The sequence below is a fragment of the Carya illinoinensis genome, chromosome 7 (genome assembly GCF_018687715.1).
Source record: "Carya illinoinensis cultivar Pawnee chromosome 7, C.illinoinensisPawnee_v1, whole genome shotgun sequence".
Lineage (NCBI taxonomy): Eukaryota > Viridiplantae > Streptophyta > Magnoliopsida > Fagales > Juglandaceae > Carya > Carya illinoinensis.
In genome coordinates, this window is record NC_056758.1 from 5,204,508 (window position 1) to 5,276,596 (window position 72,089).

A 72,089-nucleotide genomic window follows, 5' to 3' on the forward strand; every position below is an offset into this window, starting at 1 on the left:
GGAATTGTAATTTTAAATTTATACTCATATTTGTTAATATTTAGATTGTAATATTTTTTTTTTATCATAAGTTAAAATCTAAAAAATATTAATATCTTTTGTTAGTAGGTAGTCTAATTATTATTTTTTAGATATTGTAGCTACTAATAAATATAGATTAATTTTTATGTGAAATTATATTAATCAAGTCAAATGGATTATGCGGATTAGTTCAACTCATTTATATGAAACAGATTGAAATAAGTCATATCATGCTGATTTATTTTTAATTAATTATTAAACGGCTCAAAATAGATGACATAACACCACCTGTTATATAAATGAATTTAGTGAGGATTTGAAGATATGACACGTTTAGTTTAACGGGTTGAGTTTGGATTGAGCCATATAATTGAATATCCATGATTTAACATGACCCACAAACACAAATTGCCATCCTTAACTGTGAATAGGTTACCGATTGTAGCTGGAATTCACTTTACAATAAAAATGGTAAAATAACTATATAATCTAAAGTTCTAAACTACAACATCAAGTTAGTTCAATATGTAAATTTATTTTTATAAAATCTTTTTATAACTAAAATATTTTTTAAATTATATTCTTATTCTTTTATTAAATAAACTTGTTCCTTAAACATAAAAATTCAACCTTATATTACTTTATATGGAAAACTCAGTTAGACTCGATTACGATTTACAAAATAATTTTTCATAAAACTCGAATAAACTGGTGTACTTAGTTGGATATATTATAATAGACATATTATATTTATATAAGGAAAATGCTTTGGGATCCGAATTTGGATCCCGAATTTGTGTCCCAAACACTTTTTTTTTTTAACTTAGTGATTAAGAAAGTGTTTTTTAATGATGTTGTGATTTTTTTTTTAAATATTTAAAAGTATAAAAAAATCAATTTATTTTACCTTATTGGGTGGGTATTCGGGTTACATTCAGGACTCTTTATATAATATATTACATATGAAGTAACAATATTTTTAATATTATATTAATATAATTTTGATACTAGACCAATATTTAAAAATTTTAAATTTTGATTCATTTATGTTATTTATTTATTATTCATTATTTTTACATTGAGAAAATAAGAAATTTAAAATAAGTTTTCTAGCTAATCAAGCTCGGTTAAGCATCTTGTTTAGATGTTGAACTGAGTTGATTTGAATTGAGTTCTTTATGAATAATAGTGAGTCAAGATGGTGGAATGAGTTTTGTGAGGTCTACGGAAGATGAATTTAGATGTGTTTAGCTATATTTATAAAAAATTGAAAAAATGTGTGGGTCCTACATATAAAAATGTGTTAATTTGTAAAAAGTTATTAAATTTACGTGTAAAGAGATTTTGAATCGAATGATTTTTAATGATATCAGAATTGTATGTTTGATATTTGGATAAGTCTAAAATATAATGCAGTTGAGATGAATTGTGCTCGTTTAAAGAAGCCTAAATTTTATACAAATCAAGCCGAGTTTCGAGCTTAATGTTAGAGCTCAACTCATATACAAGCTAAGCTCGAGCCGAGTTTTAAGATATTTGAGCCAAGTTTAGACGGTTTCAACTTGCCTAAACTCAACTTGAATAAACCCATGCATGCTGCTTGAGTTTTTTTTAACTTGGGGCAAGTTCCTTTGTTAAGTTTATCAATCATATGCGTTTCTGTCCTTGAGTCATTGTTGAAATCTCAGAGCCTTAAACGAAGGGTACGATACATACATAGGCTGACTATAATATTTATTGCTACTCTCATAAATTTTTCAAGAAATAATAAATATTTACTAAATGTCTTTTGTTAATAAATACACGCTTCTTGAGTTTTTGAACTTGAATTTATCAATTATATGCATTTCTCTCCTCGAGTTATTGTTAAAATCTAAGAGCTTTAAATTAAGGATACGATACATAAATAGGCTGACTGTAGTATTTATTGCTCATCTCATAAATTTTATAGGAAATAATAAATATTTAATAAATTTCCTAAAGTGAATCATCATGTTGAGTTCTTGTAGTTTTGATAAGAAGTTGAGTAGATTTGTTGTGTATTATAAACCGTTTCTAATATTAATTTTTCTAACAAAAATACAATTCTAAAATGAAACGGGTATCTGAAAAATAAAATCCATGAATTGCAATGAAGGCAAGTCTCCAAAACCATTGCTCTTAACAGAAGTGATATTGATGGTAGCTACAGGTCTCCAAAATCATTTCTAAATAGCATTCATATTGCAGAACCAGCAACCAAACAGGTTTTTTGTTACACTAAACGGGCCTTCGTTCTTTCATAAGGGCAATAATTAATTGCATACTTCAGTCTGATTCCAGAATCCAGATAGGCCAACAATCAATCCCAGACATGCACAGCAACTTTTGTTGGATTTTTATCGTTCAAAAGGCTGTATGAATACTAATTTTGCGTACACAGAACCAGCTGAGAGTCTGAGCCTTTCTGATGGAAAAAACTGAATCAGAAAGAAAAGTAAACACTGACACAATTTGACAACGAGATGGCACATGCAAGTTCAGGAATCACTCAGTCTATGAAACAATCAGAGAAGCTAGTGTCTCAACCGCTTCTCTAGATTTGAAAAACCTTCAAATACCAGAGAAAATGTAGCTCCGTCCCTTGACACGATCATTTTATATCTGAGGTTCTTAATGGTGCCTGACATTGTGTTTCACCCCTTTTTTCTCATTTCACTACGATGTATAACCGAATATAGAGTTTTCTTAATTCCTTGGTCTGTAACCAAGGGTTTATTTTTTTCACAAGACATTCTTCAACAATCACCTTGGTTAAATAGAGTATAAGATAATATTACTATAAAAATTACCACAGCAAAAGACATTTTGAAGATTTTTTTCTCTATGGGTTTTATTACTGGCAACATCTTGCATACAACATCTTACATAAAGATGCAGAGAGGAAGAGAGTGACTCAATGATATCATATAAATCTCCAAACCCATAACAAAATACTGCTAATCCAGATTCTCTTCCATCAACTTATTCAGAATAACAGAGATTAATGGCCTACGGTGCAGCCTTTGGGTTGGAGACTGGGAAATCAGAAGCTCCACCAGAGTTGGCAGCAACAGATGGCGCAGAACCCTGGGCCAGACGTTCCGCCATGGTCTTGAGTACTTTTCCCCTAAGTTTTTCCATTGCAGCATGCTGGATCTTCAGCTCCTCATAGCTGAGTTCCTCAACTGGAGTAACAAACCAGCTGCTTACCTGGCCTTCCTTCTTCAGCTGCTCTAGTTCCTCCCCTCGTTTCTTTTCAGCTTCCAATTGCTCAAGCAGATCAGAATATTGCTTCTCCAGGTCACGAAGGACTCTCTCTTGGTGAGCCTCTGCTTCCAGAATTGTAGCAGCATCTGGCTTCCCACGGTGGCCAAGCATGATTATTACATCCTCAACAGAGTCATGACCAGAGTAGAACAGCTTTGCACCAGGAGAGAAGATGATATCGTCGGTCTCAACAGCACATATGGTACAAAGTTCACCGGCCTTCTTGAAGAGGCCAGATCGTCGTTTTGAGAAAGAAACCTGCCGAGCATTTGCTCCTTGCATTGGCTTCTTTTGAGTCTTTTTGCAGCCCATGTTCATCATACTTGCACTTTACAGAAGTACTTGAAGAGCGATGGGTCTTGAGAAATTCTGAGGAGGGATGCTGGTTTTATAGGGCTTTGGTGCCTTAACCAACCATCAAACCTATTTAATTCTCATTTCTGAACAGTTGTCCACCTTTCTTTCCATTTATTACCTCTGTGATATGAAATTATGAGAGAATCTTATCATTCCTGTGGATAGATAATGAAAGTTCCAAATATCGTATGTTCTTAATTCGCAAGGGGAAAAGTATAATTGAATGTTTGTAAGTAGGCTAGAATATGAGTTAATTCCTCAATAAGCCTACAAAGTTATTTAAAGAGATGAGTAATGCCAATCCATTTATTGAAACTTCTCATTTACTATTTTGGAAGTCTTGAGCATAACAAATGGTTCAGAGAAATGATATTTGCAGTCTTAGGGTATGCAAGCCTCACGCGCGCCCTTTGAAAAAAGTGGGTGAATCTGAGACCCACATGAAAAAATTATTTTTCTAACAGTGGACCCCACTTTTTTCAAAAGGAGTGCGCGGGACTTCCACACTTTATGACTGTATCTAACATTACTCAATCTTTTTATAGGTAAACTTAAATTTTATAGATAATAGTAATATACTAATATGCACCAAGTATATGGGACTTATACAAGAGAAAGAACCTAGTTAAGAACTAAAAAAGACCAAAGAAAGACATGGAGACTTGTAAGTATGAAAAAAAGACACAGAATGAAAAAACACATGGAGACTTATAAGTAAGAAAAAATAGTTAGCCCAAGAAAATCAATAGCTATTGGTCACAAAAACAAAGTATGAAAAAAAGACTTCTAATTTCATCCATTGATTACAAATGGCTGATAAATTAGAATGTATAATCCTTATGATTACAGGGATACTCTATTAAAGTGGTCCAACTCATCCTAGGACAAAAAAACCGTGAAAACAGTTCATATGCGGTAATTTAACGCTTCATGTTCATCTTGAACAACCAGACTTGTGAAATTCCTTGATGAAAAAAGTTATTTTATTATGAGCTTTAAAAAAGGTAAGAAAATAAAAACGAGAAAAAGATAGATAATCTTTCTTGCCTCCAGTAATTATCTAGAGCTGTTTTGATGTTTCTATACTCTGGTACCTGAAAAGAAAACCTAAGCACTGGCAAACCACGTGCCATCAGATTGTGATATGGAATTAGCAAGGCAGGTTTCATGTCAATCAAGCAGTGGTTAGCCTGAAATTCTGAAGGACTCACAATCACATGAAACTAATTTTTCAAAGATTATAAATGCCTTTCCTTGCTTGGAAAAGCCTTCCTTTTTCAAACAAATGGTCCCAGAGTTCCTTAAGGCCTTAACCTCCTCTTATAACTCATATTTTCTAGGCCCCTCAACTTCTGAGACGGGGAAAAATGTATTATTCACTGACCCCACCAGTGTAAGGATCCATGAAGTTTTTGTGGTGGTCTCCAATGTACCAACGTATATAAGTTGGATCCAAGTTCGTGTTGGTTAGATTTCCTTCACCCTGGAAACAATGTCTGAGGACCAGCATTTTGCCAGAAAATTATTTATATATTATGAGCAATGCTATACACCACACCATCATCCCATTTGCATCCCACTATATATGATGTGACGCATTTATTACTATTTGATGATAAAGAAGCATTCAATAAATGATCATACAATAGTGATAAATATGCCATATCTTACTTAGTGGGATGCAAATAGGATGGTAGTATGGCGTATAGAATTTTCCATATATTATATATCTTTCAAGAATTATTGTATAGAGAACAAGCACAGCTTAGATAAACAGACTATATGCATGGAATTTCAACAAACCCTGAAGGTTAAACTTTAGATTTGTTTTCCATGTTGGTTCATTTACTGACTTTGATTAAGTTGTTAAATAAAATGAAGAACCATTTCTGCCCTGGATTTATTGACTACATACTTACAAATAGAGTGAGAGGAGAGACAGAGAGCTTTTTTCCCTTTCAAAAATAAATTATAATGATAAGAAGGTGCCTGTTAGTTTTTCTTTAAACATGTCCAGTATAACTACACCCAAGGATTAACAACCTACTTGGTATCCTAAGTTTGAGATGACGGATTCGAACTAGATGAGTTGGGATATTTTAGCCTTCTTATATAACCTGAGGCTTTTATTAAGGCCAATCTAACTTTTTTTTCCCTTGGACTAAGATGACTGGACCGAAGTAAATTGGCCTCAAACAATACAATTTCTACTCTCCATACATTATGGGTTGTATAGTTCTCTTTTACCTTAAGAACCATTATCCAATCTTCACCAATTTGCATCACATTTGCTGGGGCTGAAGAACTCACCTTTTTAAGAAGAGACCAAAGTTATCAAAGTTTTCTGAGAATCTTGCAACCCTTAATCAATCTGATAGTACCAAGGAAAGAAAGAGCGGTGCTGTTTGCAAGTAAAGTCATCTAAGTGGCCATCCTTAGAAGTTCATTCTCATTATTTCTTCAAAATTATAAAATTAGGATAGAATAAATGTTAAGAGGTTATGTATGAAATACGCCAACTCCATTATATCAAATGCCATACATTAACTCATTAGCAAACGCACAACAAAAAGAATGATGATGCAAAGATGGTAAAATTAAAACTTTTAACGTTGCACATTACACCTTCATAAAACCCAACTGTCAATAGTTGGAATGTCTAATGTGTCAGTTTTGGTATTTTGGGGCTAAAAGTGCAAAACCCTAATAGTGTGAGTCCACAATGTGCATTTTGTCCAAATGGTTATATTAATGGCTGAAACTATATGCCTAAACAATCTACGTCACATCAACAAACTTGGTCAGCATGCAAGCCTAGAGAAGACTTGTATATGAGTGTGCATCAGAGTTTATGCCTTCTTGCACAAGAACATTAATTGGGAGTCAAGTTTTCAGTAGTTACTGTAACAAGCATCAATGACTTCAGGAAGGTCCCTCTAGGAATTGGGAAGGTGCGACATGTCCTTCTCCAAAGTCAGATCATCTTTGGTTGAGGCCACCTCTCTTACTAAAACCAGAACTAAACCATAAGGTGGGCTACAATGAGATTTTAATTTACAAAGTGGAAATCTGAAGTACTTTGTCCCAATATCATCAACCCAACTAGCCAAATCATTTCAGTGCCTTTGTTATGTTTATGTAGTACATGGTTGACGCCAAATCAAAGGCTTTATCAATGACAAGGACACCTTTCTTATGTATTTAAGGAAAATGATTAGAAGAAAACACTTGTGATCAGAGTTGACTTACATATTTGAACTCAGATCAATTTAAGTTTAGTCGAATTCAAACTTCCTCCAATGCTTCAGAATTCAAAAAGAGACAAATGGCACATATCAGCATCATTCCTTGGGCTGATTTTGTTTTCCATGGTCAGTATCGGTTGACTGCATTTTGCTTATCGTTTACCTCTGCCATTTTTTAATTACCAAGTCTAGCAGTGAAACCCTTCAATTCAATACTCTCCAACGAAAATAATTGTGAAGCTTATTCTTCTTCTGAATGATTTTGCTTTGTTCTATATTCTGCCTCGTTTGTGAGTTCTTCTTTCAGTTATTGCTAAAAAATTATATTAAACGGCATATCTCTTCTAACATAATGATCCTGATAGGCGAAAGAATATAATTTCTCATCCCGGCTGAGACATAATTTTTCAATAAAAAAATACATCTTCTCGTAATTGTGGCCCAGTCAACAAACAAATAAACCCAAAAAACGAAAAGTTCTTACGAAGAGATCACGTATCACAAGAAAGTCCAGAAAACACAAGTGCAACCTGGAATCAAACTCGACCCACCGTCAAGAACTAAAACAAAAACAAAAACAAACATAGATTATGAATTCAAAGAAAAAAGTATTCACGACGAAGAAAATAGTTTCATACGATCTATGTAACTACGTTATAAGCAACGTAAAGCTTACATGAAATCGGAGATGTCAAAAGCATTCGCCAAGCCAGTAATCAAATTAAGCGACTTCCGAGGAATCCAGTAAGAAGAAGCCATTGGTAAGTTAGGCAACAGTAAGCAGGCATTCTGCTCGGTCGGTTCGTGTTCCATATTATGAGCTGCTTTCGGGCAAAACCAATCTCTCTCTCTCTCAATTCGGATATTTGCCGGATAAAGAGTGCGTCGAATTTACAAAGATCCGGGCCGCCCTTCAGCGCTGTCAAAAGCGAGCTACTGAGAGAGTATAGACGAGAACTAAACGACGTGTAGTTTAGAGTCTTTGCCGAAACTTTCAATAGTAATAGAAATAAAAAAAAGAAATCAGTCATGTGAGGTAGAGATTATGAATAGAGTTTTATTATAAATAATAATTATACTAATAGATGCATCGTATTATTTATCCAAAATTCGGCAAAATATGCGTCTTTTTTCTAAAGGAAGTTGATAATATGCCCCATGATTTTGTCTCTCATTCTGACCGCTTATATATTTAATTTTTTTTAATTTTTTTAATATTTAAAGAAGTGATTATTAATAAATTAGTATATTTTTATTTTTTTAAAAATATTTAAAAATATTTAAAAAATATGAAAAAAAAAATGTGGCATTTGGTCCAAGGGCGTGCCTAGTGGTGAGTTATTGACTGATGGGCTGTAGAGTAGTAGGACACACTATTTACATTGCATAATTTGATTTAAAAGATAAATTTTAAAATTTAAATCTTACAAATCAAATCATGTCATATAAATAGTGTGTAGTATAAAGACATTTAAATAGTATTATTGAATATAAAATCAATCATTAGATGTGTCTAATTAAAAAGTGAACTAACAAGAATAATCTATTTATTCATTATCCTTGGTCTTGCTCATTTATTTGTCTTCCAATTAAAATTTTCTAATATGGACAAGAATTTGAGAATATTTTTTTATGTTGCATATTTTGAACAAATAATGTTACTTGATCATCTGAAGAAATTTTCTGCTCAAATGGTCCTCTTGATGTGGCATGGTGGTTCCACATGGTTTATTAAAAAACTAAACAAATTTAAATAAGAGCAATGCTGCATACAGTCGTGAAATTACAAACGCCGCACAATCGCTTTGAAAAAGAGTGGGGTCTACGATTAAAAAGTTAGTTTTTTTATCATGTGTCCCATATTAATTCATTTTTTTCAAAGCGATTGCACGTCGCTTGCACAACTATGACTGTAAATATCATTTCTCTTTAAATAAACACAATAGGGACCGAAGGAATCTAGAAATTCAATTTTCATCGTTCTGTATTTTCCGACACTCTTTTGGTTTGAATATTTTTACTATTTTTAATAAACTACGTGATAATAAATGATGGTGTTAGATCAAGAATGTCAGCTGAACGATAAGTAAGTTTCAAAAGACTAGTAGCAATACTCATTCTAGTGGCTTGAAAATGAATATGGCTAATGGCAAAATGAGGATAAACAACAACACTTCTTGTACGTGATAATAAATGATGGTGTTAGGTCAACAACACTTACTGTTTTTATTTATTTTTATTTAAGGAGTAGAGGTTTTGAATACATATTTTCTATTTAGAGAATCAGATCATATGTCATCAGATTCTCAATATATTGTTAGGATTCATGACCATTATCGTATAATTGTGACAATTCATTAAAATAATATCAATTTTAATAATAAATATTTAATTAAAATAAATTTATAAAATAATTATAAATTTGTTATAAATTTACTATTTTCTTACCTTACCTATTATAGTTATAATTTTCCAAATATAAATAATGCAAGCAATAAAAATCCAAATTGAATACTGTCACTGGATAAAATAGCATGTATAAGTGTCATTATTTTTCCAACCAATGTGATACAAACTTGCCATTCATGCCTTGAGAGCCAAGCATCTAATTATATACTTTTTACCATTTTGTTCCAAGATCTTAATGCATTATAAAATGGTAATTAGAAAAGGTTGAATTTTGTTTTTTTTTTCCAAATAATATTTCTACAACTTAACATTTTTTTAACTTCCTTTTATCAAGTATGCTACAAAATTTAAACTATACATTATTATTATATATAAAAAAATGTTGAATACTCCACTTTCATTCTATTTTTATTCTATTGTGATGGCGGGACGTTATCCTTAAACTATTAAATTTGTTATTTTAAATAAAAAGAATTAGTCAGATTATTGACGAAAAATGTTATATCAATACAATGTAACAAAAATAAGATCAAAGTGTAATATATAACATAACTCTTCTCCCAACCACAGTGCTAACAAAGGAGGAATTAGTAGGCTTGCTATCTAAATTCCTGCAAAGCACGTAATTAGGGGTTTTAGGTCCAGTTTTGATGGTGGAGTATTCTCAGCATATTTCACTACTATTTATTATTTTTTTATTATTATTTACATATTTTTTACTATTTTGTACTGCTATTCAATATTTTATTATTGCTTCTTCACTAATTTTTTTCTATTATTTATAGAATATCTGAGATTACCTCAGTATTCAAATGCAGCCAATGATTTTGTATTGAGATCATCTTCGGAACCTGGGATAGAAAAAGTGACAATGATGGTAACTAGGAGCGCCTCCAAAACGATTTCTAAATAGCATTCATATCGAAGAACTAGCAACCAAAAAGGTTTTTTGTTTCACTAAACATGCCATTGTTATTTCAACTATGGAAATTAATGGCACACCTCGGACTGATTCCAGCTAGGCCAACAAACTTATGCTGGATTTCCATCGTTCAGAAAGCTGAATGAATACTAATTTTGCTTATACAGGTGCTGAGCCTCTTTTTATGGAAAACCAGAATCACAAAGAAAAGTAAATACTGTAAGAATTTGACAACGAGATGGCAAATGCAAATTCAATTAGCCTTCGAAATTATTAATTCATGGTACTCAGAAGCTAGTTGCTCATCCGTTTCTCTAGATCTGAATGACCTTCCAATACAATAGAAAATGTGCCACTGCCATTTTCATATTTAAGGTTCAGAGCATTGCCTGATTCTGTTTCACCCCTTTTATCTTTTCAATACAATGAATAGCAACATTAGGCCAAAAACGAGTACCCCAAGTGCCCATAATAGAACTTAGAGTTTTCTTAGTGCCTTGGTCTGTAACCAAGGGTTTATTTTTGTCACAAGAAATTCTACCACAATCACCTTGGTTGAAATAGAGTATGGGATCATATTAACACCCCATTGTCACAGCAAAAGGCATTTAAAAGATTTTTTTTTCATGGGTTTTGTTATTGGAAAAGGAACATCTTACATAAAGAAGATGTAGAGAGGAAGAGAGTGACTCAATGACATCATATAAATCTGAAAACCCATAACAAAAGACTGCTAATCCAGACTCTCCTCCATCAACTTATTCAGAATAACAGAGATTAACGGCCTACGGCGCAGCCTTTGGGTCAGAGACTGGGAAATCAGAACCTCCACCAGAGTTGGCAGCAACAGATGGAGCAGAACCCTGGGCCAGACGCTCCGCTAATTCCTTGAGTACTTTTCCCTTAAGTTCGACCATTGCAGCACTCTTGAGCTTCAGCTCCTCAAGGCTGAGTTCATCAATTGGAGCATAAAACCAGCTGCATCCCTGGCATTCCATCCCCATCTGCTCTAGTTTCTCCGCTCGTTTCTTTTCAGCTTCCAATTGCTTAAGCAGATCAGAATACTGCTTCTTCAGGTCACAAAGGACTCTCTCTTGGTGAGCCTGTGCTTCCAGAAGTGTAGCAGCATCTGGCTTGCCATGGTGGCCAAGCATGTTTATTACATCCTCAGCAGAGGGATGACCAGAGGAGAACGCCTTCCCACCAGGAGAGAAGATGATATTGGCAGTCTCAACCACACGTAAGGTACAAAGTTCACTGGCCTTCTTGAAGAGGCCAGATCGCCGTTTTGAGAAAGAAACTAACCGAGCATTTGCTCCTTGCGTCATCTTCTTCTGAGTCTTTTTCCAGCCCATGTTCATCATTCTTGTACTTTGCAGAAGTACTTGAAGGGCAATGGGTCTTGAGAAATTCTGAGGAACACTGGATTTATAGGGCTTTGATGCCTTAACCAACACTCACCTATTTAATTCTCATTTCTGGCCGGTCGCCCCCATTTCTTTCCATTTATTACCCCAGTGATATGAATTTATGAGAGAATCCTATCATTCCTGTGAATAGATAACAAAAGTTTCAAATATCATATGTTCTTAATTCGCAAGGAGAAAAGTATAATTGACTGTTAGTAACTAGGTTAGAATATAAAGTTAATTCCGCAATAAGCCTACAAAGTTATTTAAAGAGATGAGTAATGCCCATTTATTGAAACTCCTCGTTTAATATCTTGAATGTTCTGAGCATAACAAATGGTTCATAAATCTTTTTATAGGTGAAGTTAATTTTTATTAATAATAGTAATATGTGTATCCGAGTACACGGGACTTATACAAAAGAAAGCACCATTTTAAGAAATGGAAACAGATACAAGAAAGTCACAGAGAATTAGTTCATTAAAATCTATAGCTATTTCCCATAGAAACAAAAAAATTCAAGGAGATTTCTAAGTTAATCCATTGATCACAAATGGATCATAAATTAGAATGTACAATAGTTATGAATGCAGGGAGACCCTACTTAAGTGGTCCAAAGCCTCCTTGGACCCAAAACACAAACATGACAAGAGCTTATATACAGTAATTTTGATGTTCCATGTTCTTTGTGCGCAAGTCGATAGCCAGACTTGAGAAATTCCTTAACGAAATATGTAATCTAGTTATGAGCTTTAAAAAAGGTAAGAAAATAAAAATCATAATAACATAGATAATATCTCTTTCCAGTAATTATTTAGATTTGTTTTGATGTTTCTACATTCTAGTACCTGAAAATAAGACCCAAGTGCTGGCAAACCTACACCATCAGATTGTAATATGGAAGTAGCAAGGCTGGTTTCATGTCAATCAAGCAGTGCTCAGACCGAAGTTCTGAAGGTTTGTAACCACACAAAATTAATCTTTTTCAAAGATTAAAAAAACCTTTCCTTGCTTGGAAAAGCCTTTCTTTTTCCAAACTAATGGTCCTGGAGTTCCTTAAAAAGACTAGCCTGCTCTTATAACTTATAATTTATAGGCCCCAAATTCTGAAACTGTCAAAAAAGTATTATTCACAGGCCCCACCAGTGTAACCATGGAATTTTTGCATCAGTCTCTCATGTACCAATGTACAAGTTTGTTTCAGTTAGAATTCCTTCAACCTGGAAAATAAGTTCCGTGGACCAGCCATTTACCAGAAAATAAAAAGAAAAATCTTTCAAGAAAATATGATACACAAACAAACTCAGTCTAGGTTTACAAACACACCAAACCCTGAATGTTAAACTTTAGTGTCATCTTCCATGTTGATCCGTTTACTGTCTTTGATCAAGTCGTTAAATAAATTGAAGAACAATTCTGCCTCATGATTTATAATTTATTGACACCATACCTACAAACAGAGAGAGAGAGAGAGAGAGAGAGAGAGAGAGAGAGAGAGAGAGAGATTATTTCCTTCCAAAAAATAAAGTGTACTAATAAGAAGGCGCTTGTTAATTACTTCTAATAGAAATAAAATAAAATTCAGTATGACTAGACCTAAGGACAACCGGCCTAAGTTGGAGATAACAGACAAGTTGGGATATCTTAGCCTTCTTATATAACCTGAGGATTTTATTGAAGCTAAGTCGACTGTTTTATTTCTTGGACTGAGCCGACTGTACCAGTGTAAATTGGCCTCATACAATACAATTTCTGCTCTCCATACATTATTGGCTGCATAGCTCTCTTTCACCGTAATAACCATTATCTAGTCTCCACTAACATGCTTGACAATTGCTGGGGGCTGAAGAACTCGCCTCTTTAAGAAGAGACCAAAGTTATCAAATATTTCTAAGAATCTTGCACTCGAAGATATTGTGCATCCCTTGATCAATCTAATAGTACCAAGGAAAACAAAGAGTCGTGCCATTTTGTAATTCATCTAACTGGTCATTGTTAGTTGTTTCTTCTCATTATTTCTTCACAATTAAAAAACCAGTGTCATACATAATTCATAAGCAAATGCACAATAAATAGAAGGATGATATAAGGCCTGAGAAAGAAAAATGTTTTCCCTGAGAAGTGCATGGCTGAGAAAAATTAACAACCCCACTAAATCAGCACCCCCACAATTTTTTTTAGTCATATCCCCTAATTGACCACAGCCAATTATGTAAAAACTATGTAAGAAAAGAAAAAATAAATGAAGCTTTGACCATGGGTTGACAGTCTATTTGTCAATTGCAAGTAAAAAGTGCCATGCTGAAAATTTCAAATGATTATTAGCAGTAAGGAGAATTACATTCTGTACCCCAAATTACCAACATTTTTTTCAGCTTATACTTTAAACCATCAAAACTGACAATTTACACCCTAAATATGGCTGAACTGACATATCTTGTCAGAGGGTGCAAATTTTCAAAATTCAATAGTTTAGTTTACAGTGCAAATTGTAAGTTTTAATAGTTTATCGTGTAAATTGAAAAAAAAAAGGGGTAGTTTGGGATGCAAATTGCAATTTTTCCCAGTACTAATCTTAATTCTAATACCTGTCTCTGGTTGAAATTTCTACGAGAATTTTTATGATAATAGATCATTATAAAAAGCACTACATTAACTTCTAATTCTCTATGACATCCAACAATTTTGTAGACCAAACAACTACAAAGTCAATAGGGATATCTAGTTCTAGAACATTTCTTACCTTTATATGTCATAAACTTCATATGGGTTGATGGTCAGTAAGCTCACCTAAATCAATGCTTTGTTAGGTACTATAGAATTTTGCTATAGGGCTGTTAACTACATTCGAATGAATTTTGCTTCTCTTACCATTTTTAACTTATAAGAAACCCTATTAGTAGTTAAGACATTTGCACTCATCAATCAAATTAGGACAGCAAAATCCCCATGGAACAAACTTTCCAAGCCAGTACCCAAATATATTGTTGTGTTCAGTAAGTCACAGGAGAAGCATTGTGATTAAAGAAAAATAGTTAATTCATTATTCATTAATTATCTGCCTATATTTCGTCATCAAAAAATTCTCAGCCTATACTAGTTAATTGCGCAATTTAACTAAGTAGTTAACCAATCAAGGAATTGTGATTATGATCCCTTGTTTATTATTTTAGGTGTTTTCAACTTATACTTTGTATGCATAACATATTGCTTTATTGAGTGTATTAATCTTTTCTGATTTCAAGAAGTGTATGCAAAGTGGGGACAGAGCAAGGAGTTTTCAAAGAAATTACATTTTTCACTGATAATTTAATTATGGTCATTGAGTCAACTTAAAACGTGCAATTAGAATAAGTCGCAATAACAAAGTTTGAGAAATTAAAATGTTAAATACTTAAATAGTTACTAAACTCACCTCATTATTTTTTTTCCACTTTCCAAAATTTTCATCATTGCCATATTTATTTGTAACTTTTGATAGGTATATTTATTTGTAACTAAAGCAATAAGAACTGCCAATGGGAAACCAGGAGACATTTCAGAAAATCAATCGAGTACTTGGTAGACAAACTATGGTTTGCTTTAATTCCCATTAATTGCTTGATAAAGATAACTAAAAATTGTTTAACCTATTATTTAGAATATAAAACCTATAAACGGTTATGGGAAAATATACTTTGCACCCTCAAACTACCAGGGCTTTTACACTTGCACCCCCGAACTACCAAAAACTGACATTGCATCCTCCAATCAGATGTGACTGACCATCAAAATTGTGTCACTTCACCTAATTTTCATCACTTCTAGCAGTTATAATTGAATGCGAGTGCAAAGTGTAAGTTTTTGGTAATTGGTGTGTATAATGTGCCAATTTTCGCAATCTGGGACACAAAGTTCCAAACCCCAGAGAGTTTGAGCGCACAAAATTATTTTTACAAATGATTATAATAATGACTGAAGCAATATGCCTAAACAAATTACTTTAAATCAACAAGCAAGGCTAGCATACAAACCTAGAGGTGACTTGAATGAGAGTGTGCATTAGAGTATATGCCTTCTTGCACATGGACATTAAGTGGAGATCAAGTTTTCAGTATTTACCATATCCAGTATCAAGAACTTCAGGAAGATCCCTGGAGGAGTTGGAAACACACAACATGATGTCCTTATCTAAAGTCGGATCTAGGCCACCAGTCTTACTAAAACCAGAAGTTATGCCATATGGCACCATGAGATTTTAATTTACAAAGTGGAAAACTGAAGTACTTTGTCGCAAAATCATTAACATGATCTAATATGACATATCATTTCATACACGAGGTGCCATTGTTATGTTTATGTAATCCATTGTTAACACCAAATCAAAGGCTTTATAAATGACGACGAAAACCTCTCTTATGTTTGCTCATTGGATAAAAAACAAAGTCATTCCAAATGCAACTTCTGCCAATACATCAGAATTCAAAAGGAGACAAATAATACAAATCAGCATCATTCCTTGGTCTGATTTTTGTTTTTCCATGTGTCCGTATTAGTTGACTGACTTTTTTGCTTATCATTGCCTCAACCATTTAGAAATCGCAAGTGCAGCACTGAAAAGCTTCAGAGTAGATTAAACTACATATCTCTTCTAACTTTACAACGGTCCTGATGGACGTAAGAATATAATTCCTCACTACACATGAGACATAAACCCAGAAAATAAAAAATAAAAAACGATTTATCCACGTGTGTTTGAATGCACTATGATATAAGAAGTAATACTTCTTTTAATATGTTTATAATCCTAAAACATTAAAACTCGTACGAAGAAATTACATATCTCAAGAAAGTCCAGAAAACACACGAGCAACCACAAATCAAATTCGACCCAACAAAAAAAAAACTAAAAGAAAACAATAATTAATATGGATCATGAATAAAAGAAAAATTAATCAAGAAGAAGAAAATAGTTTCATACGATCTACGGAACTATGTTATGAGCAAAGCAGCGTAAAGCTTACATGAAATCGAAGATGGCAAAAGCATTCTCCAAGCGAGTAATCATATTAGGCGGCTTCCAAGAAACCCAGAAAGAAGAAGCCATTGACAAGTGCTCGTTTGGTTCGTGTTCCATCCCAATTGAGCTGCTTTCGTGCAGAATCCCTCTCCCTCTCTCCGACCAACAGTCACGGAGTCAAAAATGAAACGACGTGTAGTTTAAATGATCTTTTCACCTTTATTTCTTCAAAAAAGCTAAACAACCTTCTATTATTCAAACAATCTCTACAACAATCTCTACATCCCACACTGTTTTTAATTTTTATTTTTTCTTTTATCAAATATTTAATATATAAATAATGAATAGAAGAATTTAAGTAATTTAAGAAGAATACATTCAAATTTAAAAAACAAAATTTAAAATTTAAAAAAAAATATGATGTGTGAAAGATGAGGAGGTTAAGTAGCATTACATATTTATATTTTATTGTTATTATTATTTTGAGATTTGATAAATTTTAAATTAGATTTCAAAAAAATTGAATTGTTTATTATATTTTATATAAAAATTTTAAAAAATTATAATAATAAAATAAAATGAGATAAAATGAGATAAGATAGTATACAATAATTTTTCAATCCAAACAATCTCTAAAATGTTTTCATCCAAGATTTCAATAATATAGATACATAGTATTATATACCCCAAGATTGGGCAAAATATGCTTCTTTTGCCAAATTATTGACCGGAATTTGTCCAGTCCATCGTGATTGTATCACATAAATATATGTTTATGCAGTCTGGTGTGTCAACACGCTATCTATTATGAAATTTATCTTACATAATTTAAAAATAAATAAATTTAAGGACCGTGCTACGTACACAGAGATTTTCTACCGAAAATCTCTACCGATCAGTGTAAAGTTTTTTTTTTTTTTTTTCATTTTTTCTTTCACCATTTTTTAAAACTATTTAAATATTTTAAAAAAATAAAAAAAATCATATATTCATTTAAAAACACTTACTTAATAGTTAAGTAAAAAAAAATTAAAAAAAAAAATAAAAAAACATTTCGGTAGAAATTTTCGGTAGAAAATTTCTGTGGAAATAGTATTTTCCTAAATTTAATCAATTAACCGTAATCATGTAAATTAATTAAAATAAACTTAATTTTTATAAAATTATGACATACCATCTATTGTATTTGAAAATTTTTATATCACATACTGTCTATGACACACTTGTCATGTGACGTGTATAACACGTGGAACTAAATGATATGGTTTGTTGTCTTCACATACATGTCTACACTGCATACTATCTCACATGGCAAATTCTTTGAAAAATAAAGGGAGATTCGATGGAAACTTTGTCTAAGCAGATTCAGAAAAGATTGAAAATCCTTTGTACGAATTAGATAAAAGTCCGACGTTCTGTTTGGCTACTGAAATTTTTTAGATAAAAATTTTGAGTTTTAAGATTAAATATTAAAATATTATATTTTAATATTATTATTGTATTGAGATTTAAAAAAGTTGAATTGTTTATTATATTTTGTATAGAGATTTGAAAAAATTATAATGATGAGATGAGAATTTTATATTTAAAATAAAAATTTTATGTGGCCAAACAGTACTAATTGAAAAAAAAAAAAAGACATGCAGCAGAAAAACAAAGCACAACAAAAGTAGAAGCTTTGTGGTACGTACGGGCATCTTCTCTCAAGTCTCAAATAATTGTGATGCAAAACAACCAGACAACTATTTTCCTCTGGTCGATGTTATTTAGTAGACCTTAACGCATATCTACCACCCGAAACTTCTTTGGACATTCTTTGACAAAAAACCAAAGCCAACCTCATTATCCGACTTCTTTCTGCAGGGGGCAAGGACAAATTCATTACAACTTTTGTTTGGCCTCTTTGTTTAGTGTTCGTCTTCGTTGAAGACTAAGCACAAGACTCCATATATCATCCCAATTGACACTCACACCATGAGAGTCAGACAATGACTAAATTTTATTGCTTTGAAATTTCTGTGGCTTTTATTCAGTGATTCAAATCCATATTTCATATTTTATAAACCAAAGACAACTATTTGTTTGTCATTGTGGGGATATAAATGAGGGGTCAAGATCTTCCCATATAGATCTTTTAGACAGTATTAAATACTCGATAAGTATTGTATCATCCACTTCATATGTCTATCTCTCTTATTTGAAAGTTAAGACAATATATATATTTTTTCCGCTATATTTTACATTATGTGGCGTGTGTGAGAGAAAAGGATATGTCGAAGTCTTCAGATTTTATTGTTGGCTTAAACAAATAATTACTCAGGCTCTGCTCCTAAGTACTGACGTGATAATATGGTAAGCATATGCATAAGCAAGTCCATATAGTTTTCAGGAGAAGCAACACTTCATGCAGTGCTTGGAAACATCATATGTGAAAACACTTTCAGTAAACATTGTAAATATCTTCTTTCCTAAGAAAGCAAGAAGCCAACATCAACATATGCTTACAAAAACAGTTGTCTTGCAAATTAACGAGTGTTCTTTGTGTGTAAACACAAGCACAATCGCGTTGAATTTGGAAAAGCTTAACCCCTTTGGATTTGGAGACTGCCAGTTGGATATGATTCATGATCATTTTATGCATGCAGACACCTCATGTTCATAGATTCTGTTGCTTGCAGAGTAAGTAAATGATCTTGTCTCTTTTCTCTAAAATAAGAAGAAATAATTCTTTGTGCTTGCAGCGGATCGGAGGTTGGTCTTTTATCCATATGGTTGTTGTAAGGGCTATAAATCAAATCAAAACAAAACAAGACGACAACCTCAAATATTGTAGCAATAAAGTTTCCTAGGAGCCTAGAATGGTAAAAACACACCACCTCTATGATTATTAGTAAACAGGCTTAGCATACTGGATTAATTAAAAACATAATATATTATATACTTACAGCTATACCGATTGTTACCTCTCATTCTAAGTATAATCATGGCCGTCCATTCTGGGTCAACCCAATAATTAATGCCTATCAAAATTCAAGACAGGGAACTTGCATCGAAAGAATTAATTCATGTCTACCCAACTTTGAATAGAGAAAACAAAAAATTGCATAAACAAATATACTAATATCCGTCTTATTTCAGCTTAAAAAGAAGTATTTACAATAAAAATTTAATGTCAATACATGTATGTATATGATAAATATTGGGGATCAAAAAATAATTTTTTGTGTCAATGACTCAGAAATCACAGAACCAAGAATTGTTTGGCAACCTGGAAAAGGAGGGGGGCCCAAAAGGTAATCACACCTTAAAAGAGTGCAACAGCATTAGCTGCTACAAACTCTGATTTTGATGGTCTTCTTCCAACTTAGAACAACTGTTTTGATGTTGAAGAGCTTGAATTTCCCAAAGGGCTTTTCCCTCTAGAAGGTCATTCTTCTCATGATCATCATCTTGTAGACCAAGCGAGTACACCACATCTTCCTTGCTCCATCCCGCATCTAGTAAGACCGTAGACAACATCCTCATGTGAGACACCATACCCATTTTACCCCTCACCATACCCACACTCTTCCTATCATCACCACCGTCCATCATCATCATCTCCCTAACCTCGTCTTCCTTCCACCCTCCATCCCTCAACCTCCATGAGACCTCCTCCAAACACCCCCCCAAATCCCCACTCCTCCACCACCGCGTGCCGCCACTCGCCGCCACGTCCGTCCAGAACTCAATTCTTCTCGCCTTATTTGCAGCCCACGCCGGAGCCTTGATCCCTGACCTCGTCGAAATGTTCAAGAATTCAGCTTCTTGGAAGAGCCGGGCAATATCGAAGCTAAACACACGAACATCTCCACCATTAACGTAAAACACCGGATTTCCGGCCATGTTGGGCTTCGAAGGAAGATAGAAATGTCGGTATATGGGAACGAGAGCCGGAGCTTCGTCCAAGAACTCCTTGGCCAAAGCCAGGGCTTCGTCAGTGTCGTCAGGCCGATCGACCCCCCAAGACTCGCACCAGAAGCTTCTCTGAGAAACTCTTTTAAGGATTCCCAATGAAGGGAGGTCGAGGAGGATACGAAGCTGCTGGGGAGAGGAGGAACGCCAGTTTGGGAAGCCGGGGGCGACGGGGAGTCCTTCTTGGAGAATGGAGCGGAGGTCCGGGGGAAAGGAGAAACCGAAGATTGACTCGACAGAAGTGAACTCGGAGTCAGAGAGACCTTCAAAGACGGGGATGTTAGACGACTTGAGGTGTTCCATGAGGCTCTTGGCGTAGGCAGCAAAAGAAAAGCAGGCTAGCTTGGACTTGGGGGGCTTGTTCATCATCATGGTGCTTGTGGGGTTCGGTTTCTGCAATCGAGTTAGTGTTGTGGTAGCCATGGGGAGAGGCTGATCAGAAGTTTTAAGTTCGAACTGAAAGAATAACAATGGAAAATGTCTGAGGTGGTTAAGATTCAGACCGGGTTTGAAGGGGGAAGAGGAAGAAGAAGAAGATGAATCAGATAGACAGTTCCTGAAGTTCTGGTTGTTGCGAAGAAATCGTCGGACCGCTATGAATTCTTAAGTGTGTTACACTTTCCATACTTTCGCTTGTGGTTTAAATACATATAGATCCCTATGGAAAGATAGAGTCCTTTGACTCTTTAACACGGATACGGGAAACGACCTGTGGACGGATGGGTCCGACGACGGATTCCTTGAAGCGTGTGACTTGTGTGATTGGAGCATGCCCAAATTGAAAATAAAAATTCAAAGAAAAAATGAAAGTGATTTATACAGATTTTTAGGTGTGTAAAATAAAATTTTGGCATTATTCATAAAATAAAATATAAATATTTTTTTAACTTTTTAATTTTGGATATTTTTATTTCTCTTGTATCAAAAAATAGGATTATTAAATTAATGTTTAAGAAATCAACTCTTACTTTATGAGATTAGAGTGTAATATTTTCTTTTTTAATTGTTGAAATTCCTGTATTTTTTATATGATTAATCCTAAAATTCATATAATCTTATGCTTCTTTTTCCTTTTATTTTTTTAATGATAAAAAAATTGGAATATGATAAAAAAAAAATTAATGAAGGAAGAGAATGCAACTAATAGCACAGCTTAAACTTTTAAGGAGATAAATCCTCTGATAATAATGGATGGCAAGATATTTATAGTCTAACCTATAATTCATTTGTGTCATTAGTCACAAAAAATCAAATAAAGAAAAATTAGATTACATCACCATTTGTTCCTCGAAAATGTTATAAACAATCTGTAATTGGTTCTTTTACAAATAAAATATTAATTGGTTGCTTTATATGGCAAAATTTGTAAAATTAATTTTAACTCGTTGGAAAAAAAAAAAAAAACTTATAGCAAACCCTTAATGAGTTTTAAAAAAATACTTTTAAATCTTAATTTATCCTATTTATTGTTTACTAATAAATTAAAATTTTATTGGGAGTGTAAAATTTTAGATTCAGACTGAAAAATCCGACCAGACCGATATGGGGTTTAGTAGGTTTCGGTCATAATAGATAAAACAATTTCAAAAATCGATGCAATCCTAGGGTGGGTTTTTTATCCCAGACCAGACCAAACCGACCTAATTATAATTATATGTTTTTAAATATTTTTATTAATTACATATATTATTTTATATAGTAATTGTATTGTACAAGTGAATTATGTAATTTTTATCTATCATATCACTATTGATAATATAAAATGTTAAATTTATAATAATTAATATGATATCAATTACCTAATATTTGATATGAATTATAATAAATCATAAATTCATAATATTATATGCAAAGATACATAGTCTAGTATTTACACCTAATTAAAGTAATTATGTATATTTTTTATAAGATACCTCACAAGTAAGTATGAAATATCTATGGTCAATCATAGTTTTTCATTAACCATATATAAAATTTTAAAATTTTAATATAAGTCATTATGCATTAAATATCGTAATACAATAACATATTATTTAAGTATTAAGTTAGTAACTATTAATATCATAAGTATAATTGTAATTAATTATTTTTTAATGAGTTAGTTACATAATCTACATTAAAGAGTTCACTTAGTTTTAATTCTATTAATTTAAATAATTTTTCTATTAATTTATCTACCAAAAAAAAAGGAAAAAAATGTTCTTAGCTCATATAGACCGAATTGAACCAATCAAACTGATAGCTAACAATCCAATCCGATCTATAAAGATAGTCAGTCTGGTCTAGAAAAGGGTAGATCAAAATTTTAGGTCCAATCAAAATCATCTTCCTCAGATTGAACCAGACCGGTTACACCTCTAATTTTTATTTTAAGATAATCCAAATCATTAAATAAAAATAAAAAAAAAAACACATCGATCCAATTAAATTAATCAAAAGAAATATTATTTTTATCTTTTTAACTATCATTTATTCTTGGTCATCGTTTAACCTAACATCAATTAATTCAATACAATACCCAAAAAAAAAACAAAAAACAAAGAGGAAACAGAAGCACACTCAGATCACACCAGATTAATAAATGGGTTGGGATCAATGATATAAGAGTCTTGGGAATTGGATGCTGTCATGCTGCATGCCTTACAATTACTTCCAAATTTATGTTTCGTCTGAATACTGAGTCAGTGTGCAACCAAGAGAGAAATAAAAAGATCAAATTGCCTACTTTCACCATAAATGCAGCGACACTGATGCAGACTTAGGCTTTAACATATATAAAAATAAAAATAAAAAGCGTTAATATAAAAAATAAAAATAAAAACAGTGTCACGTTTTATAAAAATAAATTAATAAATTTTATTTAAAATAATTTTATTATCTTCATTAATTTATAAATTTATTTTTATAAAATCTTAAATATTTCTTTAAAAAAAAATCCTAATATTAACCAATCAAATGCCCAGTTGATTTTTCCTTGGATCCCCTATTTACAATTACAACAACCACTGCTTGCTCTCATAATTCAAAAAAACAAACTCAACCACTTTCATACCATGGGTCGACCTCAACCTAATCACACATGGTCTTCGTGGAAGGTGGTGACACACTTTTTCTACCATTTCTCTGAAAATGACATAAATGAAAGTTCTGCAAAATTTTAATGCCCATTTGTCTTCCTACACAACCCGGGCTTTAGGCCTTTGTATTTTTTGTTGGTTTAGTAGGACCCGGTACTAAACTTTTCATATCTGGATTCAAAAGTCCTAAAGCTTCTAGATTTTTTGGACTATTAAAAAAGAAGGCATTTTAGAGTATGCCATATGGCATGACTTATGGTCATGATGCATTACATATTTGGTAGGGAATAGAAGTTATTGCCAATTTTAATTTTGGTGTCCTATCTTTGGTCTTTGTCACCCTACTGAATTCATTTCCTTTGATTCCACCCATAATAGGCTGCTAAGATTATATAGTTTGTAGGTCATTAGTTAATAACAATATAGGGGTAACTATTAGGCCATTACAGATGCCAAAAAATTAAGAAATGGTCAGCATTAAGTAAATCAAACTCCACATAATCTATTATTAAATAGGTTTCCAAGTAGAACTGGACAAATGTATTTGCCAATGCCAACTAAACATTTTACACTTTAACCCAAAATTATTAAAAAAAAATTATGTGTAATGTTTACGCATTCTACTGATGTGATTGGCTACATATTAAAACAAAATTGACGCAGCAATCATATCAGTGAAGTATGCAAATAATATGTAAAAATGATTGTATATAGCATTACTCAATTATTAATGTTGTAACATGTACCTCCCATTATTCAATCATCAAGATTGTGTCATCAAAACTATTTTCACTTATTTTATAAGATTTGTTTAATATATAAAATTGGAAGATGTAGTGTGTCAATTTTGAAGATCTGGAATGCAAAGTGTAAAAAGCATATAAATTACTGACTAGAAATTATAATTTCCTCCTAAAGATAAAATAACTAGTCCAATTCACACAAGGACAAATGCTATTGATATCTGTTTAAATGGAAAAGTAAAATGATAAATCACATATTGATGTGTGGTATAAAAATCATAAGTAGAATTTTTTTCATAACTTATATCTTCCCTCTTTTTTATAAATTAAACAAGTAATTAAAGAGATGACACAACAAACTATAAATTTTCTAGTTCTTTGGCACAATTCATAAGGGTACCCTTTTTTGTGGTAGGTTTAATTTTAAGATTATTTGAATAAATATCATGAAGTTTTTTTTTTTTAAATATAATTTAAATGTTGTTTTTCTCTGAATTATTCCCCGTCTTTAACCTTGGGTATTAAGTTAGATAGATATATGGTGTGGAACTTTAAAGCATGAATGATGCCTCTTTTGAAAATGATTTGAGTTTAGATGTTTTATGCAGTTTTGAAAAATGAGAAAAAATAAATAAATAAAAATATCACAAAGTTAAAGTATTGTTAAAATATTAGTTTTGTTTTAAAAAAAGAAAAAATTGAATTATTTTTTGTGTTTTATTTAAAAGTTTAAAAAAGTTATAATGATTAGATAATGACTAGATAAAAAAGTTGAAAATTTGAAATTTAAAAAGCTTTCAAGTTACAAAACAAAAATAATATTCTTGTTAATATCTAAAAACGACATAGAAATTCAGAGAGAAGAATGATCCATTCCTGACCTCGCTGAGGTTGTTATGGGCTGGATCAGTGTTGTGTGGGCCTCCAGTAGTGGTTCGATGTGGCTATACGATACCCGTTTGTACATCCATAACGGTGATCAGTAAATAAATGCAAGAAAATAAATAGAGGAAGACAGATAGATTTACGTAGTTTAGCACTAGGCTTACGTTCATGGGAGTTTGGGGAGGGAAGAATCTATTATAATAAGTTTATTTTACAGTCTCTTATAGTCTCTCATCCTCACTATACAATAGATTCCGAAAGTCCATTCTTCTAGTTGAGATCTCATCGTTTGAATCCTTGTCTTGAAGTTGAATAAGCTTTTTTAGAGAAGTCTGGCCAAAAGTTTTGGAAGGCATATATGTTTGTGCCTTTTATCTCTTGCTTTCTTTGTTTAGGTCACCTCACCTCTCATTTATATTCTCTCCTCTTTTTCTGTTGACACCTAGACACATTGTCTTTCCTTATCCATTCTCTATCATATTTCTTTCTCTTTTTTTTATCTTCTAATGATGATCATTTAATGGATTAGGCATTAAAAACCATTTTAAGCTTGGTGTATTTTACACTCTTATTATTTTAATTTTATTTTATTTAATTTTTAATTTTTATCTTATCTCAATTTACTGTTTAAAAATCTAAAGCATGTGAGAAAAATCTGATCATTTTAGATCTTAAAAGAGCAAATTATGTGACACGTGACCAAGTTTTGGTGAAACTTGAGCGGGTCCGAGCCTCAATCCTTTCGGAACGACTCACAGCCACGCACGGTAGACAGGGGTTAAATTGTAACAGTTTCGATATAGTAAAAATAAAAGTTAAAATATATATAATTTGTATCCTCTGACTATTAAAGAGTGTTCTCAACCCGTCAAAAAGATTGGCCTGCAACCACCGACTTAGATCCCAACAAGTGCCTAAAAAATAAAAAATCATGTTTTTATACATGTATTTTAAAATACTCTTAAATTTTAAAAAAAAATAAAATTTAAAATATTAATAAAAAATACTTACTTACTCATTAAGATAAAAAAATAATATATGTAGAAAATGATTCCAACGATAAAATCTCGACCATAAAAATTTTAAATATACTATAAAGTAGTAAATAAACGGTATAAAATAATAAGTCTATTATTATCGGTTTAAAAAATTAGCTCAAGAAAGCATCGTCGTGACCCTCCAAAGATTAAACTACAAATCCGCATTACAAAGTATGTATCTGAAAATATTGGTAATCCCACCAATGCAATTGGAGTCAAAATCTTCTAAATTTAACAGAGTCGAAATTTTCAAAATTTGATTCCGATTTTAAGTTATGTAGGTTCCAATCTAACTCTGACTGAAGTTGGAGTTGGATTTCGGATTTTTTTAGATTTTTTTTTAGTTTCATATTTAGCTTATTTTTAAATATATTTTTTTTTTGAGTGAGTTTTCAAATTTTAAGTTTACTAAAAATATAACCAAAACTCTTTGAACAAAATCAACAAGATGCCCCTCTGAATGGCCATTGCACATAAGTATTTATAATAAATATCTAATTATAAAAAATATTAGCAGTAAAGATAATAGGAGCCCAACAACATAGTAAACAAATCACAAGTTTAAATATCAGCTACTTCCTTGTATGCCATATCAGTTGCTAGTGTCTAACATATTTATAATTTATTTCTAATATCTAATTACATGTTAATATATTTTAATAATTTAGTATTGACTGTTATTAAAATATTATAATGACTTATAAGTTATTTCTGTACTAATATCTAATTTATTTATATACTAGACTTATATTATAGTGTCTAATTATATGTTATTACGCATTAGTATTGCATGTTATTATACTAGTGTCTAACTTACTTCTAACTTAATTAATCTATTTATATTATAGTATATGTATATTATTTTACAATAATTAGCTCATATTAATATATTATTAAATTTAACGATATAAGTTCTAGTTACTATATAACTATACTAGTATATATGATCAATATATAGATAAATATATATTTAGCATATGTACAATATTGGAATTGAATTTAAAATCAACATAAAGTCGAAGTTGGAGTTGGAATCAGTTCGGCAACACCTTTGACAACAATTGAAAAATTAAAAAAAAAAATTCCACTCCAATTTTGTTTTATTTGAATTAGTGCAAAATTGGAATAGAGTCAGATTTTCAAATTTTTGCTCTACACTATCTTTGGTGATGGCAATGACCGCACTCAAGTCCCCCTTCAACTAGGAGTGTAACCAATCTAGTTTAGTCTAATTTTTTATATTTTTTAGAATCAAATCGGTATATACTGGTTTTGAAATTTTAATAATTAAAACCGAACCGATTCACTACCAAAATAGAAACTTCTAATTTTTGCGGTTTCGGTCGGGTCCTGTCCCCTTTTTTCAATTTTACAAATTATTTATGTTAGTAATAATATGAGATTTATATATACCAAACTATTAGTCTATTTATATTATAATATAAATATATTATTTTATAATAATTAACACATACTAGTATAGTATTGAGTTTAAGTATAGTCCATAAAGGGATTTTTCCCATTAGGCTGAAGGCCCAAAAGGCGAGCCCAAAGACAGAAAGCCTAAGCTAGTTGTACAGCCCATTGGCCCATTAAGGCCCTCCGCCACAAAGCAAAAGTCAACTTATGGCCATACAGGAAAGAAAGGACACTTCATCTCAGTCTCCCCCTACGATGCCTAGCCTAAAAAAACTTGTACTATTGGGCAGACAAGAAATGCGAGGAGCTATTGATCATTTGACAACAAGTTACGTTGAGTATGATGAATTAAACCCATAACAGAGCAGAATGGATAGAAAGTTACGCTCCTTTAAAGAGCTCTACTAAGAGGACAACTGAGGTGACATATGCCCCTAACATAGGACATGGACAATTGACCCCAGGAACCAAGTATAAAAGGCAACCTCCAGGTACGAAGAAGTCTCTTTAAACTCTTTACTCGCTCGCTCAAAATACTAAGAGGACACTGATTTAAGCATCAGAAATTCTCTAACCTCCATCAAGGCCCCGACTCTATGTGCTTTTTCTGTATATGCAGATTCAAGATCGAAAACCTGAGTTACTGAAAGTTTGGTCCAAAGATGTACAAAATACAACGTTAGCATAGTTTGTATAAGTTCTAAACTTTTATTCACAAAAAGAATATATATTACAATTTACACCAATTAAAGAGGAAGAGATCAAGGACAGCAACAGAACCGAACGAGTACATGGAATCTACACCAATTATCAACTACATATTTTGATGCCCGATTTATCCTTAAGCCTATTTAGTTTGGCAGAACTCAATCATCCTACTCCCCTACAAATTTTAGTTTTTACAATCTCAAGGAATAGAGAATTCACACTGCCTCCCAGAGATTCCACAAATACCAGAGAACTAATCAAGGAATATAGAATAGAGACTCGTTATAAATATAATAGGCCATAGTCATATCATTGAAAAGTTCGACACAGGAACAGAGTATACCACATAAGCAACAAAGATAGCTGCTTCACTCTAGGTGAACCAGCAACTAGAATCCACAGCAACGACTAGAGCAAGTCAACAGTTTGGAAAGAAAAGGGCACAAGTCAGCGCCACGGAACTAAAGCAATATTAAGTACACAAGCCATGTTATTTAAAAGCAGCATTCGTTTCTTAATACTCATCCCCCTCGTCGCCTTCCTCATCCTCACCAGCCTCAGCACCAACCTCCTCATAATCTTTCTCAAGGGCAGCAAGGTCTTCACGGGCCTCCGAGAATTCACCTTCCTCCATGCCCTCACCAACATACCAGTGAACGAATGCCCTCTTTGCATACATAAGGTCAAACTTGTGGTCAATGCGGGAGAACACTTCAGCAACACTGGTGGAGTTTGAGATCATGCACACTGCCCTCTGAACCTTGGCAAGATCACCACCAGGAACAACGGTTGGGGGTTGGTAATTAATGCCACACTTAAATCCAGTTGGACACCAGTCAACAAATTGGATGGTACGCTTGGTCTTGATGGTGGCCACAGCTGCATTGACGTCCTTGGGCACCACATCTCCTCTGTACATCAGACAGCAGGCCATATACTTGCCATGGCGGGGGTCGCACTTGGCCATCATGGATGAAGGCTCAAACGCACTGTTGGTGATCTCTGCAACCGATAGCTGCTCATGGTAGGCCTTCTCAGCTGAGATCACAGGAGCATAAGACGAAAGCATGAAGTGAATCCTGGGATATGGAACCAGGTTAGTCTGGAACTCAGTCACATCTACATTCAAGGCACCATCGAACCTCAGAGAGGCAGTTAGCGATGAAATCACCTGAAACAAACAGCAAATCCGATGTTAAAGCAGACATTTCCATGATGAAATAGAACAGGTTCTGGATTTTAAGAGAGAGATGGGCAATACCTGAGACACCAATCGGTTAAGATTTGTATATGTGGGGCGCTCAATGTCAAGGGAACGCCTGCAGATATCATAGATCGCCTCATTATCGAGCAGCACAGCAACATCAGTGTGCTCCAAAAGGGAGTGGGTAGAGAGGACACTATTGTAGGGCTCAACAACGGAGGTAGAAACCTGTGGTGAGGGATATACAGTGAACCCAAGCTTAGACTTCTTGCCATAGTCAACTGAAAGTCGTTCGAGGAGAAGGGAGCCAAGACCAGAACCAGTGCCCCCACCCACAGCATTGAAAACCAGGAACCCTTGTAGACCAGTGCAGTTGTCAGCAAGCTTTCGGATACGATCCAAGCACAGATCAACGATCTCTTTCCCAACTGAATCAAATGTGGCGCATAAGCAGTTGAAAAAAAAACAGGGTGGCATGTGCAAAAAGGGAAAGATAAAATGAGAGATCTTTACTGGTATAGTGGCCACGAGCAAAATTGTTAGCTGCATCTTCCTTGCCGCTAATGAGTTGTTCAGGGTGAAAGAGTTGTCGGTACGTCCCTGTCCTGACCTCATCAATAACTGTAGGTTCTAGATCTACAAAAACTGCACGGGGGACATGCTTCCCAGCACCAGTTTCACTGAAGAAGGTGTTAAAAGCATCATCACCACCCCCAACAGTCTTATCGCTTGGCATCTGGCCATCAGGCTGTAAAAAGACCAAAATTAAACATAAATGTCATGTAAGACCGAATACAAACCATAATAACTCGGGATGAACGCGAATCGGATTTTATAATTAGAAATCAGATCAAAATGAAGTAACTTAATCGTTAGGTTCTAGATCTACAGGAAATTATTTGCAACACCTATAAGTTGAAGCCAAAAAAAATGGGGACAAGAGCACGTGCACTTCAATTACATATAATTACTAATTGCATAATAGGAATATAGGGTCAGATCTACATATTCTGGAGATTCACTTGCCGAGGAGGTAAAACCAATCTCGTGAAAAATTACACCGTGAAGTGTTCGTCAATATAAGAAACGGTGCAGCTTAGAAAGCTTACATCTTGCAAAATGTCAAAGAAATTTGTAACAAATCTGAGCAACTGACCCTAGTCGAGCTTATATCATACCTTGTTACATCACATTACGCATCAAACTCAACATGAGTCAGAGATCCAACAAAATGTCACATGAGCACAAGAAAACAACCCCGATCTGGCAGATTTTAGTCAATGTACATCATTATACGCCAGATCCGCAGATCCACTCAAATCTCAAACAAACGGCGACAAGGAGAAAAACAGTATAAATCGGCCACGAGAACGAACAAAGAAGAAACGGATAAACGTAAGGAGGAGGATAGGGATACCTGAATGCCGTGCTCGAGACAGTAGAGTTCCCAGCAAGCATTTCCGACCTGAATACCGGCCTGACCGATGTGGACCGAGATGCATTCTCTCATTTTCGTTGAGAAATGGAAAAATGCGAAGGGCAGATGAAGAAGGAGATGAGGACCAGAGAGAGAGAGAACGAAAGAAGTGCGTTTATCAAGACGCCTCTCTAACGCGAAACCTCTGCTTGCGGTTTGCAATTTGAGTGCGCTGTTTGCATCTGATTTCTCGTGTGGGCTTTATATAGACACCGTGAGAGAGGAGATAGAGAGAGAGGGGGAGGGGGAGGGAGAGAAACGGGAGGGACCACGAGCGACGCGGCTATTTCGTTGTCATTTGAATTGCAACCATACGTGGCAACTAACACACCGTTGGATGAAAAAGTGAAATCTGAAAAGCAGATGACCAACGGCATGATTTTGATTTGAGAAAAACCCATTAATCACATCATCTTTCGGTTTACCCCACCATATTTACTATTTAGAGTACAGCCCTTAAAAAGTTCTAATAATAGATTAATAAACTTTTTAGAAATTGTTTGAAACTAAATATTAATAAAAAATCAAAATATCTCATTTATTTATCAATATAATTGAGTTATATCTAGAAATTCTCAATTATTGAAAAGTGAAAACGTTTAAACCATGAATGATTCTCTTATTTTTGTATTTCAAAATCAAAATTCTAATAATTGAAACTCTAAATAATGTTAATGACTACTAGTGTAAGAGAATGGTCAAAGTTCATTTCAGTTCATATCACCTCCGTGAATAAAAAACCTCTAGAGTTGATATAAGCTCTATTTCTTTTTTGAGTTTGTGTACATATTTGTTTATTTCTTAAATTTAAAAATTTAAGAGAAGGGGGGGTGTTAGGTTCGGTTTAAGCCCAACTCAAGGTGCAGGGTGCAAGATTGGGTATGTCTAGCCCACCCCCGCACCCCTTTCTTATTGTCTTATTGTGAGCAAGGTTAAAGTCAGTACTTTTTCTTCTTAGAGAACTAGAGAATTCAGAAAGAGTTTTTCGTAATTGAAGCCCGACTTTTATAAGAAGTGTTAGGGAACTTCTTGTACCATGAGTCAGGGGTACGCGTCATGCCCACAGTTGCCCAAGTCATGGCCTTTAATGCAGCGTAACGTCTAAGGTGGCGCCATTAATACAACGTGACTCATAGTGTAGCATCTTGACAATAGGCGATCAGTGCGATCACTTCTCATCTCCATCATTTGAGAATGGAGAGTTGTCCATGTTCTCTGTTTACTTGCCATTGTAGGATTTTTAATGCTACGTATCATAGGTGAGTATCAAGGTCAGTACATCTTATCTATCCTCCCAATTAATTTTCCGCACGGCATATCCCCTTTCTCCCAATACAGCTGGTGGGCTGGATTTTGTTGATGGCCCCTAACCTATAGGAGAGGAGCGATTCAAACTGAAAAGGGCTTCAAAGTCTTGCTCAGGCTGGGATGAGAATACCCCTTCCACTGTACATCAATTGAACATATAGACATTCTCTTCTTAAAGATGAAACACGTACCTTTTAGGTGCCTTAATCTTATAAAATTGATAAACCTGCACGAACTTTATAGACTAGAAAAAAAAAATACATTTGTTTTTTATTACCAAAAATATTTTTGCTTGTATGTGTAAAGGGCGTGTAAAACGGTCACACTTGTATCGTGGTTTTAATCTAAAAATAAATAAATTAATTGCAAAAAAAGGGACTAGATCTGCATATAGATTTTATAAAATCAAATTTATAAACTGACGTATTTTTCATTAATGATATATCAGACATATTTTATGACAAGAAATTTTACATTCTAAATATATGGTGTTAAGTCACATCTATTGTAAACTTATTTTCGTAAAATCAATCACTTAAAAAATACGCCCTTTTTAGATCAAGACCTACAATTAATGGTAAGCAATCTCAACCAATTAAAGACTCACACGTAGTATACTAATGGCATAGATAATTTCTTCTTAATTTTGTAATAAAAGATAAATAGAGATACCAAGTTAGGAATTTTTTGAAGTCCAATTATTAATTTTACAAAAATTAATAATAAAAAATCTCCTTTTAATAATAACTTAAAAACTCAAATATTAATTTTACAATTAATGCTAAAAGTTTCTATCAAGAAGCTCTTCGAACGTTACAGCGTCCTCTCAGCGATGGAGCTTCAAACTGACAGTGTCGGTGCTTCCTTTAGATTCACCCTTAACTTTAAAGCTAAGCAATCATAATGTAATGAAAAGCTAAAGAGAAAAAGAAAACAAATAAATCTAGACTCAAGAGTGCGACCTCGCAATGATTTTGTTTTGAAGAACTATCCATAATGCGCAAAATCATTGCCTGATGAATGAAAGGTAGATCTTGTAAGATACATTTAGGCGAGGTTTAGGTAGTGAGATAAAGGTTAGGTAGTTTTAGATACAATTAAAAAATTAAAATATTATTTTTATTTAAAAATTTAAAAAAATTAAATTATTTATTATATTTTATTTATAAATTTAAAAAAAATTTAAAATGATAAAATAAAATAAAATATTTTTTCTATTCAAACAAATTCATTGTCGTTTGCTGCTAATTACCTTTCTTAAACGTAAGTTTGTCTCTCTTTCTCTCTCTTAAAATTTATGTGAACAAAGTTTCATTTCGTTAACAGAACGTCACAATTTCTTTTCCACAAAGGAAACAAAATCCCTAGCATTTAAAACACATAATTTGTGTCTTCTTAAATTTATTATATCTAATAATATTTAAATGATAGATCAAGTTATTTTATAAATTCATTTTTATATAATTTTTTTTTTGACTAAATGATTTCTCTATTTATTTAAATAGCCAATCATTTAGAATTTCCCCCAAAAGCAAGCAAGTATGATTGAAAAAAAACATAATCTCTCATACATTAATCCACCATGCAGATGGGCGACACAAGTTTGAGGGCCACAAATGTAGTGTGTTTCAAACACCCCACTGCCATTCCAATGCCATAATCAATTAGGACCAGCAGGTGTATTCTTCACTTTCAGCAATTCAACAACCTTTCGCATGGAGGGTCTTTTGTTGGGAAGTTCTGAGATACAGAGGAGAGCCACCTTCAAAACCTTCTTAATCTCTTCATAATCGCACGAGCATGAGTCCATCCTCGTGTCTATAAGCTGGTCCAGGACTCCACTGCAACCGTCGGAGATGGCTTCGCCGCTTCCTCCATCAGAAGATGATAGAGCTAGCTCTAAAACCCACTTCACTATGTCCTTATCATCGCCGAAGGATGAGTCATTTGGCCTCTTACCGGTTATTAGTTCCAAAAGCACCACACCATAGCTATAAACATCACTTTTTTCTGTCACTTTCATAGTATAAGCATACTCTGTATTTAGTTCAATAAAGCACAAATTAGAAAGGTATGAACCCCAACACGACGACATGCCTTCAAAGTAGATAGAACGAGTATTTCAAGAGAAAGAGATATAAAATAAATTTATAATATTATTTAAAAAAATTTATCAATATATGATCATATATAACACTATAGGTCTCTTCGAGGTACTAATTTCTGGTCTAATAAATCCAAAGTAAACAACTAACCTGGCGCAATGTAGCCATATGACCCAGCGACACGAGACATGGAACCTGGATGCTCCTCCTGCCCCAACTCCCGCTGCAAAGTCTTGGCCATCCCAAAATCCGCCAAGCGCGGCTTCCACTTGTCGTCCAACAATATGTTGTTGCTCTTCACGTCTCGGTGCACGATAGCCGTGTCAACCCAAGCAAACCACTCAAGCAATGTGACTCAGCAAATGTGCTGGACACTGACTTGGAAGATCACACCTCAGCAGAAGCTTCAGGAATACCATCGTGATTTTCCATTCTGTTACTTCCTTTGGCAGCTAGTGTAACTGCATTGATTCTCTAATATTCTCTTCTATTCCTCTGTACTCAAGTCTATAAATACGTAGACCTATTACACTATAATACATGTTGTGAAATGAATAGAATTCTTCAAGCCTTTCCTTGTCTGGTGTTGTTATGGTATCAGAGCTGCTGACTAGCAGTCTCTTGATCCTCCACCTTCACCATGACTACAGAAAACTCACCTCCTCTCCACTCTTCCCTTAGTCCCTCAGCCTCTATTTCCCCTTCCTTTTCCCACATAGTGACCATCAAACTTAACTCAGATAACTATCTCCTATGGCGTGTCCAGATTTCAACTTACCTCAGAGGTCAAGACCTCTATTCATACATCGATGGTACTCAACCTATCCCTCCTGCCTTTGTCTCCTCTTCTACTGATCCCATACCAAAACCAAATCCAGCCTATCAATCTTGGCGGAAAACCGACCAACTCATCCTTAGTATACTCTTTTCTTCCCTTTCGGAGTCTATCATTGGTCATGTTATCAAATCCACCACTTCCAAAGATCTCTGGAAAACTCTCGAATCCATGTTCAGTTCCTACTCTCAAGCCAAAGGAAGTAACAGAATGGAAAATCACGATGGTATTCCTGAAGCTTCTGCTGAGGTGTGATCTTCCAAGTCAGTGTCCAGCACATTTGCTGAGTCACATTGCTTGAGTGGTTTGCTTGGGTGACCAACCTTTCTCGTGGTGACCAACCAATATCAGAGTATTTCAATAAAGTTCGGATGCTTTCCGATACTATCTCTACCACTGGTACTCCCCTCTCAGAAAAAGAACTTGTGACTTACCTGTTGAATGGTCTTGGACCCACCTATGAAGGCTTCATCACATCCATAACAACTCGTACTGACCCAATCACCGTGACTGAGCTCTATCATCTCCTCCTCATCCATGAAAACCGTCTCTCCCATACTTCCCGAAATCACCTCACTGAACCTTCCGTCAACTTCACCTCTGGAATTTCTCGTGATAATAGAGGCAGACCACCCAACCGTGGTCAACGTTTTCATAGAGGACGAAATAGATTTTCTCAAACCAGAGGGCGTTCGTCACCTTCCAATCATTCCAACCCACAGCCTTCCCAGTCAAACAGACCCACTTGTCAAGTCTATAACAAACCAGGACACATTGCTCTTCAGTGCTACTTCCGTTTTGATCATGCCTACCAGTATGAACCACCTCGCTCCTTCTCAGCCAACTACACCTCACCTTCGCTCATGACAGATTCTTCCTGGTATCCAGATTCCGGAGCCACGCATCACATTACAAATGATCTCTCTCATCTCAACATATCATCGGAACCATACGGAGGAGCAGAACAGATTCGCGTCGGGAACGGTACTGGTTTGCCCATTAGTAACATTGGTGAATCTTCTTTCAAAACTCATTCGTCCTCTTTCACTCTGTCTAAACTGCTTCATGTACCATCCATAACAAAGAATCTTGTTTCTGTTTCTCAGTTTTGCACTGACAACTCATGTTTCTTTGAATTTCATTCCACCTATTTTTTGGTTAAGGACAAAGCGACGGGAACGCTCCTCATCAGTGGCCCTCTTCGTGATGGACTCTACCAGTTCCCACCACCACTACCCTCCTCCAGCCCCTCCACTTACATCGGTGAACGCGTCTCTCTCAGCCATTGGCATCGGCGATTGGGCCATCCCTCCATTGATCTGGTCTCTCGCATTGTTCACGCCAACCATTTACCTTATTTTCCGAATGACTCTGCTTTTAGTTGTTTTGACTGCCCATTAGCAAAATCACATCAATTACCATTTTATCCTAGTACCACTCGGACCACTAAACCATTGCAACTTATTTGGGCTGATGTATGGGGTCCAGCCCCTTTATTATCAAGAAATGGGTTTCGGTATTATTTGTCAATTGTGGATCATTTTACACGCTACACTTGGTTATTTCCCATTAAGCTCAAATCAGATGTATTACAACAATTTCAATCATTCATCAACTTTGCCGAAAGATTCTTTAATTCTAAAATCATAACCATTCAAACAGATGCTGGTGGGGAATTTCATCCCTTAACTTCCTTGTGCAAAACACTTGGAATTTCTCACCGATTTTCTTGTCCCCATACTCACCAACAGAACGGACTTGTTGAACGTAAACACCGCCACATAGTGGAAACCGGACTCACTCTTCTCTCTCAAGCATCACTCCCCCTTTCTTTTTGGGATGATGCTTTTCAAACTGCCACATACCTCATAAATCTACTTCCCACACCAGTCCTTCATCATAAATCTCCACACTACATGATCCATCACAAATCTCCCGACTACTCTTTTTTAAAAATTTTTGGTTGCCTTTGCTGGCCCAATCTTAGGCCCTACAATCGTCACAAACTAAACTATCGATCCACTCCTTGTATCTTCCTTGGTTACAGCCCTTCCCATAAGGGATATAAATGTCTTGATTCAAAAAATCATAGATTATATATTTCCCGAGATGTAACCTTTGCTGAAGATATTTTTCCTTACTCCAAACAAACAAACATGGCCCCTCCACCCAGCTCACCTACCGTACCCTTGCCCATACTTTCCCCATCCTTACTCGGCCCTGGTCCAGTATCAAACCCCACTCAGCCAACTGATACACCCATTCAACCAAATTCCATACTTGGCCCACGTCCCTCACCTACCCCAACTAATCTTCCTACCTCACAACCCACTCCACGTGACCCTTCTTCCTCTCAGCTCATCACCCTTCCCTCTGATGTCACTAATCCAGAAACTTCATCTTCTTCATCCTTACCTCACGACCAGCCCTCCATTCCACCAGACCAAACTCAATCCCCGTTACTTCCTCCTCGGTCTCAGATCATCACACGTTCCCAAACTAATTCCTCTAGACCTCGGCAATTTACTGATGGCACCGTACCGTTCCCCCCTCGCCGCTGTCTTCTCTCCACTGCAACAATTCCGGATGAACCCTCCTCCTTCACCACAGCTTCGAAATTTCTTGAATGGCGTCAAGCCATGTCCCGTGAGTTTGATGCATTGGTTCACACTAACACGTGGACTCTAGTTCCACCTTCTTGTGCTTCTAATGTAGTGGGCTGCAGATGGGTCTTCAAGACCAAGCTACGGGCAGACGGCTCCATCGAAAGGCGAAAAGCTCGACTCGTTGCAAAGGGGTTCCACCAACAACCCGAAATTGACTACACCGAAACGTTCAGCCCTGTGGTCAAGCCATCCACCATCAGACTTGTTCTTTCCGTCGCTATCTCTCACCGTTGGTCACTGCGGCAGATCGATATTCAAAACGCCTTCTTGCACGGCGAACTCTCGGAAGCAGTCTTTATGCAACAACCACCTGGATTCATCGACTCCAACCAACCTGACTTCGTCTGTAAGCTCAACAAAGCCCTTTACGGACTCAAGCAGTCCCCTCGTGCATGGTTTGCAAAATTACGCTCCTGGCTTCTCAGCTATGGCTTCTCGGCATCTCAAGGTGATCCATCCCTCTTTGTTCTTCATAAGAATAACCTCTGCATTTTCGTTTTAGTCTACGTTGACGATATGGTTATTACGTCCTCATCACCGGCTGCGGTTGACACTCTGATTTCTGAACTCAGTCACGCCTTCCCTGTCACTGATCTCGGCAAGCTTTCATATTTTTTGGGGTTAGAATTGACATACATGCCCGATGGAATTTTACTGTCACAGAGAAAATACATCGCGGACATTTTAGCTCGAGCCAACATGTTGGCTGCTAATCCGATCTCCTCTCCAATGTCTGCCTCCACCAAACTGTCCAAATTCGATTCCCCGACCTTTGACAATGTCACCTTGTTTCGGAGTGTGGTTGGCAGTTTGCAGTACCTCTCCCTGACCAGACCAGACATCTCTTTTTCAGTAAATAAAGTCTGCCAATTCATGCACGATCCCAAACTCAGTCACTGGACAGCCGTCAAGCGTATCTTGAGATACCTAAAACACACCATCAGCCACGGTATCTTCTTCTCCTATTGCTCCAATCTGTCCCTTCATGCCTACTCAGATGCCGACTGGGCTGGTTGCCCAGACGATCGACGTTCAACAGGGGGTTTTTGCATCTATTTAGGACATCACCTCATTTCATGGAGCTCTCGCAAACAACATACAGTGGCTAGATCCAGTACTGAGGCCGAATACAAGTCCCTAGCAAACACTACTGCTGAGATAATTTGGTTACAAACTCTGATCAAGGAACTCGGTTTCCCATTATCTAAAGCTCCAGTGTTATGGTGCGACAACCTCGGGGCGATGTATCTCACTGCCAATCCCGTATATCATTCCCGTACTAAACACATGGACATAGACTTCCACTTTGTAAGGGATAGAGTTGCTGCAAAAACACTTCAGGTCTCCTTCTGCAGTAGCAAGGATCAACTGGCTGATATCTTTACAAAACCCCTAGTGGCAGACAGATTTACAACACTACGAGCGAGTCTCACTGTGCGTGAACCCCCAGTAGACTCGAGGGGGCATGTCAACCCAAGCAAACCACTCAAGCAATGTGACTCAGCAAATGTGCTGGACACTGACTTGGAAGATCACACCTCAGCAGAAGCTTCAGGAATACCATCGTGATTTTCCATTCTGTTACTTCCTTTGGCAGCTAGTGTAACTGCATTGATTCTCTAATATTCTCTTCTATTCCTCTGTACTCAAGTCTATAAATAAGTAGACCTATTACACTATAATACATGTTGTGAAATGAATAGAATTCTTCAAGCCTTTCCTTGTCTGGTGTTGTTAAGCCGGCACGCAGTCATGGTGAAGATACGCCAACCCCTGAGCCGCACCCACAGCTATCGAGTACCGACGAGGCCAATCCAACAAAGTACCGCCCTTCTCTCCGTGCAGCACGTCGCCCAAGCTCCCATTCTCCATGTACTCGTACACCAATATCCTAAACGACTCACCGCTGCAACCAAACAGCAGCTTCAAAATATTGCCATGACGGATCCGACCCAACGTCTCGATCTCCGATCTGAATACCGCTTCTGACTCCGGGTTTAGGGCGGTACCTGCCCAGAGTCTCTTAACCGCCACAGTAATACCCGGCTTGAGCTTCACCTTGTAGACCCGACCAGAACCACCCATTCCGATCACGTTTTCTTCTTTTAGACATGGAATTACGTCTTCCTCACTTAACACGGTCCGTTGAAAGGAGATTATCTTCCATCGGCGGTTGGATTTGCCACCCAATGCTTGATATTTGGCTTTGAAGAACCATAACAGAAACCCGACGAGGAGCAAAGCGCAGATAGTCAAAATAACTGCAAAATACGAAGCAGCGCGTCTAGGTTTCGAACATGGTGGCAAGGGCTTCAGATTAGAGCTACAGAGATCCGGATTGCCCAGTAGACTATCGAGGTACAACTCGTTATTGAACCCAATAGGTATTTCTCCTTGCAATTTGTTGTCTGAGACGTTAAATTCGGTCAGCTTTAGCTTTGTCAGCTCCACCGGAATTTCTCCGCAAAGCGAGTTGCAGGCGAGGTCTAGATACATCAACATCGGTAAATTCCCGAGTGCCGCAGGAATTTTTCCGGAGAAACGGTTTCTCGATAGGTTCAACTCGACCATGTCGGACCACGAGCCAACTGAGCCCGGGATCTCCCCGGAGAACTGGTTCTCTTGCATTCTAAGCTTCTGTAGTTTCTTCAATCCAGTTATACAAGTCGGAACATCGCCGGAAAATCGGTTTTTGCTCACATCGATCGCGATGAGTTCTTGCATCTCGCAAATCTCCGCCGGGATTTTGCCCTCAAACTTATTGTCGAAGATGAAGATCTGAGTGAGCCTACGAGCACGGGATATCGAACCCAAAACAGAACCTTCGAGTCTATTATTATGCATTTCAAGAAACTCAAGCGGAAGACTCCAGAAACCGTCCGGTACTTTGCCGGATAGCTCGTTATTCGCAATCCTCACATAAGTAAGAGAATTGCACTCACCGTACGATTCTGGTAAGCTACCAGAGAACCGATTTTTGAATGCGATTAGATTCCGAAGCTTCTTTCGAAAGCAGAGGTACTTGGGCAACTGACCGATGAAATTGTTTGTAGAAACATCAAAATCCTCCAAATCGGAATAATTGCCTAGGTTATCGGGTAGCTTACCGGAAAATGAGTTGTTGAAGAGCTTTAACTGTTGCAGATTTGGATTCGAAGCTAAAACTTCTGGAACTTCGCCTTCGAAAAAGTTATCGTTGAGGTTCAGAGAATTTAGAGGCATTGCTGCGATCTTGTCCGGTAACTTTCCACTGAGTTTGTTTTCAGAGACATCTAGTCTGAGCAAGGCGCTCAAGTTTGCTATGCTCTCGGGCAACCCGCCGGACAACTGGTTCTCATAGAGTTCGATTTGTTCTACGCTTTTCAATCCGCCAATACCGGTAGGAATCTCGCCTGAAAGAGAGTTGCTGGATAAGTCTAGGTTCTTGAGCGAGAAGAGTTTTCCAATTGACTCTGGTATGTGTCCGATGAGGTTCGATCCCAGCAGATATAAATTCTCGAGCTTGGTCAGGTTTCCAATCTCTGGAGGTAAAGCATCGGGCTTGAATGGGTTGCTAGCGAGCTCTAACCGGGTCAACTCGCTCAGATTACCTAAGAAGGGAGGGATCGAACCGGTAAGCAAGTTCATAGTAAGAGTGAGCACTTTCAGCGACTGTAACCCGCCAAAGCTCGCGGGAATATTCCCAGTAAAGTTGTTGTAGGAGAGGTCGAGGACCTCTAATACAGTGAACGAAGACAGCTCCGGAAGCTCACCGACGAAGTAATTATTGCAGAGGTTAAGCAAGTAAAGGCGTGAGCAGACGGATATGTGCTCGGATAGAAGACTACCATTGAAGTTATTATCTGAGAGAGAGAGGTTCTGGAGGGTTCTAATCCGGCAGAAATCAAACGGGAACCCGCCGGAGATGCCCAACCCGGATAGATCAATGGAAATAACCGATCGATTCCAAGAGTCGCAAGTAACGCCAGTCCACTTACATGGATTGCGATCACTGTTCGAAACCCAATCTTTGAGGCTGTCATTGGGGTCGTCCAGTTGGTCATTCTTCACCCGAATCAAAATCTCGTAGTCTCCTCCAAGAGCAACCACCATAGACAAACCGTGCAAAAACAAGAGAAACAGCAACAGAAGTGTTTTGGGTCTTGGACGCATCATCTTAGAATACTAAAAAGGAGAGGAAAAAAAAAAAAAAAAAAACGAAAGCTTCGCTAAATGTAACTGAACATGTTGGAGAAAATTCTGGGTTTATAAATGCAAGGAGACGGGGTGAAAAGAACGAGGCGAAGAGCGGGAGAGGATTTAAGAGGGATGAGAGTTTCAAGGGGCCGGGGTCGCTCACATGGAAACAGCTGCTGCGTATTTGCAAGGCCAGTGCTTAACAACTTGCTCTTTTTGGGATACCGTGTGCACGTGCACTTAACACTGGATTTGCCATTGAGGAGGTGAGTAATTACTGATTAGAGTGATAACAAATTAGTAATTATTGGTAAGCAGGGATATAAAATTATAAATTGCTGATTAGGTAAGTGAAGCGTGACCCGTTTTTGACCTTCTTCTTTTTCTTAGGACAAAGTGACAAAAATACAGAGAAGTAGGTGCGAAACTGGAGAGGATTGCAATGGATTGTCTCAGGAGAGTGCAAAGCAAAAAGCATAGGCATGGTAGGTTGGATTCTGTGGTTAAAAACTATGAGAAATATTATTTTTCGTAAGTGAAATTATTTGAACAATCTTAGACAAATTCCGCGCATTTAAAAAAAAAAAATAGACAAATTTAAATTCATATGATAAAATTTTTACGATTTATATCTCTAACTACCATTCTAACAACACATATTCATACTCATACTCTAATATTTTCAGCCACGTCAATAAGAATTAATTTCATTTTAAGCAATGTCACCTCATAAAATGATACGATATTTAGTAATTATAAATTAGTTGTTATATTTTATTTATAGATTAAAGTTTTTTAATATCACAAAAAAAAAATATTGAAAGAACGATTAAAAAAATGATAAATAGAATTTCTAATTTTCATTTCAGAATAACTCAAATTTCAACCAAAGAAGAATCATGCACTTTCTTTCTCGAATTGCTTTTCCACAAGTGTCAGACGAGGATGGACTGAAGTCAAACGGGTCAATGGGTGTTTTCCATTTTGATATTTTTCCCAATTAGAAGGGCATGTTTGGCAATTTACTTGATAAGATTTTCCTTGAAGAAGTAGTGGTAGCTGTTAAAAGAAGATTTCACAGGAAATTTTAGTAAGAATCTCAAGCGCATTTAAGACGCAGACAGATGGGCATGTGCATTAATTTCTTGATTGAAAATTGTTTGTACATGCACGAAGGATGTTCTAAGTGAGAGTTGAAAATATAGTTTTGTGAAATTAATTCAAAAGGTCACACTTTTTTAATAAAACCTTCTAGAGCAATCGATAAAATCACCTTGCAAATTGATGACATGATTTAATGTATTAATTGTGATCCCAAATTATAGAGTATTTTTTATATAACATAAACCGTTCAATGCCTTACGTCAAATTACCTCAATTTGTAGAATATATTTTTATAATCTATTTATAAACCAAGCAATCTTTATTTTTCTAGGATAACATGTGATTATAGACAATTTATCCAAACCTAAAACTAAGCATCTGATAACGACAAAAAAAGAAAAAAAGAACTCAATCCCCTATGCCCATGTAATAAAAGGCTATTTTTCATGTCAATATCTACAACCATAAGAAGCGGTAAGTGTGAATGGTAAGGTGTAAATGCTAAGAGTACTACCTGCATCCATTGGGGTAGGGGAGACTGCATCCCATAGCACACCCTCGCCCTGGTGGGAGGTGGGTTTTTCCTTGGGATCCGGCCCCACACCCCGAGGATGGATTTGGATCCTTGGTCCATCCACCATCTGTCTAAGGCAAATGAGTTCAGAATTTCTTTTTGGGCCATTTTGAGCCTAGATTTAAAAAAAAAATATCTTAAAAAAAGAAAAATTAGATTTTATAATTTACATATAACATAAAATTAAACAAAATTTGTTTAAAGCATAAGACATAAAAATATAAGTATTCTAACCAATTATAATAATACAAATTAATCTAAAAATATTACAAATTGTCAAATAATTGAAATGAATAATATTACAATATTAGAAATTGTATATGACATACTAGCAACTTAGCAAGATGACTTTGAGTCTTGGTATTAGAATTTGGGGGTGGTGGGCAACTGAGAGATGAGACTGTGAGAATCAAATCCTGAAAAATTAATAGAAAAACAAATTAGAATTACAAACAATATAATGATGTATACATATGTAAAAAAGTTAAAAACATAAAACTACAAATTGTCAAATACAAACCAAGTAAGACTATCAAGGATTGCATATTATATCATTGAAATTTTGGAATTAGGGTTGAAATTTGGGCAAGTGAAGGTGTGAGATTATAAAATCTGAAAAACAAAATTAAAAAAAAAAAAACCCCATAAATACAAACATTAGATAGATATGTGATAAAATTACAAAATTAAAATTACAAAACCAAGGTGAGAGTGATATTGAAGATGAGATTATTGGAATTAAGCATGTGACAATGAGAGTATAAAATTTGAAAAAAGTACAAGAAAACCAATAAGAAAAACAAACAATAAATATTATATATATATACTACAAATAAATAAGAGAATCATTATACAAACTAATAGTAATGGTGGATCGAACGGAGAAGTTATATTGTGGTTGATGTAGACATAGGGGCATTTGTCGAAGTTTTCCCTACAACAATTAAATTTAAATATAAGTAATAACATAATATATTATAAGCAATATTAAAGGAAAGAGCGATTATCATATGCATTGTGAACCACTTGTCTCCTCCTCAGTTTCTACAAAGCCTACCACATTCGAATTATGTATTGGCTTCCATTTGATCCAATTTTAAGTATAAATCAATGCCTCAAAAGTGGTAGGAGTTAGTGAATTTCAGAATAGATCCAATATGTGCCCCTTGTGCTAAAGGTTGACTCGAGGTTGTTGTGGTAATAGAGATGGCTAAAATACTATGGGGTATGTCTCAAAAGATGGGATACTTGACTGCATTGACCTTCTACCAAGACAATATATCAAACCTGTACATGAATGGCTACATCTCCTCTGCCAAGTACTTGTCTAGCTTTGACTGTGTATTTGAAACTTGATAAAACTTTGTAACCTGTAACAACCTTTCACCCCACCCTAACTTACATTTCCCATCTTGACTATAGGAGGAGGCGATGCGGTAAGTGTAGGTGCCAGAATATCACTAATCATCGTATGGCAAACTCATCAAACAATCTTTTAGGGTTTCCCTACCTTTTATTGCAATATAATCCGGCCATGCCTTCCCGCTCACCAATGCCAATCCATATACTGTACCATCAACTTTGTCCTGGGGTTCAAGAACAATAGCCACATATAGGAAAACATTTAACCTACTCAGATCCCAATACTTGTTATACTTAGCCCACATGCTCATTGTCATTTCCAGCAATCGTGTTTGCTCATTCTCGCACATTTCATCCAATTATTCTTTCACCTGACATATTTGCTAACAAAATTCATTGGATGTAATGTACAAAAAATCAGAAATTGAAGCTGTGATCTCATTGAAAAGTCTAAAAAATTCTACAAAAGTACAACAATCACCAAATCATCATCATTAGGCTTGCTCAATCGCTTCTCATCACTAAAATAGTTGACATATCATATGTCCTCTTCACCTAATAATTTAAAGGGCTTTTTAAACTCCTGGGTTGTCTCTAACATTAAGACGATTAGGTTTCATTTTGTAGGAAGATCAAAATACACAACCTCTTCTTGCACTCAATACCAGCAACCCTTATAGCAACCTTAAATTTATCAAACCATGTCGATGAGGATCTCACAAACCTCACCATGGTTCTAACCTTTGCAACCGAATTATGCATATCTTTCAAATTTTCAAGTGCAATAAGATTTAGAATATGTGCAACTGATCTCATATGTAGACAATCACCACTTATGATTGTCTTATTGTCCTCTTTAAACTTATTCTTAAGATACCCCAAATGATATCGTTAGAAGAGACATTGTCAATCGTTACCATCATAACCCTCACAAACCCCCACTCATCTATCATAGCCTCCAAAGCCTTCCTAATGGTCTCATCCTTATGATTGTAAACTTGACAAAATTTGAGAATATTTTTGTTTAATTGCCAATCAAAATCTACAAAATGTGCCGTCAATAACATATAATTAAAATTTTGGACTGATGTCTATGTATCGGTCGTGAGGTGAATTCTTTGACCCCTCAATTGTTTTCTCAACATATCTTTATGTACATGGTATAGTTTCATAATATCTTTCCCCACCATATGAAAATAAGGAATTTCAAATCTAGGTTCCAAATACTTGAAATATGCTTGGAACCCTTCACCCTCCACAAATCAAAAGGGTAGCTTGCCTACTACCACCATACGAGTTAGGTATCTCCTACACTCATTCGGATTATACTTAGTATATCCCTTCAATGTTGTCCCCTACTACTCTCATCTGCCATTTTTTTTTAATGTCCAATCTCAAGCCTTGATTGACTATTTCCTTGTTAAGAATGTTTAATTGAACTTTTTTTGTATTCTTCTTTTGAGTGAACCTTTAATTGAGATGTATCATGTTTCCTATAGTGACATTCATATATTTTATCATAGTGGTTACATTTAGATTGTAGGTTATTGTGGTTACTACCTTGTATTTTGGTAAAGTTAGACCACACTATGAAAACTGGTTTCTTACTTAGTGGGTCCATGGGTGTAGGGTTAGGGGTAGGAGGTTGGTAGGGTTAGGAGATCTAGCACTAAGGCTAGTTGTTGGATTTGCCTAATTATCCATTCTCGTTGACTAACAAAAACTTGACATATATAATAGCATGATGCAAAAATCACAACACAATTTCATAAAATCATACATACAGTTAGGAACATTTAGGGGTTTCAATATTGAAATTTGAAATCCTAATCCAACACCAAAATAGATTTGGGGTTTCAATATTGATGTTGTCCAGATGACTAACACAAGAGGGGGGTGAATTGAGTTGTATTAAAAAAATAACAATTATAAATCAAATATATAATATAAAATATAAACAAAATATGAAATAACAATAAATATAAAGAGTAAGGGTAAGAGAGAAGCAAACTCAGTATGTTAACGAGGTTCGGCCCTACTGTCTACGTCCTCTCCTCAAGCTACCCCTTGAGGATTCCCAAATTCACTATTCAACCTCCTTAAGGTGGAGATAGAAACCTATTACACCTTTGAACAACACCGCTACAAAGGATCCGTGTAGAACACCCTCTACACTTGCAATCACCTTACACGTGGTGATTCAACTATTCCCCATGTAGAATACTTTCTACATGCACAAGGGTTATACACACCCTTTATCTGATACAAGAGCTGATAGTGGGTAGATTATCAGAAAACACTCCTCAATGAGTGAAATAAGAACAATACAGCGCAAACTATATCTCTCAAAATGAACAAGGATTAAGGCTCAATGCTTAGAGAAGAGAGAATGAAAGCTTTGAATGAATGTTGTATGCTCTTGGTGTTGTAAATGTGAAGCTCTCAAATGATCTATTTATAGGCATATGAGACTTCATATTCAAATTTAAAAAGATTCACATGTCAAAAACAACATCATTCACTTTTTCAAAAAAATCAAACCTAATCTTTTACTTTTGGCATATGACAAAATGAGCACACTTTCCTTTTCAAAAAATTCAAACCTAATCTTTTACTTTTTTGCATTTGACAAAAGGAACACACTTTCCTTTTCAAAAAATTCAAACCTAATCTTTTACTTTTTGTATATGACAAAAGGAGTACACTTTACTTTTCAAATATTTCAAACAAAATCATCTACCTTTTGTATAAGTCTAAAAAAGCATCAATCACTTTTGAAAATATTCAAATAAAATATGCACATGTGAAAGATGACAATCAATCATCTTTAATATTTTCAAAGTTCAACCCTTTAATCAAGGCATGCACATGTAAAAGATGACAATCAATCATCTTTAATATTTTCAAAGTTAATTTTCAAAAATATTCATGCACATGTAGAAAATGTATTTTAATGCTTTATGATAAAATATTAATTTTGAGTATTAATCCTAATGTCGAATTTTGAAGAGATTTACAACATTATTCTATAACTTTAATGTGAACTTGTTCCCTTCTTGCTCATGCTTATTTCCTTGATGTGCTTGACTCCATTGTGTAGACAACTTGAGCTTGAGACTTCTTTATTCTTTGAATTCATTTGTTATCATCAAAATTCATGTGTAGATATATAATTACACAAAACTTGAAACCTTGGGTTCAACAATTGAAATTGAAACCCCCAAACAAATTGCTTAATTAAATTTGGGGAAACCCCCCAAACAAATTGCTAAATTAAATTAGGGGTTGCAATTTTGAAATCCCTAACACAGTTTGGGGTTTCAAAATTGAAACTCCTAATTTAACTTAGGATTTCGGATTAAAACCCTAAATCCTACAATTTTACATCACAAATTCTGCCAAGCATCATCACAAATTCACACAAATATCTCCACAGCACACAAATCACAACCACATCATTCAAATCCATTTATGAATCCCATCCTCTATAATCCAATCCGAAAATTAAAAATTAATTTAGGGTCCTTAAGATACTTACAAGATGAAGTAGTAAGATGTAATGAATTCTCTAATAGATATAAAGAAATCTAGTACTTCAAGGGATCAATGCCTCCAAACATGCGATAAAAGCCAAAAGGATTTATGACGCTTCATTAATCAGATAACAGGATTATAAATACAACTCAAATAATAACTAATCAGCAAACAAATCTAGACCCACTTACAATCATGTCTACCCACTACATAACAACTGGACACCACTAAACCCATAACATTAAATAAAAACCTGAACTACTAAACTAAAGAATCAGTCAAAATAAGAACTAAAAGTAACATGAATATTCTATAAGTTGGATTTCTGAAGGAGACACGTGATGGAAATTACCAAATGTTAGATTAAGTGGACGTCTCAGATAAAACTATACATGAGGTAACCTGACAGAGTCCCCATTTTCAAGGACCTTGTCCCCAAGGGCCTCGAATTTGTTTCGAAAATCCCTAATGCTCTCCCAAGTTGCCTCCTTGTAGCCAATACCAGACCATTTCACCAAAATTTCTGTGGTAGCTCATCGTCCTTACCTCTTGAATCTTCGATTTAGTATCTTTTCTGGTTCAGGGAAGAGAGAACCATCCACATTGATAGGTGGGAGCTTCGGCTGTAGGGTAAAGGAGGATCCCGGTCATTTCTTTAGGGAAGAAACATGGAAAATGAGATGGATCTTCGATTTTGGTGGTAATTGCAAGTGATAGGCAACCTTTCCAACCTTTTCTTCAATCATGAAGAGTTCATAGAAGCGGGGTGCATGTTTATGGTTCCATCGAGCAGCAGCTGAGAGTTGACGGTATGGTTTGAGTCATAAATATACCCAATCACCATTTGTAAATTCTCTATTTGTTCAATTTAAATCTATAAATTTCTTCATTCTTTCTTGTGCTTCCCACAGGTTGTCTTTCAAGATTTTGAGAGTGGCTTCCTTGTCCTTCAACTCATCTTCAATAGTTTGAACCTTAGTTGTTCCGGAAGTGTATTGAAGTAGACGAGGAGGCTAGTAGCCATAGACGACTTTAAATGGTGTCATTTTGGTTGAGGCATGCTCATTGGTATTATACAATATTCAGCTAGAGAAAGCCACCTGCTCCATGCTTTGGGTTTATCCCCAGTGAATCTACGAAGGTACCCCTCTAGGCATTGATTGACTATTTTTGTTTGGCCATCCGTTTGTGGATGGTAGGCAGTGCTAGTGTTGAGTTGAGTTTGTTGTAACTGGAAGAGCTCTTTCCAAAAATGAGAGATAAAAATGGGATCTTGATCACTTAAAATAGATTTAGGGAAACCATGTAATCTAAAGATGTTGTTAAGAAATTGCCCAGCAATAGCAGTGGCGGTGTAGGGATGACTGGGTGCAATAAAGTGTGCATACTAAGTCAAACGGTTGACCACTACCATGATGACATTTTTATTATGGGATTGAGGCAAAAATTCAATGAAATCCATGCTAATGTCAGTCCATGGTTTTTCAGGAATGGGTAGGGGCTGGAGTAGTCCTGCAAGGTGGTTGTGTTCAACTTTGCTTTGCTGGCAGATCTCACTTTCTCATACATGATGCATGATTGCAACTTTTAATCCAGGCCAGTAAAAATTCTTTCTGAGTCAAGCTAAGGTTTTGTGATATCTTGAATGACTTGCTAACGGGTGATTGTGCATCTCTTGTAGGGCTAACTGCTGAAGCTCATGACTATTACCTAGATGGATTTGCCTATGTAGAGTACTATGCCTTGCCATAGTTGGAACTTACGATCCGAAGTGCCATCCCGGAGCTGCCTAAGAAGTCTTTGAAGAAGCTCATTTGCTGGGTAAGCCTTCTTTACTCTGTTAATCCAAGGTGTTTCCAACTGTGTGAGAGTTACTGCATAGACTGTTTGCTCCATATTCCCCATCCTTTACAAGGCATCCACAGCTTTGTTCTCACGCCCAGTTTTGTATTCTACTGTAAACTCATAGCCTATCAGTTTTGAGATCCATTTCTATTGTGTTGGGGTACCAATTCGCTGCTCAACCAAATATTGAAGTGCATGTTGGTCTGTGCGAATCTTAAACTTCTACCCTAATAAATAGGCCCTCCATTTTTTTACTGCCATGACAAGAGCAATGAGCTCCTTTTCATAGGTAGATAAATGTAGGTTCTTCCCTTTGAGTCCTTGACTTAGATAGACAAAGGGCATTCCCTCTTGCATTAGTATTGCACCAATGCGGTCTCCTAATGCATCACATTCAACAATGAATGTTTTTGAGAAATTTAGGAGTCCCAAAACCGGGGGAGTAGTTATAACTTGTTTGGGTTGGTGGAAAGCTTTCATGGCCTTTGGATTCCATTGAAAAGTATGCTTTCGAAGTAGTGCAATAAGGGGGGTTGCTATGCTCCTGTAATTTTTAATGAATTTGCGGCAGTAACTTGTAAGGCCCAAAAAACCTCTTAGAGCTTTAAGCGAAGTAGATAAAGGCCACTGCAACATACTATAAATCTTGTTGGGATCTGCTTGGACCCCACTTGAGGAGATGATATGTCCCAAGTACTCTATTTCCGAACATCCAAACCTGCATTTTGACATCGTTGCACACAATTGTTGCTGTTGGAGTAGCTTCAATATAGTTTCCAGATGTGAAAGATGGTCATCCTAACACTTATTAAAGATTAAAATATCATAAAAAAATATAAGAACGAATTTCCGTAAATATAGGCGAAAATGTCATTCATAAGCCCTTGAAAAGTGGATGGGGCATTAGTAAGACCAAAATGCATTACTAGAAATTCACAATGGCCTTGGTGGTTTTGGAAGACTGTTTTTGGGATATCATGAAGTTCTACACAAATTTGATGGTATCCTGATCGTAAATCAAGCTTAGAAAATATTGAGGCCCCTTCCAATTCATCTAAGAGTTCATCCATGATAAGAATTGGATATTTATCTTTGATGGTGGCTTGATTGAGAGCCCGATAGTCAACACACATTTGCCAACTACCATCCGCTTTGCGCACCAATAATACAGGGAAGAATAAGGGCTTTGGCTAGATCGTATGATTCCGTTTTCAGCAATTCATCAACTATTCTTTTAATTTCTTCCTTTTGATAGTAAGGATGGCGGTAGGGTTGAATGCTGATTGGTTTGGTGCCATCCATGAGAGGAATCTTATGATCATGACTACAGTGTGGGGGGAGCCCTTTTGGCTCTTGAAAAATAAAGTGAAATTGCTTTAATAGTGGCTGTATCTTATCAGGAATAGTAGTTGATGAGTCTTCATTTGAAACTTCCATTAATTGTAGCACTAATTCTTTGTGGTTCCCCTTTGTCTGCATGTAAAATTTGTTTGCATCTTCCATAGTTAGATTAGAAGGGCTAAGCCCTTGAAGCTACATCCATTTTCCGTACCAAGTAAATTGCATCGTAAGCTAGGAGAAATCCCAAAGAATAGGGCCTAGGTGGGAAAACCAATCCACCCCAAGAACCAAATCACATCCCACTAAGGGTAGCAATTATAAATTAGTGAAAATGTAGTTACCTTGAAGATGAAATGGAACTATGTCACAACAGCCTAGGCAAGGTAACCGATCCCCATTAGCTACCATCACCGCAAGGTTGTGGCTTCTTCTAACACCTAGATTCGTTTTCTTGGCCATGCTAGGGTCGATGAAGCTATGAGTACTCCTGTAGTCAATTAAAACAACTACATATTTGTGTTTTAATACACCCCATAGTCGCATGGTTTGAGGAGTGGGAGTGCTTGAAATTGCATGTAGTGATATGCCAAATAATGCTCATTCCTTATCTATGTTTTGTTCTTCTCTCATTGCAGGTTCTTCATGGACATCTTCAAAAATTTTGTCCTCAGTTTAAGCCTCTAATCCTTCCAAAAGGAATATCTTCGGAGTTCTACACTGTCATCCCAAAGTCCATTTATCATCACAGTAGTAACAAAGACCACGATCCCTTCTTTCCTTCATTTATGCAGAGGTAACACGTTGTATAGGAAGGTTGGCTTTATTGGCTTGGTCTTTGTTTGGTCGAGGGGGGTAATGAGGAGGTGGGGGTCCCAATAGTCGAGTGAGATTAGGTGCTAGAAGTCTAGGCAAGTTGTTTTTGGGGGGAATTTGGTTGATTGGAAGTGGCTGGAATGTGCTGGAATTTTTCTGATTTTTGAACCTGCACCATACTTCTTCATATAGTCGGGCTAGAACAAAAGTTGTAGGGAGGGTGGTTTGTCTAAACATAGTGACCATGATCCGAATATCATCACGTAGCCCATTAAGGCAGGTATTGATTAGAAACTCCTACAGAAGTCCTGGGATACGGTTGGATGGAACCTCAAAATCAGTTTGCTACTCCTCTATAGTGGATGTTTGTCTTAACTTTATAAAATCTACTATTGGGTCATCAAAAGGTGTGGGTGCAAATTGGACTTGTAATGGCTCCACAAACTCGGGTGAAGTGGTGATTGGATGGGAAGCCAATAGCCATTGGTACCAAGTAAGAGCCTTTCCTTCCATATGGAAGGAAACTAATTGGATTTTTTGTGTTTCAGGTGTCTTGTGGTAGTCAAAAAATTGTTGAACTCTAAAAACCCACTCGTTGGTGTCAGACCCATCAAACTTGGGGAAATCAAGTCTCATGGTTCTACGGTGGATTCCATGTGTTCAAAAACTGGGTTAAAATGGGTATTGGGTATTTCGAAATTTTGGCTGCTACTTGGGTTGGAATGGTGAGAATGAGATTGTTTGTATGGTGTGGTGGCTATGGTATGGGAAATGGTTGTGTAGTTGTTGGCAAGATTGCCTAGTTGTTGGATAAGCTCTTCTAGCAAGGTCTACTGTCGAGTTTGAGCCTCCTTCATTTATGTATTTTCATTCTTCAGCTGTGTAACAACTTCAGAAAGCAGTGAAAGTCGGGTCCCTTTTGCCATGAAACCAACCTAGCTCTGATACCACTATAATGAACTCTCTAATAGATATAAAGAAATATGGTGCTTCAAGGGATCAGTACCTCCAAAGATGCGATAAAAGCCAAAAGGATTTATGATGCTTCGTTAATCAGATAACAGATGTGACGCCCCCAAATTCCATTTGGGATTGGACGGACATTTGAAGCGTCGAGACATGCAACACAAGGTTACCTGCCCCCGTTCATGACATATAAGATGCAATGTTCCTAACATGCATCTAACATTATGCAATATTCGCAGCGGATAATTTTTTTCTTTAGCAATACTATGCACTAAATTGAAAATATCCCAAATGCTTAAAACATACTTCATATATAAAGACTCATTGAATAACTAAGATTATGGCACTAGTCTAAAATGCTTATGATCCAAAAAGTACTGGAGATGCAACTCCATTGTACAAGTAGTAATTTACGTTAACTACTATATTAACATTGATGTCGCACCGTCGCTTAGTCAACTGTGTCTAGTTAGTCAGCTCCTGATTCTCTTTCAGGTCCTGTAACAAGATCTACCATTCGGGGGGAATGGTAGTTGGGACTACCAAAGTGAGATTTGATTACAAATCTCAGTAAGTTAACAAAAAAATTTCCACACAGGCTAATGATGTATGGATGACAGTAAAAGCATGAATGCATAATCAAATTCATAAGTAATTAAAGCATAACTTGATGTACAACATATCATAATTGACATACCTTAAATTAAAACGTAAACTGAACTTGACTTGACATGAACTTGATCTGAAACTTGACTTATCATGAACTTGTTCTGAAACTTGACTTCACATGAAAAATACATACTCCACAGTTGTTGTGGCCCCATATATTCTACGTGTAAATACATACTCCACAATTGTTGTGGCCCCATTATGCTACGTGTCACAATTGCTGTGTCTCACGTAGTGTATGCGTCACAATTGCTGTGACCCCATACATAAGTAATCAAGATGAAACGTGACTGGAATACGAAAGGACTGAAACCCTGACGTAACATAACGTGACTTGAACATAACTTGAAATACATGACCAACTTGAGATAGAAACATTTCCTAACATGGCATAACATATAATAGACAACATATTTAACATGACATACTTGCAACAGTGAATATTACATTACTTGACATACATGTAATAGATAGCATACTTAGCATGATGTACTTGTAATGTACAACAATACATGACAGAATATATTATGTAACAGATAAAAACTGATGATGGAATAAATTCTGTATAACAAACAATTACGTGATAACTTGCCATGGCATGACATATATGATAACACACATATATATATACACTGTAGTTCCTTTACTTAACACATATACATAGTAGACTGCTAGTAAGTTAAAAGTTAACTTACCTCGATCTCCGCGTTTCTTATAAAATCTCAAGCGCGATCACGAGAAACTGTAATTAGTGATTCTAAAAGTTAGCACTAAATCACTAATAATTTGAAATATGAAAAATACTAACTTAAAGAGTAAAATTTCCATTTTACTCTCTACATGTAGGAAAATGACCGTTTTACCTATAACTTAAGGATTTTGCATACTAACTCCAAAAGTTACCAAAATTTGCATGCCTCATGTAAATTTTATCCTCAAATCAAATATCAATTTAGAAAAATTTAAAACTAATCACAACCATTAAAACTCCATAGGGCCGAAATTCGCATATGCTATTTTCATTGATTTTTGTTTCTAACTTATTTTGATTAACGTTTTGATCTATGACTTATAAAGATGTGATCTTCAAACCAAACCATCACATGATTTAAAAAGATGTCCTAAAACATATATAAGCTTCTAATTCAAGATCACATGGTTAAAAATTAACCAAAACATAAATTTAGCCTAGAACATCCACACTTTGGCTTATCTGAATATCTTTTTGCATAAAATTTCATATCTTTGAAACTAACATCAAATATCTTCAAAATAATAATATAAAATGTATATAAGATGCTTAGGATCCTCCAATAAAATTATCAAAGTCATTGGAATAGGTTTAGACCACCAAAGAGTTAAACTTTCTCAAAACAGAAACTGTTTTTCCTCTTCCAGTTTTTAAGTTTCTAAATCTAAGAAAATATTTCATCAGAACCTTTAATCATGTAAAAATCCTCAATCAATAATCATATACACATGTTAACTATACTCCATAAAAATTTCGGACCAATATCTATCCATTAGCTTGGTCAAAAACTCCAAACTATAAAATATTCTCCAATTTATCTTCTAGAATGACATTTTTATAGTTTACACAATATTTGACTGACCAAATGATCTTCAAATGGGACAAATAAGATATCCATGTAAACTAGACTAAACAAAGAACAACTTATATGAAGGATACTTTATGATAAAACCTTACAAAAGCTTCGAAATGAGTGTGTAAAAGAACTCCTAAAAGCTGTCCGAGAGAGAGTGTTTGGTATTCTTTTAATGAAAAGTGTAAATGAAGATAATTTCGTGGGGGAGTGGCTGGAGATACTTATGGATGATATATGAAAAATATGAGGCTGGAGTGAGAGTTGAGTGTAGGTCTCTCTTACCCGGAGTGAGAGTTGAGTGTAGGTCTCTCCTACCTGGAGTGAGAGTTAAGTGTAGGACTCTCTTACCCAATAATATCTACAAAAATCAACTTAAGATATTTTTACCCAATAATATCCACGAAATTAGCTTAAAATATTTTTATCTAATGATATCCATAAAATTAGTTTAACATATTTTTATCCAATAATATCTACAGTTTTGAACAGACGTTTCGTCCGAAAATATGAAAAAGAGTTATTGCGCCATAAGACCTTAAATAACCCACCGAGTCTACTGGCACAAACCATAATACATTTAAACACTTCTAACTATCTCCAATAATCAAAATACACTTCTGATACCATAATGAGTAATAACACTATCTATGTAGTTAGACTAAAACCTATATGATTAATGGATTCGTGAAAACTTATAGAGTCTTCACGGGGTTCCTAAAGTCAATAGAAATTCCACAATTGAATTTCTAGCAGGTTGTTACAATCTCCCCTCCTAAAAAAAAGATTTCTTCCTCGAAATCGAAATAAATAAGAAATAGCAATTTAATGAGGAGGTGTTGCTTACCGACCTGCTGTCTATCCCGTATATATTTACCTTTGAGATTATGTCTTTCCTTAACTCTCTTATTTTAATCAGCAATTATATTATACTTCTTTGCACAAGGTTGGCCAAGTTATAACGACATACTCTCCAAACCTAAAACTTCAAGTAAATAATCTTCCGAAACTCTTCTTTAGAAAAACATAGGCGATATATTTTAAGTGTTCTTGTAAATACCATAGTTAGTAGAGAATTCATCAAAAATTAAGCCGTTAACCTCTCTCTCTCTTAACAAAATCTGTGGCCCTCTGTTTTAGACCAGACAACTTTGATCTGCATGATTTTTATAGGTTTTCTATAGTTGTCCGGCGCCTCATAGCTATGAAACTACTTGCTTTTCTGTAGTTATCAGGCGCCGCAACTATGATACTACATTACTCTTCTGTAGCTATCAGGCGCCGCAGCTATGATACTACATTGCTCTTGTCTCTTGTAGAGAAATGTTTCACGAGAGATAATTCGTCATAATTTTCTCTATAAAAGAATTATTCAGTTCATCTTCCTTCGCATCTCATCTTCTTCACTTTTCTGAAATTAGTCTGCATTCTTACTTTGCAATCTCTTTCTGCTTTCTCACTTTGCAATGGCTCAACAAATTTCTCATTACCAATATATGAGGTATTCTGCACCTCGTTCACCAGTTGTTTCTACTTCTTCCGTAGGTGCTATAATGCAATCCAATAATGATTTGACTAATAAGTCAGCTAATGAAATTATCTACAAGCTTGTGAGTCTCGGTATCCGATACTCATCAACCCTTGTCGCATATTCTTAGCGACTACAATCTAGGACTGGTGGGGTTGACAAACTCTAGGAGAATATTTCTATCCTTCAGCGGCTTCTTATGGAGTCCAACACGAAGATAGAAGCACTAAAGCGAGAGAACATAGATTTAAAATCTTTGCTTAACTCTTCTTTTCGAGTGGCTACTCCTTTAGATAGGAAAGGCATGTAGATTTTTGAAGAGCAAGAGTGTTTAAAGATTGAGGCAAAGAGTCTCAAATTTCTGTAATTTTGCTTTGTGATAATAAAATAATACTTCACAAATATTCATTTTTGTGTTTCTATCTTCTGGTAGATGTTTTATGTGCTCCATTTTATTTCTTTCAGGGATTTTCATATATATGACATGATCCAATGACTCATATAAATATGCATTTAATCATGCATATCCAAACTCTCGGTAATCTTCAAGTTAATAATAATCTCAAGGAGTTCTACTGGTCTAGGACTAACCTACTTCTTTATAATCGCAACAATCAGTCCTCTTCCTAGGTTGTACTTCAATAACTGACCAGTTAATAACTTAAACTTGAGACTTTCTCTCTTATGATTGTCATAACTCTTCTATCCATCATGAGTTATCAATTATTCTAACTCTAAATGATTTGTTCCTAATGTTTACATAAATCCTCAAGACCAAGATTTTACTCCCCATATAATAGTCTCCAAAAGAAGATCGATCTATGCATCCATAAAGATAGTGCTTTGCCAGAAATCATTTACTGGCAGCGTGGTAATACTATTATCATAAATGAATCCTACTAAGGCTAAAGTTTCTCCTAATCAAATTACTCTTCCAAACACAATTTCTATCGTATTCTCAGAATCAAAACAATTCTCCAAATATGTGGAATACCATTCATAAATCCTAAATATCCTTTCTCATATTACTAAAAGGTATTTTATATCTACATTGGTATGAACAATAACACTTCTAATGAAAATTGTTACTTTTACCACTAGGGTAACAATTCAGCTTCCAAGCTGAATTCTCAAGCACTACCACAATTAATAGAAACAACGACTCGTTTGAATCAAACAATGTACAATTTACCAACTCCAATGACTTGACCTACTCCAAAATAACAATAATGCAATACTACCATCAATTGCAATCAGATCAATCTTAATTATGTTTAACCACACATAGGTCCTAGTAAAATACTAGTGACGATACCAGCTCTTGCAGTTCCTGGGGGGCCAGCATCTATGTCTTTCTGAGTGACAGCATACACTTTAATGGGTATGTGCACTTGCCGTAATTGTTGATGTCTAAGCACGTTGGTTAGCAAACTTACTACCTCAGCTAATCCTTCATCCATAGGGGAATTATGATCCTCTTGATTGTTATCTCCCTTAGGATTCCGAGGTATTCTACCACGAGTCATGTGTCCCTTCTTAAAACACACGAGTATACGTATTAAAACCACATACTACCTTTCATACTTTTAAGAAATCCAAGTCTAATGACGACTAAAATTTTAAGCCTAATATTTGGTGCATTTCTTAAAGACATGTGGATTTACTTCCCAGAGACGTACTGCTCCGATACCACCCTGTGACGCCCCCAAATTCCGTTTGGGATTAGACGGACATTTGAAGCGTCGAGACATGCAACACAAGGTTACCTGCCCCCGTTCATGACATATAAGATGCAATGTTCCTAACATGCATCTAACATTATACAATATTTGTAGCGGATAATTTTTTCTTTAGCAATACTATGCATCAAATTGAAAATATCCCAAAAGCTTAAAACATACTTCATATATAAAGACTCATTGAACAACTAAAATCATGACACTAGTCCAAAATGCTTATGATCCAAAAAGTACTGGAGATGCAACTCCATCGTACAAGTAGTAATTTACGTTAACTATTATATTAACATTGATGTCGCACCGTCGCTTAGTCAACTGTGTCTAGTGGGTCAGCTCCTGATTCTCCTTCAGGTCCTGTAACAAGATCTACCATTTGGGGGGAATGGTACTTGGGACTACCAAAGTGAGATTTGATTACAAATCTCAGTAAGTTAACAAAAAAACTTCCACACAGGCTAATGATGTATGGATGATAGTAAAAGCATGAATGTATAATCAAATTCATAATTAATTAAAGCATAACTTAATGTACAACATAGCATAATTGACATAACTTAAATTGAAACGTAAACTGAACTTGACTTGACAGGAACTTGATCTGAAACTTGACTTATCATGAACTTGTTCTGATACTTGACTTAACATGAAAAATACATACTCCACAGTTGTTGTGGCCCCATGTATTCTACGTGTAAATACATACTCCACAGTTGTTGTGGCCCCATGTATTCTACGTGTCACAATTACTGTGACCCCATACATAAGTAATCAAGATGAAATGTGACTGGAATACGAAAGGACTGAAACCCTGACGTAACATAACGTGACTTGAACATAACTTGAAATACATGACCAACTTGAGATAGAAACATTTCGTAACGTGGCATAATATATAATAGACAACATATTTAACATGACATACTTGCAACAGTGAATATTACATGACTTGACATACATGTAATAGATAGCATACTTAGCATGACGTACTTGTAATGTACAGCAATACATGACAGAATATATTATATAACAGATAAAAACTGATGATGGAATAAATTCTGTATAACAGACAATTACGTGATAACTTGGTATGACATGACATATATGATAACACACATAGATATACACTGTAGTTCCTTTTCTTAGCACACATACATAGTAGACTGTTAGTAAGTTAAAAGCTAACTTATTTCGATTTCCGCGTTTCTTATAAAATCTCAAGCGCGATCACGAGGAACTGTAATTAGTGATTCTAAAAGTTAGCACTAAATCACTAATAATTTGAAATATGGAAAATACTAACTTAAAGAGCAAAATTTTCATTTTACTCTCTACATGTAGGAAAATGACCGTTTTACCCATAACTTAAGGATTTTGCATACTAACTCCAAAAGTCACAAAAATTTACATGTCTCATGTAAATTTTATCCTCAACTCAAATATCAATTTAGAAAAATTTAAAACTAATCACAACCATTAAAACTCCATAGGGCCGAAATTCTCATATGCTATTTCCATTGATTTTTGTTTCTAACTTGTTTTGATTAACCTTTTGATCTATGACTTATAAAGATGTGATCTTCAAACCAAACCATCACATGATTTAAAAAGATGTCCTAAAACATATATAAGCTTCTAATTCAAGATCACATGGTTAAAAATTAACCAAAACATAAATTTAGCCCAGAACATCCACACTTTGGCTTATCTGAATATCTTTTTGCATAAAATTTCATATCTTTGAAACTAACATCAAATATTTTCAAAATAATAATATAACATGTATATAAGATGCTTAGGATCCTCCAATAAAATTATCAAATTCATTGGAATAGGTTTAGACCACCAAAGAGTTAAACTTTCTCAAAACAGAAACTGTTTTTCCTCTTCCAGTTTCTAAATCTAAGAAAATATTTTATCAGAACCTTTAATCATGCAAAAATCCTCAATCAATAATCATATACACATGTTAACAATACTCCATAAAAATTTCGGACCAATATCTATCCATTAGCTTGGTCAAAAACTCTAAACTATAATATATTCTCCAATTTATCTTTCAGAATGACCTTTCTATAGTTTACACAATATTTGACTGACCAAATGATCTTCAAATGGGACAAATAAGATATCCACACTAAAAAAAGAACAACTTATATGAAGGATACTTTATGATAAAACCTTACAAAAGCTTGGAAATGAGTGTGCAAAGAACTTCTAAAAGCTGTCTGAGAGAGTGTGTTTGGTATTCTTTTAATGAAAAGTGTAAATGAAGATAATTTCGTGGGGGGGTGGCTGGAGATACTTATGGATGAGATATGAAAAATATGAGACTGAAGTGAGAGTTGAGTGTAGGTCTCTCTTACCCAGAGTGAGAGTTGAGTGTAGGTCTCTCCTACCCCGAGTGAGAGTTAAGTGTAGGACTCTCTTACCCAATAATATCTATAAAAATCAACTTAAGATATTTTTACCCAATAATATCCACGAAATTAGTTTAAAATATTTTTATCTAATGATATCCACAAAATTAGTTTAAGATATTTTTATCCAATAATATCTATAGTTTTGAACAGACGTTTCGTCCGAAAATATGAAAAAGAGTTATTGCGCCATAAGACCTTAAATAACCCACCGAGTCTAATGGCACAAACCATAATACATTTAGACACTTCTAACTATCTCCAATAATCAAAACACACTTCTGATACCATAATGAGTAATAACACTATCTATGTAGTTAGATTAAAACCTATATGATTAATGGATTCGTGAAAACTTATAGAGTCTTCACGAGGTTCCTAAAGTCAATAGAAATTTCACAATTAAATTTCTAGCGGGCTGTTACAACAGGACTATAAATATAACTCAAATAATAACTAACCAACAAACAAATCTGGATCCACTTATAATCATGTCTACCCACTACGTAACAACTGGACACCACTAAACTCATAACATTAAATAACAACCTAATCTACTAAACTAAAGACTTGGTCAAAATAAGAACTAAAAGTAACATGAATATTCTGGAAGTTGGACTTCTGAAGGGAACACGTGATAGCAATTACCAACTGTTGGATTAAGTGGACGGCTCAGATAAAACTATACAAGAGGTAACCTGACATAAGAGAGAGACAAACAGACTCGGTTAGGGCGATGAGTGAGAGAGAGGTCTGTGTGTGGTTCGTGAGGAGAGAGAGATGGGAGAATTTACGCATTAAATAAAATAACGACGTCTTGAAATACCTAAAACGTTGTCTTGTTTTATTTTAATATATTCATATATAAATATATATATATAATGTGGGGCGGGGAAAATGCAAGCCTGTTTCGTCCTTCGTATCCCCAATGATGCTTGGATGTGGGTGGATTACCCTGCCACCTACATCCGAAGGACGGGGCCCACCGCCCCGTCTAAAGAAGGACAAGGCAAAGTAGCGGCCTAGCGGGGGTGGGTCTCTCCTAGTAAATGCAAATAAATGTTTGACTTTACTACATTGATTTTTTAGAGCAATAAAGAAGTAGTTCTTTCCATCATTTTTATTTTTCCAAAGTACTTTATATCTCATTCTTTATTCTAGAAGTTAGGAAATGAATACTTATCTTCTTGTAGCTAAAAAACCAACCTCGTGCTCCATTCATTTTCTTTTTCTCTCCGTACAGTCACCGAACCTCAACCGTTTCCAGCATATTCCTCCCATCACTGGGCGGAGGGGGTTCGGAGCTTTGGCTCCGACCACCTCCTCCCCTGCCAATCCTAGTGGCTCTTCTATTCATATGTTCTTTCATTTGTTTCCTTTCTTGTGTTTATCCTTTTGTTTTCTCTCTGTAGCGTCGACTTTCACCGATCTACTGCTTCTTGGCATCCTCCTTCCTGCATGTGTTACCTCTATAGCCGTCGATCTTCATACTTGCAGCAGAAAATTGTGATTCTGCTAGGCATGTTTGATGCAAGTGCAGTCCCTACCGTGTGCATTTTCTATGCACAACCGCGTCCTGGAGCGGCTTCTGTGGCCACGCGCGGCCTCTTTGGCTTCACTAGCCCTTAATCCTTTGGATCAACTCGTCCGCTCTCCTCCTAAGGCTGCCATTGACGGTGTTGTCCCCTTGCCGGCGACTCGCCTTAGATTCCAGCTACTACCCTATGTTATCGCTTTTCCTAAACTGTGATCTTGCAAAACGGATTGAGGACCTCTCCAAAAATCATCTCAAGACAACAAGTGACAGTGCACCCGCCATCTTCACCGCTTCCAGCGGAGGTCCTACCGCCTCAGGTGGTGGTTTCATTGTTCGCTTTTATGCGAACACCTTTTATCCGTCTTTTTATAAGAGGGTGTCCTCAACCCCACCCTCTCCTCATGTATCATATTTCTAGTGTAATGATATTAAGCTTGCTTAGAAGAAAAAAAGAAAAAAGAAAAAAGAAAAGAATACTTAGGGCTTATTTGGGATTGTGGTGAGAGATCTAAAACGTGCGGTAGAATGGTCTAAAGTATTTACATGACAAAATTTATCCGTTTAGTAGTTTTATATCAAAGTATTTCTAAACCAAGAAAAAACAGAAAATTACGTTTCAACAAAAGTATCAAAGTGATGCTTTTTGTCAAAAATACTTCAGAAAAAGTAGTCCATATTTTATAGTGCTATGTACATTATAAAATGACTCTCATAATTTTAATATAATGACAACTTTGCCCTTCTATATTTTTCATTATTCTTGTATAATCTACTCAAGACTTTGACCATCAATATTCTTCATTTTTCTCCTATTACTTATGCATCGTTGAAAAGATTTTCTTTTTCATTATAATTATTGAAAAATCTATTACACTATTTTTGTTATTATTTTATTATAATATTTGATTTTTATCAAGTATATGCCCTTTTATGTCATTTTTATCTCAAAAAGTGATTTTTTAAATTTTTTTCCAAACAAATCTAATATGTTTGAAAGTGCTTTAAACATACGGATTACAAACAATAAATAGTTTTTTAATAGTAGAACTTAACGTATTAAGCTTTAAGTTATAAGCCTGAAATTAAAAGTAATATTTTTCATCACAACCCGAAACATGTACTTATCTTCTTGTAAGTTGTAACCGGTGATTTATTGGAATGAATTGCCAATTAGTTGAAATAATATAAAATGACCGACCAAATCTTTATCGATTTTTACCATCTAACAAGGTTTCAGTATAGCATTCCAAGCAAGCACACTAGGTGTTTGATAGAACGCCTTAGACACTAGGTGCTCCAATAGCCCCCCTCGATGCAAGCAGCACGAGAGTAAGATTGAGGTTTGATCGAAGTTGGTTGAAGCGTCCAAGGGAAAGAGGCTTAGTGAGTATGTCAGCAAGTTGGTCTGTGCTGGAAATGAATGAGACACGATGTGTCTTTGATGCTACACGCTCACGGACAAAGTGATAATCAAGGGCGACATGCTTTGTTCGGGAATGAAGAACTAGATTAATCGACAAGTAGGTGGCACCAAGGTTGTTGCACCATAAAATGAGCGGGTCAATAAAGAATATGCCAAGTTTAGTGAGTAGGGACTAAAGCCAAAGTACCTCACAGGTGGCATTTGCTATGGCTTTGTATTCTGTTTCAGTGGAAGAATGGGCAACTGTGAGTTGCTTCTTGGAGCCCCAAGATACCAAATGAGGGCCAAAGTAGACACACTAACCTCTGGTGGATTTGCAGTCATCGGGGCATCCAGCCCAGTTAGCGTTAGAGTAGGCATATAACACAAAAGAAGAGTTAGTGGAGAAGTGAAGACCAATGTGTGAGGTTAGGTGTAAATAACGCAAGATCAGTTTCACAGCTTGCCAGTGGGGTATTTTGGGAGAATGCATGTATTTACAAACTCTGTTGACGACAAAGGATATGTCAGGTCGAGTAAAAGAGAGGTATTGTAGGCTCCCTACAACACTACGGTACATTTGAGGATCCTCAAAGGAGGAACCATCAATAGCTGTAAGCTTTGTAGAGGAACACATAGGCGTAGAAACAGACTTTGATTGATGCATATTTGTTTTTGTTAAGAGATCAGCAATGTATTTTGACTGACTCATAAACAACCCACGAGAAGATCTAGTAATCTCAATGCCTAAAAAATAATGCAACTCACCCAAATCTTTTATTGGAAAGGAAGCACTTAACGCATAAATAAATTGAGAAATGAGAGTAGTGCTTGAACCACTCACAACAATATCATCAACATAGATCAAGAGATAAACACTGTTAGCACCATCAGAGTAAATAAATAATGGTGAATTTGATTTAGAAGCTGTAAATCCTAATGCAAACAATTTAGTGCTGAGCTTAGCGAACCAAGCCCTAGGAGCTTGTTTCAAGTTGTAAAGATATTTTCACAACTTACAGCGATGAGTTGGATAGTCTAGATTTGTGAACCCCGGTGGTTGATGCATGAAAACATCTTTTTCAAGATCGCTGTGAAGGGACGCGTTCTGGATGTCCAATTGATGTAAGGGCCACCAATAAGTCAGCTATAGAAAGGACCATATGGATTATGACCGGCTTAACAATGGGGCTGTAAGTTTCAGAAAAATCGATGCCGGCTTGTTGATGGTACCTTTTAGCCACAAGGCGTGCTTTACGATGCTCTAGAGTCCCATCGGCACAACGTTTCATCTTCAAAACCCATTTAGAGCCTAGGACATTGAGACCAGGGGATGGTGGGACTAGATCCCATGTATGATTTGAGAGGAGTGCCTGAAGCTTGAGAGCCATGGCCGCACGCCATGCAGCGTGTTTGGAGGCCTCTGTGAACAATGAGGGCTCTTCGGGTACAGGGGAGGATGTGTTTTTAGTGAGGTTCAATGATGATTTGGGAGGTGGCCAAGGGATAGTACCATTGGTACGTTGGAGTGGATGGTGAACGTTGTTGCGAGAATGTGATATCATGGGATATTGGGGATGTGGAGAAGAAATAGGTGACGACACTGGAGGAATGACAGAAGAAGAAGATCTAAGGGGTTCGGCTTTGGGTTAACTAGATCTGAGAGGGAATTAGGAGGAGGTGTTTGGGCTGGGGCTGAGTTATTGGGTTAGGGCTGAGTAGCTATGATGGGCTGTACAAGATTAGTGAGCAAGACAAGCTTGGGTAGAATTGAAAAGGAAGAGATGAAATTGTTCGGAGATGGGTTTTCAGTGGGAAGCCCAATCGTAAAAGGGAAGCTTGTTTCATGAAATTGCACATCACAAGAAATATAAACACGGCCCGTGGGCAAGTGAAGGCAAAAGTAACCCTTGTGATCTGGGCTATAGCCCATGAAAATGCATGGTTTGGAACAAGGATCCGTCTTATGACGATTAAATGGCCTCAAATTGAGCCAACAAAGGCATCCAAAGGTTTTGAGAAATTTGTAGTCAAGAGGATTTTGAAAAAGCACTTGAAAGGGTGACTTATTTTTTAGAATTGGTGTGGGAAGCATATTGATTAAAAAGACGATGGTTTGAAAAGATTCGGCCCAGTATTTTTGAGGGACAGAGGCATGGGCCAATAGTGAGAGCCTAGTCTCAACAATATGACAATGTCGTCTCTCGACTACACTGTTTTGAGCATGAGAGTAGGGGCAAGACAGAGATGGACAATTCCACGTGTTTGAAATATTTGTTTAAGGGGTTTAAATTCGGTTCCTCCATCAGTTTGGACAGACAAGACTTTAGAAGAAAAGAAATTGGAAACATAATTAAGAAATGCAAGAAAAATAATAGAGACATCCGAGTTTGATTGAAGAGGAAATATCCCAATATACTTAGAATAGTCATCAACTACACTAAGGTAGTATTTACATCTAGAGGAGGATAGTACAGGGGCTAGCCCCCCTACATCCAAAAAAAGAAGAGCAAAAGGAAAGGAGGACCTAGAGGAAGATGCAGGGTGCAGAAGAGCATAAAATTTTCCTTGTGGACCGGTGAAGCATGGTTGAGACATGACTGGACTGGATGTAAGAGGTAGCTAGATTTGTTTTATTGTTGAAGTAGTTGTGTGAGAGGACGGATGCCCCAAACGGGAATGCCAAATTTGAGATGTAGTTTTCTCACTGAGCTGAACTTAACAGAGGGAAGGGCGAGGTGGTGGTGTGACCGAAACATCAATTGGCAGTGCATAAAGCCCATCCTCAACGTGGCCCTAAGGGAGCACCGCTTGGGTTCGCAAATCCTTTACAGGAAAATAATTTGCATGAAACTCAAAGAAAACTGGGTATGTCAGCGCAAAATTGACGTACAGAAAGTAAGTTATGAGTTATGGAAGGAACATGAAATATATGTTTAAGATGAAAGTCTAGAAGTAGAGTGTAAGGTGGCAGAACCAATGTGTTGGATCGGAATTGTCGAGCCATCTCCTACGTTGATGTGATCAGGACCTTGATAAGCTGCAGTATCCAAAGTGAAGTTAGAGAAATCATAAGTAAAATGATTTGTTGCGGCAAAGTTTGGGAACCAAGAAGCAGAATGAGGTGGATAATTTCTAGTTGGGACAGAAGTGAAGTTGGCCTTGAAGGAGGGTGGTGGGGGTGCTTGATAATCTTGATCAAAGCGATGGTAACAAGTAATGACAGAGTGACTAGGTTTTTGACAAAGTTGGCAAACCTGTATGGGAGTGAAAGAGCGATGAGGGTTGGACGAACCACCTCTGTGGTTCCATGACTGCGTTGCCCACGTGAAAAATTACCACGCCCACGACCAGAAGAATTAGTTGTTGTAGGGAGGGAGGACGTGGTAGTGTTGCAGGCAGTAATGGACGTGGAGCAAAGAATGGTGTTGGTCTGATAGGAGAGGCGAGACTCATTATTCAACAAATAGCTATATATTTGAGGAGTGGAGAGAGGATCGGGACGAGTTGTGAGTTGAAGCTTGGTCTGCATAATATGAGCAGAAGATTGAGCTGAGAAAAGAGTATGTATTGTATACCAAATTTCGGCTGAAGTGGAGCAAGTTAGAACTTGCGCAAGCACGGTTTCAGAAAGAGAGGCATTAATAGCCGAGACTATAAGCTGGTCTTGTAAAATCCATTTGTTGTACGTATGATTTACAGAATCAGCAACCGTGAGAGGCAGCATAGGAATGGTGCCGTCCACATAGCCGAGAAGTTGATTTCTTTTTAGGAAAGACACCATTTGTGCCTTCCATAGGAGATAATTCTCCGAGGTAAGTTTGATAGTTATAAAATGGGATGAGGAGTTTATGGGGTTCGGGGAACTCAAAGGAGGATGAGAGACATTTCTTTTTGTGTTTTCTGATTCGGCCATGGTTTTTTTTTAAAGAGAAATGTAGAAGAATGGTGGACGTTGGTCCTAGCGGTGCTATGATACCATAACAAGGTTTTAGTATAGCATTCTAAGCAAGCACACTAAGTGTTAAACAGAATGCCTTAAACACTATAAGAGAGAATTCTGAAACTTGTATATTTTCATATATTCCTCATTTACACAGTGGTGTTTATATGCACGTATGACAAATATGAGAGAGAAAATATTGTAACAGAATTTACTGTTTTCACAAACCATAAATATACAGCTACAAAAAAATATTCTTATGGATGTTGCTCATTGAAGGAGGCAGAGTGGTGCTCTGTTGTGGCAGAGGTAGTGCGTCTACTATGCTGCGCAGGTGAGGTCCACCAACGTCCCAAGGCCAAAACAACTGTTCAATTGCACGCACAGTACTTATGGGCATGCAAGACAATTGCTAATTTGCTAGCTTCCGCGGGCCCACGAAGATACCATAAAATCCCACATAGCTAAGTAGCTTCGCCGAGTTGTATTTGTATTGGAAAGAATATTTAAGAATTTAAGATTTAAGTGAGAGAAATCATGATATGTTTTTTTGAATGATACATTGATATTAAATTATCAACTAATACAATATGATTCCATTTGATATGTCTATTTCAAATTTTTAAAACCCAGAAAATAATTTGGAGAATTTTTAATCCGTATTTTACTATATATTCTTTCAAAGAATGAGAATTTATGTAGAGCACTATTCCTCCAAACGAAATTTCGGTATTGAATAGTGTAAATCTATTTTTCATTTTTTTTAAATTTTTTTACATATTTTTAATCATTTAAAATATTTTTTATAAAATATTTTCTTAACTATTAAGTCAGAAAAAAAATACAATTCAATAGAAAAATAATGTAAGAATAGTATATCTCATTTATATATTATTATATAGATATTAATTAGTAGTGTTGTATTGTATAGTCTAACCGCAAAGCACGAAATCCCTGATCCATCTCGTCATTAATTACTCAACCAAACCACACCTGATATATACTCCCCATGCCCAACAACATATAATATAATATATCTTGATCACTTGGATGTTATAAACAAAGTCAGCCTGCCTGTAAATTTAGGATATCCATTACCATATAAATAAAAGCCAAGTTTTAATTGATGACTTGGCATTATGTCCGCAATATCCGGCTTAAAGTGTGCAATGGTTACCGACGCCTTCCGTTAAAACCGACGCCTTACGAAAAGTGTGCAATGGCATTATTTAATAAAACCGACGCCTTGAGTTAAAACCTGACGCAACCATTAACATGAGTCAACCATTAACCTTGATAAACGGTGCAGAGATTGGAAGCATAGTGCTCCGATAAACAATTAAAAAACCTGACCAACACTTGGCCGAAATGATAGAACTAACAGCACCCAAAAAAACCCACAAAATCACGAAAAAGTTAAAAACCCACAAAATAAAGAAAAAGTTAAAAATGCCAAGCGGTGCAAAATGGCCACAGAAAAAACGGCCAAGCAGTTTTATGCTTTTCTAAAAGAAACCGCACAAGCCTTCTTCCTTCACTCTTTTCTGTTGAAAATTGTTTTCCTCTTAACTTTCTTCTTCGCTCTCTCTCTCTCTTTCTCACAAACAAAGTGAGGCCAGGATCCTGTAATTTCTGCATTCAACTGTTTCTCGAATGTGCAGGTGCTGACGTTAAAAGGAAAAGTAAACAGGTCAGAGCATTGTTAATGGCTTTTTATATATATATATATATATATTATATATAAAGGATAATTTTAATAAATATAAGATAATTTAAATTTTAATTATTTTATTGACATAAATCTTTATATTAGAATAGTTATTTTTTTATTATATAATAATAAAATAATATAAGATAAATTTAACTTTCATTATTTCATATTAAATTTCGATTCTTCATATTAGATTATCTATTTATTTATTATATAATAATGAATAATTAATAATTTAAAAAATATTTAATTTTTAATTATTAATTTATTTTATTTAATCATATTTTAATTATATATTATTATTATATTATATTTTACTATTTAATTTAAAGAAACTGATAAAAATTTGTAGATGTAGATAGAGAGAAGAGAGAAAATGTTATAAAAAATAATAAAATAAGATTTGTTATTTGTACATTGTAGATCAAATTTGATATTTTCCTTATTAATACTGTAGCCAAAAATTATAAATTTTGTTAATAGCTAATCCGTTGCAAGTGAGTTTTGTATCTAATAGTTAAAAAATACAATATATTTTAGATATGAATAAGCCGGTGAGGATGCTCTTAGTCTCACTGACTTTTGTGTGTTTATAATATATATGTCTATCTATACATTACACATATTTATTCATAGTCCTAAGAAATAAGGTAACTGAGACCATAAATGAATTATAAAACTTAAAAGTCATAAAACTTGAAAAGATTCATAAAAATTAAGGGTTACAAAACACTTCAACTGGGCTTGGAAAAAAAAGATACCATAAATGAATCATAAAACTTAAAGTCATAAAATTACTTAAACGATTCATAAAAGTTAAGGGTTACAAGAATAGATGATGTTTTAGTTGTTTGGAATTTATGGGCGAAGGAAATGTTAGTTTGGGTGAAAATTTTACAAAACATTTCAACCGGGTTTGGAAAAGAAAAGCCTACTGGAAAGCATCTACAGAACTGAAAATAAATAGTAATAAATACGACCATTCCATACAAATTTACCTTGGAAAGGGTTGGTACTGATATGGGGTCAAATTCTTTGCAACAGTTTGGATCAATAGGTTTATTATAAAAAAATTGCTTATTTGCAGTCAGTTAACTTCAACGAAATGACTTATATTTACAGTTAAAATTAATTACAAATAATTTTTTAATTGTAATAAATTAATTACAAAAGTCCATTTTTTCTTATAGTGAAGAACACAGACACGACCTAGAATAGGGAGAATAAATGAGTATGGAAGTACTAAAATCATACCACAACTAATTAATATCTGACATAAAACATGTTTGCAGGTATCACATATTCAAGGTTTCATGCATTAAGCATATGAAATAACTCTAATCAGCAGAACATAAAACATGCCAAGTAATAACTCTAAATCAGATTTATTAAAACACAACATTAAACACAATAAAACACAATCAGATTTATCAAACACTCCAAAATCATAAAATATAAACACTAAATCAGATTTCCAAATCTGTAAAAAACCCTAAATCCTAAATCCGATTTATTAAAACACAATAAAATTTTAAACCGTAAAATAGATTTATTAAAGCACAATATATAAACTCTGAATAAGATGTTATGTGCGGCTGCTGATGAAGGATTTAGAAGATTTTAGCATTCTGACTTGGATTACGTCTGCATCTTTTTGTTATTTAGTTAAGGTTATTTGCATCATTTGATTTATTTTTTATTTGTTAATTAAGCTTTTGACCGAGTCTATGCTAGTATTAATAATGTAGTTGTT

At 35.4% G+C, this 72,089-nt stretch overlaps 6 protein-coding genes and 1 long non-coding RNA gene across 10 annotated transcripts; 1 reads left to right on the plus strand and 6 right to left on the minus strand.

Moving 5' to 3' along the window:
• Nucleotides 1–2,866: 2,866 nt before the first annotated feature.
• On the minus strand, nucleotides 2,867–7,777 carry LOC122317014 (agamous-like MADS-box protein AGL62). 3 transcript variants are annotated; one of them, XM_043133901.1, is made up of 3 exons: nucleotides 7,588–7,777; nucleotides 7,396–7,471; nucleotides 2,867–3,786 (listed from the first exon to the last, which is right to left on the minus strand). In XM_043133901.1, exon 3 carries the CDS (start codon nucleotides 3,628–3,630, stop codon nucleotides 3,052–3,054), a length of 579 nt encoding a protein of 192 aa, XP_042989835.1. In that variant the 5' UTR covers nucleotides 3,631–3,786; nucleotides 7,396–7,471; nucleotides 7,588–7,777; the 3' UTR covers nucleotides 2,867–3,051. The 3 variants fall into 3 exon arrangements, with proteins under 3 accessions (XP_042989835.1, XP_042989833.1, XP_042989834.1); XM_043133899.1 differs by lacking the exon at nucleotides 7,396–7,471; XM_043133900.1 differs by having other exon boundaries at nucleotides 2,867–7,471.
• A 3,054-nt stretch (nucleotides 7,778–10,831) lies between these two features.
• LOC122317426 (agamous-like MADS-box protein AGL29) lies at nucleotides 10,832–16,850 on the minus strand. Of its 2 annotated transcripts, none has more exons than XM_043134520.1 (2): nucleotides 16,655–16,850; nucleotides 10,832–11,792 (listed from the first exon to the last, which is right to left on the minus strand). In XM_043134520.1, exon 2 carries the CDS (start codon nucleotides 11,604–11,606, stop codon nucleotides 11,028–11,030), a length of 579 nt encoding a protein of 192 aa, XP_042990454.1. In that variant the 5' UTR covers nucleotides 11,607–11,792; nucleotides 16,655–16,850; the 3' UTR covers nucleotides 10,832–11,027. The 2 variants fall into 2 exon arrangements, with proteins under 2 accessions (XP_042990454.1, XP_042990455.1); XM_043134521.1 differs by lacking the exon at nucleotides 16,655–16,850 and adding an exon at nucleotides 12,500–16,648.
• Nucleotides 16,851–19,750: 2,900 nt separating this feature from the next.
• LOC122314979 lies at nucleotides 19,751–21,242 on the minus strand. The gene has a single exon (XM_043130645.1). The coding sequence runs from the start codon at nucleotides 21,025–21,027 to the stop codon at nucleotides 19,981–19,983; it is 1,047 nt and encodes a 348-aa protein (XP_042986579.1). The 5' UTR covers nucleotides 21,028–21,242; the 3' UTR covers nucleotides 19,751–19,980.
• Nucleotides 21,243–28,761: 7,519 nt separating this feature from the next.
• Nucleotides 28,762–31,342, minus strand: LOC122315991 (tubulin alpha-1 chain-like). The gene is made up of 4 exons (XM_043132380.1): nucleotides 31,098–31,342; nucleotides 30,194–30,428; nucleotides 29,738–30,108; nucleotides 28,762–29,647 (listed from the first exon to the last, which is right to left on the minus strand). Exons 1-4 carry the CDS (start codon nucleotides 31,188–31,190, stop codon nucleotides 28,991–28,993), a joined length of 1,356 nt encoding a protein of 451 aa, XP_042988314.1. The 5' UTR covers nucleotides 31,191–31,342; the 3' UTR covers nucleotides 28,762–28,990.
• Nucleotides 31,343–34,010: 2,668 nt separating this feature from the next.
• Nucleotides 34,011–42,405, minus strand: LOC122315974 (LRR receptor-like serine/threonine-protein kinase HSL2). The gene is made up of 3 exons (XM_043132356.1): nucleotides 39,814–42,405; nucleotides 34,721–34,891; nucleotides 34,011–34,502 (listed from the first exon to the last, which is right to left on the minus strand). The coding sequence occupies exons 1-3, from the start codon at nucleotides 42,224–42,226 to the stop codon at nucleotides 34,126–34,128; spliced, it is 2,961 nt and encodes a 986-aa protein (XP_042988290.1). The 5' UTR covers nucleotides 42,227–42,405; the 3' UTR covers nucleotides 34,011–34,125.
• Nucleotides 42,370–42,800, plus strand: LOC122315975. The gene is made up of 2 exons (XR_006244210.1): nucleotides 42,370–42,513; nucleotides 42,638–42,800. It is a non-coding gene; the product is annotated as an uncharacterized LOC122315975 (long non-coding RNA).
• A 22,964-nt stretch (nucleotides 42,801–65,764) lies between these two features.
• Nucleotides 65,765–66,247, minus strand: LOC122316110 (uncharacterized mitochondrial protein AtMg00820-like). The gene has a single exon (XM_043132649.1). The coding sequence runs from the start codon at nucleotides 66,245–66,247 to the stop codon at nucleotides 65,765–65,767; it is 483 nt and encodes a 160-aa protein (XP_042988583.1).
• Nucleotides 66,248–72,089: the final 5,842 nt, after the last annotated feature.

Coding starts and splice junctions, on each gene's coding strand:
- LOC122315991 (XM_043132380.1), bottom strand. CDS start 31,190: ATGAGAGAATGCATCTCGGTCCACATCGGTCAGGCCGGTATTCAGGTC. Junction 30,429..31,097: donor GTCTCGAGCACGGCATTCAG/GTATCCCTATCC, acceptor GTCTTTTTACAG/CCTGATGGCCAGATGCCAAG. Junction 29,648..29,737: donor TTAACCGATTGGTGTCTCAG/GTATTGCCCATC, acceptor TGTTTGTTTCAG/GTGATTTCATCGCTAACTGC.
- LOC122314979 (XM_043130645.1), bottom strand. CDS start 21,027: ATGGCTACCACAACACTAACTCGATTGCAGAAACCGAACCCCACAAGC.
- LOC122316110 (XM_043132649.1), bottom strand. CDS start 66,247: ATGATATCACATTCTCGCAACAACGTTCACCATCCACTCCAACGTACC.
- LOC122317014 (XM_043133899.1), bottom strand. CDS start 3,630: ATGATGAACATGGGCTGCAAAAAGACTCAAAAGAAGCCAATGCAAGGA.
- LOC122315974 (XM_043132356.1), bottom strand. CDS start 42,226: ATGATGCGTCCAAGACCCAAAACACTTCTGTTGCTGTTTCTCTTGTTT. Junction 34,892..39,813: donor TCTTCACCATGACTGCGTGC/CGGCTTAACAAC, acceptor CTTGGGTTGACA/CGGCTATCGTGCACCGAGAC. Junction 34,503..34,720: donor ATATGGCTACATTGCGCCAG/GTTAGTTGTTTA, acceptor AACTAAATACAG/AGTATGCTTATACTATGAAA.
- LOC122317426 (XM_043134520.1), bottom strand. CDS start 11,606: ATGATGAACATGGGCTGGAAAAAGACTCAGAAGAAGATGACGCAAGGA.